Source organism: Lepeophtheirus salmonis, chromosome 1 (assembly GCF_016086655.4).
Source record: "Lepeophtheirus salmonis chromosome 1, UVic_Lsal_1.4, whole genome shotgun sequence".
Lineage (NCBI taxonomy): Eukaryota > Metazoa > Arthropoda > Copepoda > Siphonostomatoida > Caligidae > Lepeophtheirus > Lepeophtheirus salmonis.
In genome coordinates, this window is record NC_052131.2 from 10612833 (window position 1) to 10684921 (window position 72089).

At 28.6% G+C, this 72089-nt stretch overlaps 1 protein-coding gene and 1 long non-coding RNA gene across 2 annotated transcripts; one reads left to right on the plus strand and one right to left on the minus strand.

The window, feature by feature from the left end:
- Positions 1–15784: 15784 nt before the first annotated feature.
- On the minus strand, positions 15785–59321 carry LOC121116682 (uncharacterized). The gene is made up of 2 exons (XM_040710970.2): positions 58267–59321; positions 15785–16715 (listed from the first exon to the last, which is right to left on the minus strand). Exons 1-2 carry the CDS (start codon positions 58637–58639, stop codon positions 15988–15990), a joined length of 1101 nt encoding a protein of 366 aa, XP_040566904.1. The 5' UTR covers positions 58640–59321; the 3' UTR covers positions 15785–15987.
- Positions 31648–46051, plus strand: LOC139905198 (uncharacterized). Its single transcript, XR_011779774.1, has 3 exons — positions 31648–31728; positions 43512–43754; positions 45758–46051. It is a non-coding gene; the product is annotated as an uncharacterized lncRNA (long non-coding RNA).
- Positions 59322–72089: the final 12768 nt, after the last annotated feature.

Sequence of the window (72089 nt, forward strand, 5' to 3'; positions counted from 1 at the left end):
AGATGCAGTGGTTCGTGTGAACCTAGATAATAAATTTTATATGGGAGACTTTTGTGCTCACAATGGAAAATGCAGAAGGTTAATGCTTTAGAGGAGATAATGTTAAACATATTGATCTTTACGAATGAAATGTGGTTTTAATGAGCATGAAATTGCGGGAGCTAATCCTAGATTTAGTCTGGATCAAACTTTCTTATAATAGATTCCATTCCCTATAGACATTAGGGGTTGAATTGATGACTTAAAAAAATACAATGTATTGAAAATAAAAAATATGGACGGTTCAGTCAAGGATGTCAATTTTAAAATAAAAGGAATTGAGAAAGTTAATATTAATAAAAAGAAGAAATTAATTGTGACGCTTATCAATACTTTCAAAAGAGTAAATGAGGCAAATGTGGTTGAATGGTTGAAGCAATTTGGCGAAATTATAAATCACTATCCAAAAAAAAAACCAATTGATGACAAGTGGAGAGTTAATATAAAAATTATAGGGAGATTTTCGAGACACTTACTACATCGTGGAAATTGTAGCTGATCTTCGTCTATATCACAAATTTTGACAGTGCAAGGGAATTTAATTAAGCTGAAGTTCTCTGGAGAAACTTCAATGTCAAAGATGCTTTAATTTTGAGCAAATGAAGCGTTATTGCTTGGAAAAATGAATTACAACTTTTGAATATATATAGGCTCTCAAAAAAGGCCATGCAAGAATGTCTTCCATCAGAAGTACAAATTGAAGAGAATAAGGAAGCCCAATTGTTAGAAGACAAAAATGAAGATAATTCTTCTAGAATTGATAAAGATCTTCTATCCGAAAAACAAATGGAAGAAGTTAGTGAGACCTCAACTGTAGAAGAAAAAGATAGAAAAAAAAATATCTGATGGCTTGATTTGAACAGGATTTCTTTCATTCTGCTTGTTGTCCCGGAAATATTCCAGATAATATTTTTTTTCAAAAAAATTTTCTCTTTAAGTCTTTCATAATTGATAAAGATCTTCTATCCGAAATACAAATTGAACAGGTTAGTGAAACCCAAACTGTAGAATAAAAAAATGGAGGAAGTCTTCCGGAGTAAACAATGATCCGGAAAATGATGGTGTAGAACAAGTACGTGCCCATTATTTGGATAAGGGAAACGAATGTTCTCTTTTAGAAAATGATAAGACGAATGATGGAGAAAGTAGAAAGCTAAAAAAAAAAACCCAAGCCTCATTTGGACGTCTATACAATTCTGGAAAGTCGTACTCGTGCTTCCTCTGCGGGAAAAAGAAGTAAACCGGATACAGAGCTTTCCCCAGTATGGGAAAAGAAACAGTTAGAGAGTTCTGATTCTGGTGCTGCTTGATAGTTGGTGGACCACTCTTGTTATCATTTTTTTTTTTACGTTATTATAAAATGGAGCTATGAGCAGAAAGAAAGGTCTACTTCCTTTTTTCAAGAATTTTTAATAACCAAATAAAGGATTCAACTCCGTTCCTGCTAATTGAGGATTTAAATGATGATCTCCATAAATTTGATTCACACTATCCAAACCTTACTGCTCTACAAAATATAATTCTTAAGTTCAATCTTGTTGACTAGACAAAAAAAATCAGTCCGTAAGAAAATATTTCTTGGAGGAGAGGAAATCAGTCTTTTAGAATTGAGTTGTTTTGATTTCTCCTACCTTGACTCATATTGTAAAAAAAAACAACATTTTATAAGCCTGAACCTTCATTTGATCATAAATTAATTGTCTTGGAATAACACAAACCTTATAAAACATACGAATTAAGGATACCAAAATGGTTGATGGAAGACAAGAAATAGAAAAACGAAATTAAAAAAATAATTACTAGAGATTTTAATGACTCTTTTTCGTCCAACCAAGAGGCACAAAGGCTCATAAAAAATAATTCATTCAACGACTTTACGGTTTATTATGGAAAATAAGAAGGAAACAATGTCATACGCGAGTCAAGTGGATAATGCCCTCAATAACGGATCAATTTTCGCACGCACGTATTTTGCAGATTATCTTAAAACTACAAAAATGGCTGAGACCGAAATGAAAGTAAAAGTTGAATTAGAAGGATTTGCGTGCAGAAGGTTCAAGAATTTTTTTAAGAAAGACAGATTTTCTGGCCCGGTGTTTAAAAATTATTCATGAAGGAAAAGGGATAACTAAACCGGTAGATGAGTAAGAGTACTGTCACTCCCAGTTCCAAAATATTGTTGGCACAAAAAGAGCCACTTTCCAAAAAGAGAGATAATTTTCACTGTTCGAGGTTTTCTCCAAAAAAGTTATATCTAACTTTATAGGAAAGTTTTATAAGGATGATAAAGCCTAGAGTCCAGATGGAGTCTCGTGTAAAGTCTTTTCGAATTTTAGCAATTAGGTAATTCTGTATCTTTTAAAAATTGAACGTTATTTGGAAAAGTTTGGACGACTAACCAAATTACAGAGAAAAGGAAGAATTGTATTGATTCCGAAAAGAGAACATGGGAAAAACTATGAGCATTGGAGACCAATTACGGTTCTCAATTAATCATAAGGGATTCTCTCTGCAGTATTGGCTACACGGATGCAACCAATTCTCAACAAAAAAAAATTGGGATTGAAGAAAAAGGATTCTTAAAGAATAGGAAAATTTCCGATGTTTCACCCAATATTCAAGCTGAAATTGGCACAGTGGAAAGTAAGAAAAAGTTTGGAGCAATAATAGAAATAGACTTCTCTAAAGCTTTCGACTCTATTTCACATAGGCAAATTCTTAGATCTGTAAAAAAGTTTCTTCTGAAACGTTTTTTTAACCCCGTAGGTGCCTTGCTATATAACGGCACTTCGACGATATCATTGGATAGACTAGAAAAACAGCCAATCATTTTGGAAAAGAGTTGTTGTCAGGGAAGACCAACAGCTCTACTTTTTTTCATAGCTGCAATCAAAGAACTCGTTTAAGGTGTTACAAAGAGGTACAGAGGCTTTGGGATTAGGTTTAAGGGATCTTAGCATATTATTGATTTGTATGCAGATGAGGTAACTAAGTCTCAGCTAATTGCAGGAATAAAAGACTTACTGAATTATTTTCGGAAGTTTCTAGTATTGGCTTTGAATAAAAATAAGACCTCTACTTTATTTTTAGGCTCCTGGAAGCCTGAAGAGGATCTTACAGTCAGAAGTTGTAAAGTTAAAAGAATTGAGGAAGTTTTGGTTATAAAATGGAATAGCTGTGGTATTCATGAAGATAACTGGAACGAAATTGGACCTCTGTCAACAAGGAAATTTATTTTTTTGAAAAGATTCAACCTTCAAAAAAGAGTTGACTTTGATAACAATTTGGTAATACCTTTAATTTTATATAAGGATATAACAAGTATGCAACTAGCTGAAAAAGCTATTTTAGAACAAGAAAAATGGCTTAATTGTTTGTTTTATAAGAATTATAACGAAGCTATGAAAAGACCTAAATCCCATATAGCTAGTAGAGTAGCCCAACTATCTTGCATTTTCCCGAAAATTTAATCCAGAATCTAAGAAATTCAGCATTAGAATAGAGAAGAAGTATAATGGACAGAGAACTGGACGTTGGGGACTAATATGACAAATCGAAATTACATCTTTGATTTCTCCAGTTTGGGGCTAAGCTCAGAGAATAATTTGGATGATCACTCTGCATTTAGATATGACTCAACCATTGAAATAATTCGGCAAAATATTAATAATTTTTTTTATAAATTTAAAGGACCCCTCAATTTTAGAAGAACATGCAATCACACGAGATATAGTAACAATTCATCATTTTAATTCGGAAGAATTGCTCAACGATGGTAGAATAAGATTTACACTAGTTAATTCTTCACAATATTATTCAATGTCATGCCCGTGTCATATTAAGATGGTCCCCTAACATTTGATGCAGCAGTGAATAGACTTTGGGAATTGCATATTAAGCGTTTGGGCCTCCCAATGAGTTAGAAAGGCCCAAAAATAGTGTCTTATTTGAGGGAAATAAATGATGATAAGAAATTTACTGTGCAGTTACAAAACTCCACAGATTGTATTAAATATACTGGGCAATATATAATAACACACTTCATATGTTTGTGGACTACCCTGTCATCTATATCCTTAAATATTTTTGTATCTATAAATCTAAAAGGGCTGACGAATTGGGAAGATAAATATATTAAAGATCTTGTTCTTTTTGGAATTTCAAAGAAGAATGGCGGAACTTCTGAGGTAACAAGGGCTCTGAACTTAGGAATTCTTAATTGTAAAGCCGTCATTGCCAGCCGACTAACTATCAGCCACATGGGAGGATGAGTTGAGAGGTACCATCTTGGCATTTTCGGGCTGCAATGTCTCTCTCACAATGAAAATTCCTTAATCAGGGTATGAGTCGTGGAAATTTTGCAGGGGAAGAAATCCGGTACCTTCAATTAACTTCACAGAATCACCGAAGTATTTTAAAAAGGGTGTTAAGAAATTTTAACAAATATTTATCATAATTATTAATTTGCGTGTTTACTGTTGTTTTTTAAAGATTGATTTTTAGAATATTTGTTGAAATTCTAACCTTGAGCATTAAGTATAAACGATAATGTTTAACTTTTTATGCAATTGCTCAAGGTGCATTTATAAATGTATGCTCTATAGAATATATAAACCAAATAAAGAATGTTGAAAAAAAAGAAAAAAAAACACTTTCTTTTTTTTGTTTATTAAACGAAACAAAATGAAAATTCAAGATTTAGAAGTTAACTTAATAATTTTTTTGAAACTTGCACCAAGAGAGTTCGACCTTTTTTTTACGAGTGTATGCTAATATAAGCTTCATTTATGAGCAATATAATTAGCAAAATGATGTTGTTTTTTACACTTCAGTCCAATAGGAAGATAGGAATCCCCCGTTTCTAATACCTTGCCAAACAGCTTTACAAAGCATCGTCTTGGATTTGTCAGTCAATAAAATTTGTCGAGTTTTGGTCGCTGAGAATATCATATTGTAAAACTGACTAGAATGTAATGTAGTTAAATATTATAAATCTGAAGCCCTTTTAAGACCACCCTTATTAACATTATCATAAAAAGTTTCGATGAGATCTCGATCTTCGCTAGAAAATTCAACACTATGAGTTATTGATTTCTCAAAAAACAAAACGGTCATGCATTTGTAATCTTTAATTTTGAAAAACTTATATATAAAACAATATATTGGCTTGAGATTCTTCTATACTAAAATTAGAAACACTGAAAACAAATATATGGATTTGGAACAATAGGAGCACTGCTTAAAAATTAAATGATCTTTTTATTGTCACATTTATGCTTATTATTTGATTTTAATTGAATAGTATTATTAAGTTCATAATATAAATTCAGGTCTTTATTTATTATAAATATATACGTAATATTAACATAATGATATTATGTTCTCTTAATTAAAACCAATGTTTATAAATGACTTAAACAATCCCTTTAAAGCTTCGATATAACTACCTAATACTATTCATACTTCTTTCCTCTACTTTTTCTTCTACATACCTACTAAGTTATAGTATGAAAATAAGATATAAGTAAACAGTCCCAGGTAATATTATACATGTATATTATAAATAACAAACGAAACAATTCCAATATTTATCACATTCCTCACAATCCCTTATCCTTCGAAATATAAACTAACCCAATTATATTATAAAGCACAGTTGAGTAAATTAGAACCTTATTTATGATGAAATATCTTAACTGAGTTATACGTATATATAGCATTTGTAATTCAATATTTGCGTGTGTATAATTTCATTAAAATAGTGTCCAAGCAACAATTGGCTCCGTACAATACTTCTACAAGTTATAAATCAATAGTTAAACAGCCCACAATATAACTAACTTTTTCCATGAACATGACATCCATGTATTATGCAATCTGTGACGTCATAGTGAACGCTCAATATTGATGTTTAAAATATATAGTAGTATATACTACTCGATTCAAAGAATACAAATATTCTTAAATGAGTCATTTAAAAAAGTTTTTAATGGAGAATTTAAAGTTTATTTTTATGGCTTTTATCATCCTCATATGATGAAAGAAAACTTTGTAATAGTTTTTTGAGTGTTCATCGTGGTGAAAGTACAATGTTCCATTTTTTTCTACAATGTGTGGCTTGAAAAAAAGACCTTGTGGCCATCTGATTTTTATTGTATCTCTCAACCTTTTTACTAAAAATGAATCCAAATCAGTAATGTCTCAACTTTGCCCGTCTGTAAGACCTATTCTATATTCAATTATATGGAATTGTTCAAAGAGAAAATTTCAAAAAAGATATACTGTTTAAAAAGCTTATTAGGATAATAAGTTGTAGACAATAGATAAGAGCATACAAGAGATTTAATGTAAAGCGTGCTATGAATCTGCCATCCATGTTTCAGAATTAGATCATTCTTAGCGTGTATATTGGTATTATATTTAATAAGTTTTAGGATTAGGGAATGGTTTGGACATTTGTAGAAAGATATCCTCGCTTTACTATTTTGAGATGATTTTCCTTATAGTTCCCCCTCAATAATTTAAAAAAAAAACTATTACCAATTTGTTAAAAAAAGATTACGACTTCAAAATTTACACTAATAATTTGTTTTAGAATATTTTTTGTTCCTTTATTCATGATTTTGTTATTGGAATTTAAATAACAAAAAAAAAAAAAAAAAAAAATGTGCTAAAAATATGTCAGATTTTTTAAATTATATTTGTAATATTGATTAAGAAAAAAACTAAAATAGGGTTATAATGATATTAGGTTAAAATCAAATTTGTAAAACCTTACATTTTAAAATGGGGACAGGGTCTTACAAGTAAATCTGGCGTAAGCTGATATACTAGCACACATAATGATATCTTTTTTGATTTCTATTTGATAAGCAAGAAAATCTATATAAGTATTTGATAACGGAATGAGCTTTCTATTTTATTATTGTTTTATTTCCACGTCAAATTTTATGAATTATTTGTCTTCTAGAGACTTACACCTACACGTGTGTTTTATATAATAAAACTACATATCGACTCCTCATTCCATCCATCTTAGTAATCACAGATTAGTTTATGGCGCAGTCGGTAATCAAGTGGGTTGGTTAGATCTGTGATGGATTTGATGTCGCTAGTTAGAGTACCAAGGATCCCTGGAATAAAAATATTTTATTATGGAGCACTGTGCTAAGTTTCTAAACGCAACTTTTAAAAATAGCTTTTATTTATACTATTTTTTAACATTTTCATTTCTTTGATGTTTTACTCATACTCCAAAACTGAACAACTGATGCAAGAAAATCGATAATTATGTACAAGTGTCACTTTGATAACCAGCTTGGGATTCTTGTCATATTTATGGATACCTTTAAACTAATTTCAATTATTCAAAAAAAGAAATGGAATTCAATATGGAGACAAAAGATTTCAGGATTTAATTTAAGTTGTTGAACTCTGCATTGATAGATAGATTATCAAAGAAGGATATCACAAGTGAGGTATTCGATAAACTGAATTTGTTTCCTCAAAATACAGAAAAAGAGTTCTGCAACACATTACTCAAAATAGATTAATTTCATATAACAAATAATAAACTATAATCTAAATAAAAAGGATTTTACTCTATACGACCTTGTTCCCATAGCGAAAAGATGCTGTATCGGTTTCAAAATCAATGGTAATAAATTCGGAATTTCAAAACCAATAAATTATTGGAAGGCCACTAATAAGGAGCAACAAAAAGAGTTCCCAACAACTCCAGACACTCCGATAACACCATGCAACAACATTTTTCGCGCAGGCTGAAGCTACATTTATTATTTGTTATTAAAGCCTTAGAACACAAAAATGACAATTAAAACTTTCAACTTCTACAGCTTTGGCCTTTAAAACCTTTTTTAAAAAATCTCGTTCTTGGGGTAAAACTACAATTAGGTACCATATTGTGAAATGAAATACCTTTATAGATCAAAGTAAATAATAAATTGATACAAACATTCAGTATTTGAAAAATAAATTATTTATTAATTTATCTAGATTAATAAAAAATGTATACAACCACTAAAAAATTGAGTAAAATGAAGTACATTCCTTAGAAACGAATATTATCTTATTTTTACTTCAAATGCTTTATATCTTAGCTGAAGTTACATTATAGACATTATATTTTAATTTAAAAAAATGCATTTGAAAAAGGTCAATTTTGATTGATTTTTGGTTTATTTTGTTGTAGTATTTATAAAGGATTTTTTGTAAAATAAGCTATTTAGGTTGCGTGATAATGTATTACATTATTGTTCTGGTCTGGAAAATTGAATTGTTATTTTTACTCCATTTAATTTTACCTTAATTGATATTCAACGCAACCTAACCAGCTTATCTTATAAAACTCCTTAATAAATATTGAAACAAAATATACAAAAAAACAACCAAAATCGACTTTTTTTTAAATTTTTAAATACCTAATTGAAGGAATTGACCAACCTACTAATTGGGTCAGTCCTGTATGGTTATTCTATAACTAAATGGATCCGTACGGTTCGTCGTTGATTCGTCTTAACAATTTCATTCAACGCCCTCTTCATCCCTTCCCATCGTCAATAAAACTCTCATCTTCCATTCCACCATCATCAAACTACTTCTTTGTATTTGATGCCCCCAAGTGATATTGGCAGGTTGAACTCGGTGAAAAGTCTCGCAATCTGACAACATTCTTAAACCCTTCGTACGTTTTTGACATTGTATGTTAGAAGGTTTGAAGTGAGTAAAGAAATTCGTCGATGACATCCTCATCTTCGCTTCCAACCCTTAAGAACTTCTAAATAGAGTCGAATTAGTTCTTTTCTTGTATAAGGAGATTGAGATTACACGATTAAACCCCAAAATTCAAATAAGTGAGTCCGTGAATTATGCGGATATATTGTTTCTTCCAACGGGATATCACCGGACCCGCAAAAAGGCATTTTTTGCCCAGGAATATCCAATGAAATTAAGCAGTTGATATCAACCTCTAATTCATGCCAAGAGCTAAGCACTTCATTAGCTCTAGAATCACTATAACAATATTCAGCGCCAAGGTCCATTGAATCCGTGTCTTCCGACTTAATGGAGGTCAATAGTATCTCGTAGTCACGGACCACTATTCAGGGTGGCCCCTCATAAGTCAGTTACAAAAGACTTCAACTTGGTCAGTCACTAATATCATGTGGACGGGGTTTGAAGATTGGGGGTATCCAATGCATTTACGTTCATTGGTATACGTTTTTATCACCTGTAAGTTTGGGGAGGTGATGGGATCTCTCGATTTTGTTATTGCTTTATTTACACGTTAAGACTTCCAGAGAATCACAGGTACACATTTGTCATATTCATATATAATAAAACTACATATGGACTCAACATCCAATCCTTTTTATTAATCATGCAATACTTTACAATATTAGTTATCACTAAATTAATCATGGTTTTCTAAGAGAATAGTCTTGGAGAGCTACTATCTTGGAAATCAGCCAGTTATATACACTGGTGAAGCCATCGTGAAGACAACTGGGTACTCAAGAGCACAGTTTATGAAAACTGTAAATGACAAAAGGGCAGAATATCATTACCGAACAGATCAACTCATTAAAGTTGTTGCAAATTGCAATTATAATACTACAAATTGATCATCACAATAAAAGATTTGGACCAAAATAAGTATCTTAAATCAAATAAATGGTTTTAAACTATAATTAGAATTCTTCGATACCTTAATTCATCTAACAAATTTGATTGCAATACCTAAAGGTGACTCAAAATGCTTATGAAGTAAAAAAATATTTGGATTATTCGTTGCTTGATTTTTGTCCAAGATTGTATTTATGTTCAAACAACACATATAGTTATGACTATTTTATAAAACGTATAAATAAAGAGTGTAGAATTTCATATTACTTGGAACACAACCTCTTCTAGCATTTAATTGCAACACACAATTCTTTAAGGACTTTATATTGATATTCTGTCCCTAATTTTTAATTAAACTTTCAACAAACGTAAATTAAGCAGAAACACTTTGGTATGCGACATATAACAATGCATCAATGCTCTGTAACATTTGTTCTTATGTTTGATTGTAGTTATTTTGTATGCTGAGTAGTTAATTTGACACTCTTAAATTAGAAAAGATAAAATATAATGCATTTTTTTTTAACAAAAATTCATCATGATTTAGAGTGTGTTAGATTTATTACCTAGAGATAAGAACTTTGTGTTTGTACGTAGGTATTTAGATCAATATATGATTTTGGAGACGTTGTTTGAATATAATTTAAATTAGTGCTTAAAAATTTGATTTTTAAATAGATAAAAAAAGGAAAATTTGAAGTGACTAAGAGGTTTTGTAGTCTTATCTATATGCTTATAATATGTTTCTTTTCTGTTTCGCTCCTACCTTATTATTAAGGTTGATAATTTTGGTAAGGATACAAAAGCGTGTAAGGAGGAGGGAAGAAATACTTATGGAATTATTGTCCATTGACTAAAATAATAAACATTTTCCTCTATCAAGAACGTTATCAATTGTCGCCTTTATTATTCAATATTAATATAATATTATATACTGATAGTCGATAGAGAACTGAATAAAATTCCGAAAATAACGTCTCCTTCTGTCTGGATTCCTGGATATGGAGGACCAGGAATTTGGCAATACTTACCGGACGAGAAACAGCTGGCTTGTATAATTTGTCGACTTAAATGTGTCTTTAGTCCCCATCTAGAAAACGCCACTCATTATCCTCATATCATATCAAGAGCATGGATAATCATCTAAAAGATCAAGTTCAAGTTAATGATAAATACATCAAGTCAGGCTTTAACATCTCACAAAGATGCTTATTGCATGAAATATACCCTTATCCATTGCTAATCATCCTACGTTTAAAAAATGTATTGAGAAATACACGGGTAACCCCATCCCTTCCCGAGAGGCCATCATTAAATTTATGGAGGATGTTAGTAATGATAGAAGTAACCCAATTGTAAATTGTGAAGTTGAGATGATTTTCAGCATGTTTTGAGTCATCCACACCAAATTACAATGAAAGTATAACATATTGACTAATTTCTAAATGGAACTCTGAATTTTGTACCATCTAACAGTAAGTATCCATTTTTTTCAAATCTAACCATAAAATATAATTCTATTTTAGCTAAAAATTTCAAGAATTATGATACACACCTCATTAAATGTCAAAAACAAGTGCTTAAATGGTCACAACAACGGGGGTAGTAACTTTGGATGATTCGCAAATAGTTTGTCTGACATTAGTTTCTTCACTTAAAGACTTGGGTATGATAATTAGATTTTTCAATATTACATAGTCCATTAATAATACATTTATATCACTTAAGGATTAGCTATGGTTGATAAACTCCAATAAAGGGTGTTCAAAAACTCTTAAAAGGCAAAAACAACTGCTTAAATGGTCACAACAATGGGGGAAGTTGCATTGGGTGTAGCATTATAATTCGCAATTATGTGTATCCTTCATGATGGTAGTATGTTGTTACACAAGCATAAATAACGGGGAAATGCTCATAATAAGGAGTAATATCGCCGGACATTACTACATAATTAGCTTTTGCTCTAAATCTTTACGATGGATTTAAATCTAACATTTTTTTATAAGTATATTTATTGTCTAATTTTATAATTTTGAGACTTACTTTTTATTAATAATTATTTAGATCTCATCGGTAGAAATATATCTATCCTCTACTATATAGCAACTTCCCCATGAAAAAAAAGGGGTGATTATCTTTTTGATTAAATTCCACGTCTGGTGAGTGTTTTGCCACATAAAGTTATTACATATTTAACTGAATTCCGGTGTCAGAACAAGAAATATTATTCGGATCAGTCTATTATTTCAATACTCTGTATTTATAATTAATTGTTATTATTAATTATTATGATTCTAATTGTTTAATTTTGTATATTTAACATTAATGTATGATAGTTTATTTTTTAGTATGTAGGTTATATTCGATTTAAGCATTCTTTTTTACACTTGGAACTTCAAATATATTTCGAAATACTCTACTTTGTCGTTTCATTAGTTATTATTCTGAGAATATGGTTAATAATGAATTACAATTTCATGGAGTCTGACGTTTTCAAATCTACTGTAACGTCTAAGTCAATTATACGTAGTATATCTTCATTAAACATTTTGATAATACATATTTTCGTTATACCCTCAAAAATCATAATAAAGCAGGCAGTTGATAATCCCATCAGTATTTAAACAATGATACCATTAGTCTTTCTCCCCACCGTAACCCCCCTCCCCCTTTCTCTTACACGCGTTTTTCTCAACAGGATTATCAACTTTTTTTATTATATTTCATGATTCATGGTCAATCATAATGCAATACTTACATCATTGAGGGATTCATTTCCAAAATCAGTTATTTCCATATTATATTAATTTTAAGAGGCCACAATATATGCCCTATTTTTAAAATATGGATGCAATCGATTAGGTTCTCAACATTTGAATTGTATACCATATTTTGCCCCTTAATTACCATAATAAATTAGCAGCTGAAAAATGACTTTGATCTCAAAGACAGTTATTTCTAGGAAAATAACAGGCTTTGACCCTAAAAATACCATTAAAATAAATAATTTGGTCCGCAAATCAGAGAGCTGCTTTGCTACTTTGAAACAATAGAACATCAACACTGGAATAGACTGATTTAGGAACAGTACTAAAATTGAACTAACGGATTTTGGAATAAATCATGAATTTGCCACAGATATTATACACAAACAGCTAATATTGAAGCCAAAAAATAAATATTTATAGTATACTTACATCATCAAATTTATTTAGTAATCTAATGGAACTAAAAGTCTTACTCGTCTTGGAAATGAAATTCTCAATTATTAATTTCATAGAACCTTAATTAGAACAAAAAAAATTAATAATTATCAAGAATTCTTTTGTAAATTAAACTCACAAAATCACACTTTTTAGCACTAGAACAGTACATACTTAATTGAGTAGAATTAAGTCTTTTGATTCCAGAGGTGGCCTTATTTTTTCTCTGTTAGCCTCGTGGCCTCATGAAAAAGTCATACACTTTTTGTTATAATAAGGCTATTTTTAAGATTCGAAGCTTTTTTAAGCGCTTGGTAGAATAAGGAAAAATTCTATTTATATATTGTTAAAAAATTCTAATATTATATGATATAAAATGTATGTATATTCCTTATAACTCGAGTTATCTTTGTTTGAAGTTGAAAATTTGGGCTTTTTATTCAGAGGCTAAGAGCTTCAATAAGTATATATTTGGAAAGTTTAAAAGTTTATCATTGGATTGCTGTGAGTCTAAACATTAGTTTAAAAAAAAATGCTTCATATGGTTGTCAATTTGAGATAAGGACAGGACAATATTTCAAGGATGAGATTCATCTTTGAATTGATCTCATAAAAAAGTTTATGCTATAGCTAGCTCGGAAGAGAAGAAAAATTGAAGAAAGATAGAGATAGAAAAATAAATTGGTGGTAGAACTGAAAATTTTTGATATCAAATTTATCTTGAGAGTAGGATCCCAAATTCGAAATTTATGTTCCTCAATGTAGAAGAGTAGAGAGGGAAGGAATCTCCTGTTACTGAATCCCCGCTCAATTGCACTTGGGCAATAGGATTTGATTTTGTCTTGATTTGCTCCGTCTATTGTAGTCCCTCACTCACTACGGGCATGTAACGAGTCATCTTGTATTTGTGGAGCTTTAAATAAGGATGCATGTGCAGTATAGATCAAACTAATGAAATTTAGAGCAATGTAGAATGATAAATCTATTATTTGAGTTGAATATTGGATGGGTTTTGATGGATTGAGGTGTGCTGCTGAAGTTGTAAGTAACTGTCATCTACCTGATCAATGTGGATGCATCCACCCATCATAGGAGAAGGTACCCTGGATATGTGATAAAAAAGTTTCTGGATAACGGCTCTTTTTTACAAATATTAGAATATTGGTGATCCACTTCGAAATATACTTCGATGGAGCCTTTTCACTTACATTATAAATTGCATCATAATTGAAGGAGCAGCCAATTTGAGGGCTCAAATTATATTTTTATTCACCATAAATAGATAACATTATAATAAATATTGATTAAACTTTGTCAAATGGCTTAATGAATAGAAAAGACATATCAATTACACTGAATAAAATATCTATGAGATTCTGATGATTTATCAAGATAAATAAAATATTTTAAGGAAATCATAGAATGAAAATTCCAAAGAATAACTTTTTATTTTTGTCCATGAGCATGCCTCATCTAGACATCCATACATTATGACTTGATTTCAAGAATCTTTATTTCTAGCTCCATAGAAAAAAGATGACTCGTTGCAAATCTAAAGTTAGTGACAGATTCCAAAAGACGAACATTCAAAGGATTACTCAAAGTAAATCCACACAAAATCAAATCCTACTGGCCAGGGGCAGTTCAGTAGGGATTTCGTGGCCAGGTGTTCCTTCCCAAAAATGTACTCTTTTCCTTAGATGAGTACCATAACAGAATTCGAGATCTTACTCTCAAGAAGGATTTTATGTCACACTTTTTAAGATCTACCACCTCATTTATTTTTTTCTCTCTCTCTCTCCTTAGTTTGTCCCTTTCTTCCACTTTTTTTCTCTTGTTTACTTCTTAGCTAGACATGGCTTAAAAAATATGGACTTTTCTTATGAAATCAATTCAATATGAGTTTTATCCTTGAAATAATGTTGAAGTCTTATCTCAAATTGACAACGATATAAAGCGTTTTTGGGAAGTCTCTTTTTCTAAAATTAAACTTTAAACTTTCAGCTACTAAATGAGATACTTTTAAACTTTTTGAATATATTCGTCTTGAAGCTATAAACACGTATTTCCAACATTAAACAAAGATAACTCGAGTTATAAGTATGATAAAGACATTTTAAAAACGGTTTTAGAATTTTTTAACATTGGGGTTCGAAATATATTCACAAAATGTATACCTATCTTTAACACCAAGAGGCTAAAAGAGCTTTGAACCAAACAAATATTCAAAAATAACAAAAAATTAATGTCCTTTTTTTGAAGGTCATTAGGATAACAAAGAACAAATGAGGTCATACTTGGAATTAGGAGATCAAATTCTACTAAGTTGAGCACATGCTGTTCTAGTTCAATTTTTGTTGCTGAACAGTCTTATTTACCCTTCACTTGAACTACTTTGGCATAAAAAAAAACAATTCAAAAACTAAGACGTTCTTTATTTTGAACAAACCACTTACAATAGAATAGTTTTAACCTTTAACTTTCATGATCTAATGATCTCACAATTATAAAACTGATTTATAATATATATAAAATTTTGGAATAAATAAATTAATTTTGATATCCATTACTGATTTTTATCTTACTCAAAAGGTACCTCAAAACTTTTAATAGAATAAACATAATATATTAACATTCAAGTGTAATTTTTTGATAACAGATTATGAAATTTATAGAATTTTTGAAAAAGTAAATATTTGTTAACTTGTCTAAATGATCAAATTCAAGAAAGTCCAGGAAAAGTTAGATATAAAATAATAAAGACTAATTAAGAGTTCCTATCGAAGGAGGAGAAAAAAACCTTGTTTATACAAAAATTTGCACTTTTTTTAATTGGGGCTTACAAAAACCCTGTAAAGAGATGGAAGGTTAATGAAGAAAAAAAATCTATTAGAAGATTCTGACTTATGTGCTTGCTTTATTCATGCTCAAATACGTAAGTATAAGATAAAGTATGTAGATATTTCCCATAAATGTATTAACAATTAAGATCAAAGACATACAATTTTAACGTTTATTTAAATTAAAATGTTCTGATCATTCACATACAAAATCTAGATAAATTATATTCATAAGTATAGTTATTTGGAAAAAAAATCACTTAAAATCTTGTTTTATTTTCTGTGAGCGGAATCACAGAGTCATCAATGTTTGATGATTGACTATTGATAGTTATGGTATAAGCAGCTGGTCGCGACGCAGAAGACCGAAGAGTTCCCATAAGACTCCCAGATGAAGCTCCTACCATTGAATTATTATGCGAGAGACCCACAAGATCCAATCCCCCTGTTTCTAACCGTTTTTTATTTACTAAATAGTAGACTGTAAGTACCATACTTAGTCCAACCATAGTGACACAACCAACTCCGACATATTTCGACACACTTGTAGTTGTGTCTTCAATGGAATGAATGTCTTGATTATTCGACAGGGATTCAGAATTAGAGGAAAGAACAGGGCTGCATGTGCTTTTGATCATTTTGCACATACAGGTCTTGAGATCCTGGAAGAATCCATCAGCACAGATGACTCGGTCGCAAACACAGTCACAAGCATCTTCTTCCCAATGTCTTAGAATATCTGAAGAGCAGGATGACTTTAATGAACCGAATTTTTCTTTACATCGACATTTGCAAGTGAGTTCGTCAAATTCCTGATAGGCGTGGCAGTCTTTTAAATCACACTTACATCTACATGGGCCTCGATGCTCTTCTATTTTGACTTCAGCACAAACTTGAGAGGAGTTGTTTACATTGATTACCACATCCACTTTAGTGTGACGCTTCTTTTTAGGAATACAACTGCATCCTGAGCGATCCAAACAAAGACCTGAAAGAGAAAATATATATTAAGATATATTTGTAATAAGAATTAAAAACTGCATATTTATTTTACCTTCTATATAATCATTAATATATTTCCACAAGTTGTGGGCAAAAATTAAAAAAATTAGTTGAACTTTTCAAATCTACATATACAAGCATGTTTAAACACTGATTTTATTCTTTTTTTCTTGCACTTAAGTATCTAAAAACAGGCCTTAAGCATATGTCTTGCATTGCTTCTTCTTTAAAATAGTTATTTTAGAAAGAAATGTTTGTTTGAAAGCCTACAAACAGTTTTATAATGATTATTATTCGAAACTTATCATTAATTTGATAATTTTTTTGTTTCAAAAATTATAAATCTGTTTAGAAAACTATATTGATGTGAAAAAACTATTAATTTCATTTACGCATTAGTGATTAATTTATCATAAGTTAAAAATATTATATTTATATAGATTGATACAGTCTCTGCTATTGTTTTTTCAAGTAGTAACTCAGACAGTTTGAATAATGTTTGAAGAGGAAAACAGCGTCACTGTCATGAAATTTAATAAACAATTTCATTTTACTTTCGATTAGATTAGCTAGAATTAGCTAAGAGCGGAAGGAAATAAAAACGAATTATGATTTGTATTTAGCAAAGATATTGGAAAGGAATTACAACGATGTCGATCATCAATGCTACTCTGAGTCCGACAAGGACTTGCACTTATACCTCACCAGCTGATCCTCAGTGCCACTCTCTATCTTTCATGACCAAACGAACTGTTTGCTAAGATTTTTCGTTCTTTAGAATTAAAGAATAATGATAAGAGACATGGAAAGTAAAAAGTACTATTGAGGTAGCAAGTAAAAAAGTATAGCACTCGTTTAAGATCATACTTTTTACAATTATAAGTATTACACTAGGTATATTAATTTATTTCCATCCAAATATTTATAAAATATTCACCCTTACATATGTAATAAATGTAAAAAAAAGACCCAGAGATAATTAGTAATTATTTACTTTAATTTAGATGGAATATTTGCTCATAATCAATTTATCCTTTAATAAATATAATTTTTGTGAAAAATAAAACCATTTTACAATTTTATACTAATTTTAAAGAAACTCCCAATGTTCTATTAACAAAAGTGGGGTCATAGAAGACCCTAAGGAATTTTAACATTATTTTAGCTACTTGAGTGAAGAATGGATGTTTCATCAATATATTAAAAACTTATACTCATATAATGTAACTTTGACTATATTGAAGTCATCAAATGATAAAAAAAAGACAAATTTTTGATAAAAAAATTAATATTCTTTTATTTTCTAATTACACAACTTTAGTGACGGATAAAAAATGTAATATTTTTTATTTTAGAAAATATATGATAACGTAAATACAATGAACTTTTATTTATTAATGACAGCTTCATAACCTTTCCTAAGTTTCTGTAACATATCCATAGAAACGGTATTATTATTGTTTTTATTTTTTGAGGGGAGGGAGTTTTATTTGATGAGGTATATACAACAGATACATTATACATTATCAGAAATTGAAAGACAATGTTAAATTCAAATAATAATAATTCAAAATTAGGACTTTTATATTTTAAGCAAATCTATATAAAATCGACATACAATTAAAAGTTCCTTGAATTTCTATAATTTTATTTGTCTATAAAATTAATAAAGCGTAAAAAATTAAAACATTTTAAAAAGTCGGAAACCTACGGTTGGACACCTTGAGTTGGCTTCAGAAAAGATATTATAAAAGCAGGATAAATTTTTACCCCACTCATGAAATGTGTAGGTATTACATTCGAGTCGTGTCAGTTTTAAAGGACGCTGAAATGATTTAACTTAAACATGAAGTCTGGATTTCATTTGTATTCTTATACTAATTATCGTTTATTTCTAAGAACAAATTATTCTAATAAATCCTTTGCAAGTAAAAAAAATAGTATAAATAATAAAATAATTTATTAACCCTATTTGAAAGGGGCCAGATGGTGGTCAAATTACGTCATATAAATTGAATGACGGATCTAAACTATAGCTTATATTCTTGTATATCTCACCACATTCCAAAAAATTGAAAACAAAAGAAATAACTGATCGAAATTAGTGGATAAAATATTGGTATCAATTTATAATACATTAAGAATGTCTTTTTCTTGCTATGTGTTTAAGATTGTTGTCACATTAACGTTCACATAAAGTTTATACATCCAAGAGCTGACTATTTCTCACAGGAAGGTTCAATCAGGATACCTTTTGTATGTTAGGTGGGCGTGATAGCCACTGTACTTTTTTTTTTTTTCATTTTCTAACGATTTACTAAAAGCTTAATTTAGATATCTTACATATACATATATCAATAGTCAAAAGTAACTAAGAATGTATATTTTGGGAAATGCATTAACTGTATTTTCTTTGCAGTTAAGAGATACTTCTTCGTTTACACTTTATTTACATTTTTATTTTCTTTAAATGGAATCATTTCTCAACGAGATGGCACACAAAAAATTGTATATGTATGTTATATGAATATTTATGAATTGCGGCCTACATACAAAACGGTCACAGATTAAAGTATTGCTTTAGAAAATAGTTTTTGATAGTAAGAAACATAATTCAAGGCAGTATTTATGCGCATATATTGTAGTTTAAGTAGGTATTTATTTATCGTATATACTACAAATGTAAAACCAGTGGTCGAAAAACTTTGGTTTTATTATAGCTATTCTAAAAAATATAATTGGAAACATACTTTTTGTAATGTATTTAAGCAAAAGCTAGAATGATTTTTCTAAAAATTTAGTTTGGATTACATATTTATTCTTCTACTGATGAGTGATTATTAGCATTCCTTTCTTGTATTGATATTCATTGAGTAACTTCGCAGAAAACTAGGCCTTGATCGAACATAATCTATAAAACAAAGTGTCAAAACGCTAGAGTGGATTCCTCACCCTATTACTATAATTTTTCCACATGCAAGATGTCGTCTTTTATTCTATCAAAGATGACGTACCTTTATCATTAAGTTACAACTTATACTGGAAGATTGTACAAGTTAAGAAAAGGAGTAAACCATTTTACGCCGAATGTTCATTTTTTTCCATTTTCTACTCATGACGTATGCAATTATTTCCTTGCTATGGTAGAATTCATTTTTTTTATTCAGGTAAAAGGGGGAATTCTTGGACGTTGTATAGTAAGTTATAGAGTAATATTCAATTCTTATCGATGCCCTAGTAAACAAAAAAGTAACAGCTTATCCAACATATTTGGACAAATATAAATCAAATGATCTTCCCTTTGCCACTTGGTTCATAAATTTAGATTGCATCTATCCTACTTAATTTTTTTTTTGTTCATGGGGTTTTGCATCTATAGTCAAAAGTCATACAAATCTTACAATTAAAAGTTTTACTATATTTAATTACAAATTGTTTTCATACTTGACCTGATGATGATTATAAATCTACAATTTATTTTTGTAATCATCAAATCTTGTTTTTTGTGAGAATTTACCATTTTAATTTTTTGGGTATATTTACTCTTTTCATTGGTATAAACCTAGTTTTACAAATAAAAAAAATTAATCTGTAATTCACATCCATTAGTAGGGATGGTTCGGTCCAAAATTTTGACATACCGAACGGTTCCATCCAAAATTTGAAAAATATGTCCAAATCGGAGGGGCAAACCGCCCAATACAAAATCTTTTAATGTATGCCGTCATGAAGAATATCTACCAAGGACACAATCATTAATCAATCTTTTAACGTCTTAATAATCCTAATTTAGAACTTTAATATCCCTATATTAAGAATAATAACAAAATATATAGGTGTTTTATAGGAAATTAAAGTTTTGCTTAACTAATTTAAAGGATAAACTGAGATAATTTAATATAATATTATTGAAAAAATTCACTGTAAAAGGTGCTTTAAATTTTTGGACGTTTTTTAAAACGTACGACAAGCAAACTACGGGAATCGACCGATTTTTAGTCCCATATTAAGTACCAATAAACCTTCATTCTTAGTAACTTTTTAAGTTGATTACAAATCCATAGTGTATATATTTACTTAAATAAGATATTTTTCCTTGTCTATACGCAAATATTATAATCTATGACTACTATGCAAAGCCAAAATCCAGAGTAATTATGCAATATCGTTCATAAATATATAACTCTTTCTCCATGATTTCAGCTTCTAAAACCACTTAGATAAAAATAACCGATCAGTTCTTAAAGAATATTGTACATCTTACAGCTTCTGTAGGAACAATTTATTGCAAAATGTATTCAAATTATAATACGGAATTGTTAAATTTATAGATGCTACACAAAAAGATCAAAAGTCCAGAATTAGCTAAAACATTTCTTTTTAAATCAATTTGATTGATTTTTTTTTTCAAATGTGTTGTTTTGGAAAAATTTTAAAATATCTTTTATGATGACGTTTTATTAGATTAGCGACTTACAAGCAGCTATGTGAGGAAGAAAATATAAGTATTCCCACTCAATATCTGGCACGGACATATTTAGACAGGAATGCTCAGATTTCTGGAAGGCATTTCACTAGCCTGGGGATTTTTGATTTTTTTTTTTCCTCATCGAGATATCTAGAAAAAATTGTTTTATACGAAACAGTGACCACATTTTAACTTTTAACTCACGATAATACAAAACAACCCAGTCATGTTAAGATAATAACTCATTTTATATGTTCAAGGATATCCAACTCAGATATAAAAAGTTAAAATGTATTTATTTTTATCAAATGTTGTTTTTTCTGATTTTTGTCCCTTATTGGTATTACAAAGTGGATTAGATTGTTTTCGTATCTAAATAAAGAATTGTTGGATGAATTGCCTAACTACAAACTGATGCTGGCTCTTATTTCTTTATTTTCTTACAACCTGTAAGGTTTAGAGATATAATGAGGACGAATTTGTTAAAGAACTCTACGTTTTAGAAAATTTATCCACCAACGTTCGTTAAATCGAACTTTTAAATATTTTAATTTTATTTAAAATAGGTCTTAGCATACAGAGAAATGTTGCAAAAACAGCCATGTTTAGTTTTATGTATCATTTGAATTAAAAATATTAAGTATGTAATTATATAAAGTGAGGGTGTAAAAAAGATAAGAATGAAAAAAAAAAGATTTTAAGTGTCGTTTTGTCTTATTTTTCTATACTGTTTATACACATATCAGATATTTTAAATAACAATAAAAATATCAAAAAAGTGAAAGTAGTAAAATATTGAGAACAAAATTTAAATTATCATTGTTAAAGTAAATTTTGAATTTATATATAAAAAATACCAATTGGATTCCTACTTATACATTTTTTAGGACAAGGAAGTGGGTGAAGACATATGTAGAAGACAATTTTCTACTTATAGATAAAAAATAACTCCGGAAGAAAACCTTTTAACCGTTGTACTACAATTTTGTTTTTTTGTACAACTTTTGTGATGGAAACAATTTCATTACATTTTAAAAATAGCCAAAAAATGTTAATTATCAATTTAAAATCAACAAAAGAGTAAAAAACTAAGACAAATGCTTTCATTAGGAATTCCATTTTAAAAAAATAAACTTTAATTTTGTCGCAGAGATCTTTGTTTCTTATTAATTGTTGTTGTATTTTCTTAGTCGTCTTCTCTCCTTATACATATATAAACATATACCTAAATAAAATCTATTCTATAGAAAATAATGAATAGCTCTTGATTTGGAATCCCTGATAAAATATTTAGTCATTAGCAAAATAATCATTAATAACATGCTCTATGAAGAATGTTCTACTAACAGCCCATTGTTGCGCCTCATATATGTAAATTTTACAATGGACGTCAATAATTTGTATAACGTAAAGAAAATATTTCCCATTCTTTACTCAATTTTAATCATATGAATGTTCCTTTTTATAGAAATTAAATAAATATTTTATTATAGAATAACAAAAGCGAAAAAAGAGCATTGATTCTCCTTCTCGTCTCAAGAAGATGAGCAAAAATGTATTATTCTGATGGAATTTGAAAAATTTGTAGTATTTCCCCCTATAAAAATAACACTACACATATTGGAACAAAGGCCATCTCTCGATTATTTAATAAGAAAGCCGGTTCTTTGTCAAATATATAAGGTTACTCAACTGCATTAATATCGAAAGAAATAGTGGAGGATAGTTTTTTAATTAATAACAAAAAAATATTGCTATGACATAATGAAATATCCAAATAATAGTAAAAAAATATAATATTTAGTTCATAGAAGAAATTAGCTTCATCTTATTTAATTAAACACTATCCGTATTACTTATTAAGAATAAGCTAAAGAACTGCGGTGAAACAGGGAGGAAAGACATTTCAAAAATGCACATAACAAACCTCTTTAGAGGTTTAACCACTAAGATTTTTTGGTTTCCCATACACATTTTTGGTTAGAATTACATTTTTTAAATTATGTTTTGACTTTTATCACTCTACTTTACTGGTTTTAGGACAAAATGTCGAAAGACAAAGTCTCGTTTGATAAAGGTTCGAATGGACAAACGTTGATTATTGTTTTTTTAAGTAATAATTGTTGATGTAAAAAAATGGTTTATTTACAGTTTCAAGACACTTAAAAAAAAATTATGTCGAATATAATTTAGATACAAGGAACTCCTCTTTAAATACTCTAATATTGGTATAAAGGATCTGTTATCGAAATGGTTTAGTTCCTTGTTCACAAATAAGATGAAGTGTTTTCTGATCAATTTTACTATCACTGAGGATTGCAATGTTTCTTTATCTGTTACGTACGTCAATTTACTATGACCTATGCTTTTGCCATATATGTAAACGATTTAGTAGTTTATTTTTCGAAAGATATGCACATGATACAAAAATCAGTTGCCCATATTTGAACTATGTTGATGATGTTTATACATAATTTATTAACTGGAGGGTTACTTGGAGAATGCCTATTAATATTAGTCAATGTGTCCTACTTCCTTTCTCAAATAAAAACTCAGCCATACAAGTCCTACTGTGGTAGATTGTTACTTAGTCTACGGAGTTTACATTTTATGTGATCTAGGATTTAAAAAGGATATACACTTTATTATCCTTTTTATAACTTATTTTGGATGTACAGCATATTTTCATTAAGTTAGTTAGGGTACACAATTAAAAATTTAATTTTTTTACAATAATTCCGGAACATTACTTTTAAATATTATTGACAAAAATGTATTTGATAAATGCTACAAATTGTTCGAATTTTCCTATTATCATTATTTTTCTTTTTTTTTATTCACAAAATTTAAATTTTATTGTTTAGTTTGATGTTTGTTTTGCATATAAAAGTAATTTCATATTCACATTAGCTGAATATATATATTTATATGAGATGGGTCTATTAGACAATTACGGTGTCAGATGAAAAATTTTTATCGTAATTGATGATTTCAGAAATCCCAAGAATAATTTACAAATTTAGGCAAAGTGACAAAAAGTCCAATTAAACGGAATTACAATATAGCTGGAAAATATAATAATATATTTAGTGAGGATCCAATGGATCTTTGTATAATTAGAACAATTGATTGATAGTAGGATTATTAATTAGTAATTTGTATTTAATTTTTATAATAAAGTTTTTCAAGAAGCATCAAAACATAAATTGAAGTTTCCATTTCATATTAATAATAATTAATCCTTTCAAGATGGATCAATTTATAATTAATATAAAATTGTGTATTAATGATGGTTTTCATAAAAAATATATATATATATATATACAAGTACACTGAAAGGCTTATGATGTACATGATTTTATATAGAACATGCCTCCAGCTTTATCTAAGTTGGTCTTTTTGTTTGAAATATAAATAACCAATCTATTTTATAGATATAAAACCCCTTGTTACTATGTAACATTTTATTTTTGTTAAACATATCGAGCTATTACATAAGGGTTTTCATTCATTATAATTTTCGATTTTTATATGGAATTTATAAAATTAGTGCTAAAGTTTTATATCAAAATTTCAATAAATTATATATTATAGTATTATAGAATTGGGAGTTTCGTAATGAAAAAACTACCTTTAAACATTAGAAAAAGAATAACAGTTGTTGCTTTTGCTCCTTTTTCTTCTTCTTTTTTTTTCATTATTTAGCAGATCGTCGTAGTGTTAGCATCTTCCTCCGATAGAAGAACTCTCGCCTATCGTTGGTGTAAATTGTTTTAAAAATGAAAAATAAAATAAATTTACATAAAATCAAAAATTTTATATATATTCATTACTTTGTGAAGGCGTGTGTGTCTTCAACGGTGTAAATATAAATCTGTAAGTGTGGTTAGAGACTATTTCTTTAATGAAAATGTATATTTTTTAAACTTATTATCTTCTTAGTGTTTTTTTGGGTTATTCATTGAAGGTTTTGGTGTGTAATTTGGTCGGTTTTTCGGTATCCCGGAATATTCTTCCTTTTGGTTATGTGTGTGTGGGGGGGGTTATTGATTTTTTCCTCTGAGAATTTTCCTTTTTATTATTGTCTTTCTGCGCTAGCGTGTGAAGAATTAGCTTAATTAAGGATACTCCCTGAATTAAATCAATCTCCATTTAGAGAAAATCTTTTTTTAAACATTAACGAAGACAAACCAACTGATCATCCTCCTGATGATGCTTTGAAAAATCTAAGCAAAGAAAAAATATATTGTGCCAAGTTATCTCCTGAAGGGAGAAAAACAGATATATTTGAACACAACTTTCAAACCGGAAAATTTTGTTGTCCTTTTAACAGAGTCACATACAAATTGTGCATTCAATAATGCTATTGTGAAACAACTTATTGTTTAAAATGCTGCTCTGATTTTGGCTTCACAGAAAATTAAATTTCTGGGGCTAAAGCTTGCTATGGTTTTCTATATACATGAACTTATAGATCGGTGCTCTCAGCTACATATATTGAAGAAATCATACACTGTTAATATAGAAGGGTTCAATGGTAAAATGAAATAAGTATATATGAAAATAAGGGATATTCCGAACCTTTAGATGAAAAAAGAGAAAAATAAGTACCATTACCGCAGTCAACACGTTCAAAAGAGTTGAGGAAAGTAAATTGGAAGAATGGATTTCAAAGTTTTGTTAGGTCGTAAATTCTTACACTGAGCCTAACCTTGAAGATCCTGATGCTTAAAGGAAATTTAAAAACTTGACCCTTCAAAAATCCCTCAAATTATACTTTATGACAAGTGTTTTTAAGTTAATTTAAGGTTTATCAGTGTTCTCCAACAATGCAAAAAATGTTACCAGTTTCGGGACTCTAGCAAAAACGTCTACAAATTTTAGAATACAGATCTGTGCTTTTGCATAAAGTCAAAAATTCTGAAGAAGACACGATTAAAGATATAGAAATTTTTAATAATCCCGTTCCCCCTGCAGTTGGTTTAACGAATGATGGGCCTCAAACGAAGCAGTTTCTTGTATTGGACCTCCTTCACTTATCGAAACAAGTAGTGTAGATACACCCAATGTTCCTAAAGAATGTTCTATTGATTATAATAGAGAGTTGCATCACAATGGGAAAAATAATGAAAACAACATCAATGACATTGAGGCAGTAGGGACTGATAAGGTCAATGAAAATAATATTTAGACGGAATCAAAACTTGATTCACCACTCGTCGTTAAAGAGACTGATACGACTAAAAACTCACTTGTAAAGAAGTATTTACAGGAGGAATTTGGATCAAAGGATGATCAAGGAACATGTAATTGAAACAACCCAAACAGTTGTATTGAGAATGAATGACAGGAAGAACAAAAAAAATAGGAAGTCCCTTGTCACATACAAAATCAAAAAGAAACTAACGTAACATTTCTACTGAAAATATAGTTAGACATGCATCCGAACTTACACAAACAAAAATGGCGAAGAACAACCCGAAAAACAGTCTAAACAACTATAATTTCATTTTTTATCTTTAATTGTTAATTCCCTTCAAACCATGCAGAGGAAATATCGTCTCTCTAAAATTCCTGAACTTCCTCGATGTTATGTGATACAAGATACGATTTGGATAACTACTTCTCATCACCAGACTGCTATGTGTCTGAGACTGCTTTAAATAAAATCCTCCTAAATCCTAAAAGAGGTGTATCGTTGTTTATTAAAAAATCACTATATCTCAAACTCGAGTTTAAATACTCACAAGGAAACCTTTTGAAAAAGCAATATAAAGTAGTTGAAGCTAATTTTGATGTAGTTGGGCTGTATGGGCCTAATATTTATGATCCAAAGTTTTTCAATACCAAGGTTGTCTCAATATTATCTTCATAGAGCGGTTATTCTGGGAGGAGATTTGAACAACCTGTTAAAATAAAGCCGTGATTAAAAAAAAACTCAGCCATTTCCAAGCCTCGAGCTACAGAATATCTCTCGTCTATTATCTTTTCATTCAAATATATTGATGCTGGGGAATTTTTTCATACATTCTTTTCTATTGACAAACAAATGAGACCTGTGAGACAAGGATCGATTTGATGCTTTTCAAGGGATTTAATAAAGATGAACTCGAGCTATACAAAGTAATAGACACGAGGATATCTGACCACCGAGGCTTGATTGTATATCTGAAACCAATTCGAAAATACGCATAACATATAAAATATTCAATAATGATTTTTGCGATAAATTGAGATGTAAATTGGACAACGAGCGTATGATTGGTTATTATGACACCAACCAAATCGAAACTCATATATCCATTACAAGACCAAGTCAGCTATCAAGGATCCTAAATGAACAAGGCATCTGGTCAATCTGGGCTTACGTTTAAATGTTATAAAAACTTTTCCTTTGATTTGATTCCAATGTTATTACTGTTTTATGAAAAGGTAATGGTTATAGGATTTTTTCCCGACTACATTTCTGAAAGCAATATTGTTTTAATTCCCAAAAAAGGGCAAAAAACTAAGCTATCTTTAGAATTTACGTCCTCTTATGATGCAAAATTCATGCTGTGTCATCATTGCTTCTTATAATATGTATTGATGAGCTACTGTTTAATTTGCATAGTGAGTCCCTAATAAAAGGGTTCAACTTGAATCAGTTCCAACTGAAGAGCTTGTACTACGTTGACCATTTAACAATGGTCTATTCCGGAACAGCTTTTCAAATTCTGAAATCGGTTAAGAAGAACTTGGATGTGTTGAGTTTATTTCTCACAAAAACAGGAATAGCAATAAATTCTGAAAAAACAAAGTTGATGAGTCCCCATCACGGTTTAATTGAAAAACAATGGGCAGACTTCAAAATGGCTACGAAATGGTTCTTGTATTGGAGCCCATAGCGTGGAAATGAATCTGCAGGATATTTATACAAGTATGAAGAAAAAAATTAACTTTGTCTCTTCTCCAAGTTTGAACATGTGAAATAAAATCAGGAACGGGGGAATATATATTTAATACCAAGTGCAGTGCATCTACTTTGTGTAAGTCCTTTTTAAATGATAACATTATAGAAAATATCAAAAATGGAACGCAGATTTTTTGAACTCCAAAAGAAAAAAAAATATCTCCAAAAATAGAATATAGAACTATTTACATTGTGGAGACCCAAACATTCTCAATTTGTTTGATTTTTAGAAGTCTCTCAATAGCATCTGGATTCGTAAACTAAGGTACAAGGAACATTTCTGGCAGGAATGTCTCAATAATATTTTGATACGGAAAAGTAGTGGTTTTTTAGATAACCCACAGTATAGTATATCAAAAATATTATCAATATTGTCAAGATTTTTAACTCAAATAAAAAGTTTTTGTTGGATCTATAATTATTCTAGAGAAATATGAACTTTCATTGAAATGGGAGATGCTGATGAGAAAAATTTAAATAAAATATGGTCCAATGTAGCAGGGGATGTCATAGCATCTAAGTCCTTGATCCATCAAATTGCCTCTAAACGCCTATCTTCGGCTCTTATGTGAATCTCCAACCACCAATTGTAACTTTCAGGTTGTGAATTTCATCAATTTCAACGGCCTTCCTAAGGAACTGTTCCAAAACCCTTTCTCTTCTGCCCTTCCAAAATAATTTAAAAAGACAAAATGTATCCCAACGAATCCCAGCAGATTGTATAAATGTTATAAGAATTACATTTCTAACTTCTCCTGAAAAATGGTTCAAATATCGTTTACCAACAGGCAATCTAGAAGTGGCTGACAAGTTCTTCAAAGACGAAAAGAATTTATGCAGTATCCGCAAAGAAATGCCCGAAAAAACAGATCACATCATGTGGGAATGCGTCCAACTGCATTTGACCTACTAGGGTATTATACAACTAATTGAAGAGCGCCATAGTAAGAAACTAGAAATGATCGCCAAGGCTCAGTATATTTTGTATAAGCTAAGGACTATAAAAGACATTGATTTTAATGGAATAATTTCTATTCTAACTTTGTACTCGAGTACCTTAAATTGAATTAAATTTGAAATTTTAATTTAATATCGCTTTTAAGTTTCTACCTGTGATGTTTTATAATGATATATTTGATGGCATTTCGTTGTTTTCGTGGTTTCTGTTCTGAATATTGTTGAATATTTTTTAATTAAATAAAGAATGTATTTTAATCAGGGAGAAAAAAAAAGAAGAAGGCTCTCCTCTTTATTGCAGTAATTCATCCCCCTGCCCCCTCCCCCGAACTAGTATTAGAGGGATTGGATATTAACAAAGGTCTTAAAATCATGCATATCATTTGTCTCTCTCTCTCTCTCCCTTTCCTCGCATTTTTTTTTATTACAAACTACACAACTCTGAATAATATAAATTATGTTACAAAAAGAAGTATTGGTATTTCGATACATTCCAATGTGTTTTTTTTACTTAAAATAAAAAAAAGAATATCGTTATTGACAAGGCACTAATAAGGACGTCCGCATGATTTTTGTATGGGACTGTCTCCAAAAAAAAATTATAACATTTCTTTTATAGAAAATACACTTTTAATTTTTGGAGGTGCAAGAGAGGCTTCATAATCGGTAGACATATGTTGATGAATGTACTAGTTCCAATAAAGATATAGTAAAGCACCGTTTTAAATAAGTAAATAGCATAGCGACTACTGTATTATCAGCATACCAAACAACATGTCGTCAAACAAAATATTAAAAAAATGTTTATTTTTTATAATTTAAAGGAATTTTTGAAAAATCATATCTTAAGTATTTATTGGCTTTGGAGTAAATGAAACATTCTTTAGAAAGTTCTACAGTACATTGAATATGTGTATCAAATATAGTATTTAATTAAATAGGTCCTCTTGATGAGATATATATTTATTAAGAAAAAAAACATAAATTTTACCGTTTCATAAAACAAGTAAATAAATATTCTTGAATAAGTATATATTATAAGTCTCGTCCCCTTTTTTTCAACTGAATTGATTTTAGAGCCATTTTTCTTGTTTTCACTGACGTCAAATAATGCATCATATAACAAAAACCACGCCATCTTAGGGATCTATATATATAGATATTTATAAAATTATATGGACTCCCTTCCAAAAAAAGAAAAACATTTAATGGTTTTAAAAATATAAAATAGTTACATTTAATACTCAGTTATATATGAATTAAAACATACGTATTAATAGTTTTTACCAAATAATATGTAATGGTAGGATTTTTTTAATCTCTACAAATATAATTTCCTCAGAAATGTAATATTTAAGTTATTGTCTTATAACTTTTACATATCCTGAATAAATATTAGAATTTGAATTATAATTAATCACGTCCATTATCATTATATTATCTCTTTTATTTTTCAGTCCCATTACATCCCAATACAAAGCAGTATTTTTTCAATTTTTATACCTGAATTTAAAATATACATATATATATTCCTAAAAAATATGATTAATTATGTAATTTCACCTAAACCGTCGAAATCAATAATAATGACGTCACTTGAAAACACTCTACAAAGGAAATGCGCGAAAAAATATTTCAAAATTGAAAGTATAATTTTAAGGGGTATTAATATAATGTGTAATAAATTAAATACAATTTTTTTTCCAATAATTCAAGCATATTTCAGAGCAGTCGTTTTTTTGTTGCATCTTTAATAAGTAAATATTTCATAGCCTTATTTTGATAATTTCTAATTTGTTAAATATTGAGCTCAAGGAGAGGATATAATTAGATTTAATTTTTAAGATGAAATGACTAATTATTAAGTTGCAAACAAAGATTTTGTTGTGTCTTTATATTATTTTCAATATGAAAAACACAGATTTTGTCAAAACTTTTTTTTTATTTAATAACTGTTTTATAGTTATTTGCTTTTTCTGAACTACCCAAATATATTAATTATTGTAAAAATAAAGAAATATGTTTTCTATAAATATTAACTCAATGTAGCTCAGTTATGACATATGGCACATGACGTTTGAGTAGTTTTAGCCTAGATTTGTAGCAATCATGTTATACTATAGAAATTTTACTTGATAATTGAATAAAATTTAAATTCCAAATGATTTAGGAATTGTTAAAAATCTATAACATATTAAATATATTATTACAAAGGTTTATTAATTAAATTTTAAAAGGTGTTAAAATAATAGCTGTGGTAGTTTTGTATTAAAAAATCAAAAGACACTAACAAGGAACAAATGAATAGCTAAAATATCCCTTTTTTAATCAAATAATGACTAAATATTAGTCATAATGGTTTGAAAGTGATTTATTGAACTTGAATTAATCTTTGTTAAGGTATAAACAGCTTAGTCATCAAAAGAAAAATATTCCCCCAGTATGAGAGAATGACGTAATTGGCAGGCTATCAATTTATTTCGGAGCTTTTTATCTCTTTTTATGGAAGAAGAAAGGTTAAATATTTACAATAAAGATATCCATGAGGGTATAGTGAATTTTTTTGTAACATCATTATTCTGAAAGTGGTGAATCCCTTATAATGTATAGGACTTGGCCATTGTTAGTATCTTTTTTTTTTTATGTTTTTCATTTTTAAACCCATTTTAATACGTTTACCTATGATTATTACAGATTTTTTTTTCATGTTGTTTGACAATTACATATATTAAACATAACAATGTATATGTGTATTCATTTTTCATGCGGGAAGACCCTATTAACTTCACGAAAATTGTTTGCCACCCAAGAAACTTAGCATGATTTATTTGCCCAAAACTTATAAAATCGTCATTACGACGATCATTTACTGGGTCTATATCTTTTTTTTTTTTTATCTAAAAAGATTATCACTCTTCCATCTAGTGAAGATTAAAGCTCCTTTTAATATAATTTGTGACCAATAAGAAATTGGTTTATGTCATGGTGTTAGTAAGGAGTGGCCTCTCCAACACTACCACAGACTTACCCCCAATTATTGTAACTGTTTTATTAACTACAGTATGAAAGACTCAAAGATTCTTAGTTCAATTTTGGATTAACTTGTTTGGATTTCCTTTAAAGAGTTTTTAGATAATTTTTGCCTGTATGAAGTGATTTTCAACAAGAGTTATCCTATTTTTAATGTTCCCTTTTAATTCCAACTTCATTTTCACTCTTTAGACACAAATAAGTATTAAAATTTTAGTACGAGCGTGATTTGCATGATGTCTTTATATCCACTCTGATGATTTTTTGTTCCTTGAATGAAACGAAATCATATTTTTATAAAGCTGATATTTCATAGAAACAATAAATACTCTGTACTTTTGAAGTCAATCCAGAACTTTGAATCATTTAAGTGAGTGTAAAGTTCAAGTTTCAACCAGGTACAAAAAAATCTATAAGCATATATTATGTAATTATTTCATTATATAAGCTTCCATTACGTAGTTTATTGAATAAGAAGTTGAATATAAATTAAAAATTAATTTAACATAAATTTTTAAACGATTTATGCTAGAAATACAAATGATATACAATATGTATGAACTAAAACTTATGCCGAACAAAGGGTTAATGAAAAACTAAAAAATGAATATTGGATTGTATCTAAGTTCAACTTCTAATTTAGGAAAAATAAATTCATTTTGAATTTTTTCGAGTTAACTTAAATTTTACAGTGTTTCTCTAGAAACACTTCAATAATCAATACTTACATATACCTACCTAAAATATGATATGGTGTTGAGAGATAGTTTATTGATATTTATTTGCTAGGTTTAAAACACGGAGCAAAAAAAAACTACTTATTACATGCTAAAAATAGAAATTCGAATATAATAAAATAATACTACAGTCAACTACAGGGACGGGAAAAAATCAAGAAGACCTTTTTCAATTGCATTTTATGAACAGTTTAGTATGTTCTCATTTCATATATACATTATAAACAAATGAAACAAGATAATTATGTAGTACCGGGCCGTCAAAAAGTTTTATAACACTTTAATTGCGTTTCGAAAGGTTCTGATTAATTTTATGGAAAATTTGCGTTAACAAAAAAAACCAACTGATTATTTACTTTTTGAACGCTTTATTTAGCAAGACTCTAGGATAAATAGTGACGAAAATGGAAAAATAAAGGCAAGAAGTGGTTTTTTTAGTCTGCACCAGATTTAGGAAATTTGATAATTTAAAGACTCATAATGTTTCTAGAACCATCGTGTGGATGATCAAGGTTAAGATCAACAATGGTGAAGACATCAGTGAGTGTCATAAGAGCGGAAAGCCGATCAAGTAAAAGCCTAAAAGGGCCAAAAAACGTTTTTTTTAATAATTTGAAGATAACGATGAAGGACTTGGCGAAGTAGAGGGCGGTGAACCGTTGACAACAGTTTTTTTTACAGTATAGGACAGCTGTAAAAAAAGCTGTTGTCAAGTCTCTTAGAGATATTGCTCACTCAAAAATCAACCATTACGATTTGATCAGCACAAAAAGCTTTGCAATGACCTGAGGTATAACGGAAACCAAATTTTGTTCTTCTCAGACAAGAATAAATTTACAGTTGATCCCGTGTACCCAAGGAAAATGATCGGGTTTTATGTTTTAGAGAAGTCAACTGCAACCTCCGTGAAGTGTCAACCACCAAAAGTCCGGCCTCAGGAAGGATGCTCAGCATTGTTTCATCTTAAGGTCACAAAATAAAGCCAATTTTGTTCCCGTGGGATACAGATTGACTAACAAGGATTACTTAATGCTTTTTTAAACAAATGTGCTTCCATAGGTTCGCAAGATCGCAAAGTAATCAAAGAAAGCCGAATATTGATTCCAAAAGGATGTAACTCAAGAATTTAATTTAAAGCTGCTAGAAGTAAATAATTATTCTCGTTCATTATGTACGAAGACATTCTTATGGCCCCGTAATTATGTTTGAGATGGCCAAGTCTGACGAATCCCGAATGCCCCTAAAGTAAGCGAGGTCACTGTGTTTCAAGTAAGAAATTATTTAATTTACTTTTTTCCTAATTAAGTATGGAAGGCCTTTGATAAGAGCCCGGCTATGAAGAAAAACACAAATTGTCTTAATCCTTTTTCGTCCAGGTAATGTAAAAATAACGCTGGGTAAATATGCTAGATCATAGCCAATATTACGCTGTTTTCTACTTGCATATATCTTTCAATATATCAATGAATTGTTTGCTGGTTATTATTCCATTATTATTCTTTCTGAAACGTCCCAGGATCTCATTGAAGGACAACTTTTGGGAAACAGTTCTATAAAACCAAAGATAAAATACAATTTCTTTTACAGATTTATTTATTAGATCAATATAATGATTCGCTATGATCCTCCATAATACTTATATGACTCATTTTATATTCATGTTGTAGAAAATCACATTTTGACAAATTTTATCCATATTACATATGTGCATATATGAAAAAATAACATTTGTGGCATGTTTCGAGCAAAAACATACATCTGTACCCATATTTATTTCGAATATATATCTTGAATTTTTTGTTGTTGTTTCTGTGTATTTTTTTCTTCAAATCTATTCCATCTCCTAAGAGAATACAGACAGAAATATCACATATACATCAAATAATTCAATATTCCATGCATTACTAATAGAAATGATCAAATATAATGTATGGATATGAATCCCAGTATACTTTTGCTTTTAAAGTATTGATAATAAATCATAAATCAAATACAGCTCTCAACGACAACTTTTGAATTGATTCCTCCATCTTCTTTTTTTTCTATATAAAAGATAGTGTGGTACAACGAGATATTCTTTTGAGGATAATCTATACATTTATTTATATTCCTTTGATTATGAGGAATTTTAAAGATACAAAATTCCAAAAAATAATCTCATAAAGGATTTAATTTTTTATCATTTTCCACCAATACCTTGTTAATCCATTGTCCTTTTCACTTTAACAATACCAATAAAAAATATTATTCAATAATATTAAAAATAATGATTTTTTTAAAATAAATTTTAATGGATATTTTTTAAAAGCTGATTTTCTTTCTTCGAAAATATAAAATATACAAATTTTTAGATTTGTATCTCTAATGGCATTTGAGTCTAATTGTTCACATAGTATATTAAAGTGCCTAATATTATGTACTTAAAAAACCAATCTTAATAATATTTTCATTATAGCACCCTTTCAATCAGTTATTATGGTGAAAAAATATTCATGTGCTAAAAATTGTAACATTTGAAAGACATTCACAAGTAGCCGCTCTTGCTCATTAAGCTTTTGATTGAAATTGTAAATTTATGAAAAATTTTTGACACTTTTTTATTTTGTAAGACAATTTAAACGTATAATAAATTAAAATATTACCACAAGGGAGAAGAGAAGAGTTCGCCAAATAATAATGGTTTTTTTTTTTGTTTTTTTGTAGATAAAATACTAGAAAAGGATTGAATAATGTACCTACAAAAACTAGTGGTATTGGCATGAAACTTATTAATGCTTACAGACAATGTTGGTGCTAAAATATAAGAAGTAGTTGGGAACTCTATTTTTTTTTTTTTTTTTTTTTGATAAAATTATCAACATAGGACAAAACATAAAGAAGCGAGAGTCACTATTAAAAATTAGTTAAAGTCAAATAAGTTTTGCACAGCGAAATTTTATTGTGAAAAATACAAAATTGAAAGTTGGGAAAAGTAAAATTGAAATATAGATTTTTATAGCCGTTTGGTAGCCATAGTGTTCCTTTGTGTTTAACTTCCGTCCTCACAATTACTTATTAAAAAGAAAGACACTTTTGTGTTGTTTTTTTCTTTAATAATATTTTATTGAATATTAAAGTTTAATGATTGATGACATTATGTTATCAAAGTGTATAAAAACGATTGTATTTTATCAGCTTTTTTATATAATAAGAATAAAGGATACTGCAAAATATCTTGCAAATTATAAAGGGTTCATGATGATTATTTAATTATTAGCCATTCAATAATACATTTTGATTTAAGATTAAGTGAAAAAATGCATAATTGTATTCCAACTATCTCTTAGGATTTCCAGTTAGTATAGTACATTGCTCTTGTATGGATAAATTGTGCTCCTTGTGGTGAAATATCTCCGAATAAAATCAGAAGTGATAGTATAAAACCCCATTACAAGATATTGTATTTATATTATGAATAACTATAATAATAGGTTTAGTAAAAATAAATGTATTATTTTTCCAACAGATGGCTTTAGTAATTAGTATCTCACATTGTGCAAGTGTAATCGGTTTACGCTAGATTACCTTGAAAATACAAAATTTTGTACGAAAAAAACTATTAAAACAGTTTTATGATTATTTGTCGAAGTATTATTTGAGTTCACGACAAATTTGAACACCAGGAAAGAGAAAATACGTCATATTTAGAGTTTTTTTTCGATAAAGGGGAAAACACTGGGCAGGTGGCTCAAAATGTGAATAATGTTGATGGCCTTGAAACTGTAACAGCCAATTTTGCGCATTTTTTTTTTTTTTTTTTTTTGGTTTTGTTGATTCTGTTCTGATAATTATGATATCAAAGATGCACCACACTCTGGAATGCCAACTGTCAAAATGTGAAAAAAATAATGGAAATAGTTGAGTCTGGCCGTCATGCAAGCACTTTATTGTTAGCCAATGAGATAAACATTAATGGGGAAAACGTTTATAAAATTTAAGTGTAAATAAAAAATGAATTACTTTTTACTAAAACTATTATCTGCTACTCCTATAATGGACCAAAATAATAATAAAATGATAGAGATCAATGAATTAAATTAATTGTGTGATGAATGTCTTCAGGAATTATAATAAATTGAAATATAAAATATTTTTATTACAATGAAGCTGTTAATGTAAAAAAACAACTAAATTTGATGAAATTGATAAGTTTTGTCAACTGATGTTAATCATTTGCAAATATTGTCCCCACTATTTACTAATGATTTTTTTAGGGGAACAAATGTACTTTTTCACTTAAATAAACATTTTTCCAAAATAACTTTTAACACATAAAAGAAAAAAAGGTCCAGCAATTTAACGATATTTTATCGATCAGTTTTTTTAAAACAATAATCATTTGAAAGGAAAACTATATAAAAACTTTTGAAGTATTTATTTTTTAGTCACTATGTTTAGGCAAAAAATGATTCTCTTTGCCACAAATTTTTAAATGTTGTATCGCAACCTTTAAAAATTAATCAATATGAATCGAGAATTATGTTTCTAAATTTTTAATAAGAGTAACATGGTTAGACTTTGAACCCCTAACATTTCTAGAAGAAAAAAGTATTAAGAACTAGTCTTATGTTTATTGCTTAAAAGTTTGAATAATTTCAAATTTGTATTTCAAGTATTTTTTCCCTGAAATTTATTTTCAGATTTTATATATTTCGATATTGAACTTAAAATGGCTTTGAATTTAATATTTTGGTATAGTATTGATAATATTATTTTAGCAACTATCCTTTTCTTTCTTGAAAGAGTCAATTATAATAAAATAATTACTTAGTTTCACAAAACTTTAAACAGAAAGAGCTAAAACTATAAGTAACTTATATTCAGAAAAAGTTGATAGATCCACGTTTCGTAAGAATTGAGGGACTTTAAACGGTGGCTGGCGCGTGGGAAGAGAAATGGAGTCCATTTTCGAGAACAATTCCATAACAAACGTTTGAGACGTTCTTTTTAGGCACACACGAAAAGGAGAATAGAACGACAATTAAAGGAATTTACTCAGCATTTAAAAAAAGCCAATACGTGTAAGTAAGAAAAATAGCATTTAACCGTATAATCTATGGCAAATAAAATAAATAATAGAAAGTTATGAAGCTTACTCAATAATACTTTCATATTAGAGCCCATCCAGTGGGGATTAGGAAAGGAAATTTTTTAAGAGGACATAGCATCATTCCTTAGATGAATTAGAAATGCCTAAAATATTTATGTTTTTGTGGCCTGCAGAAAAAATATTTCCTATTTATCAGTCATTTTTTTCAAGCAACAAATCTAAAGTTTTTTTTGAAGTGTGATCTTTATCCATTATGAAGTTGTATGTCTTTCCTTTAATATTTTACAATTGTTATCAAAAATAAAAAAATTATTAGCCTTTTAATCAGAAAGTATATTTTCCGTCATTTTTTTTTTTTTTTGTCACATCCAATCCATTTTCTCTAATTCGGAAAAAGATACAAAATTGATTGAAATTTTTGTTTAATCTGAATTATATGTTGAACTGTTTTGCTTTATTTAAATCTTCCAAGACAAAAACAAATTCTAAATCTTATAGTTGTAGGGAAAAATTATTTGTTATAACCAAAAATCAGCAATTTATGGCTATAAAGGCTATTTTAATTCTTGTTAAGTTAAAAGCAATCTGGAGAATACTATTTCAGTCTAAAGGCAATAAATACGTGAAAATTTTGTGGACTTGTGGAATTGATAAATAAAGTTCAAGATTATTATCCAATTAAAAATGGATATAGAAAAAAGAATGAGAAGTAAGAATTTCTGATGGAATTAGATATGAATAAGTACACACATTTGTTTAACCTGAGGATTCAAAACACCTCAGGAACGTAATGGTGAGTTAAGCAGCTGTAATCCATTCTTTTTATATGTGGTATAAGAAATTCTATTGTGTGTATGAATATTTTTTAAACCAAGATAAAAGTAGGAAAATAAACATCTTTTACGCTATAAATATATTGATTTTAGAGGAGGACTCTACATATAATATAAAATGTGAAGGAGATGTTTGTATGAACTTATAAGTAAAAACTATTGAGTGGAAGATACTCAAAATTAGGTGTTTTTATTAAGGATTAGCGTTTCAATTTATTTGTAAGAGCCCTGTAAATATAATTAGCAATGAAGGGATGATGTATTTGCACATTTCATTTCTATGATAGTATAATAAAATATGGTCAGGAAAAGAATAAACTAGTACTATATATTGTACAAAGTGTTTTTCTTTTCATGCGTTTTGGCATCCCTTCATATAGATTATTCAAAGTATCTGGAGAAATTTTTTCATAAGCTTTTGTCATTTTTTTTTTAATTCATCCTTTGAAGTTGCTGGCGCATTTTCAATTAGTTCCCTCTGGACCAAGGCTTACAAATTTTGAATGGGAGACAAATCAGGACTGTTGGCACGAATCCACTTTTGTGCCTGTTTGGAGTGGTGAGCAGGTGCACCATCCTGCTAGAAAATGGCTCTTGATGTGTCAGACAACATTTTCCTCTTCAAATGAGGTCCAGTTTCTTCAGTACGAGACAAAGCTGACATCACAGACTTGCTGAGGATTTCCGTCACGTAGTACTTGACCATCACAGTTTGGTTAAGTGGAATCAGGTGAAGATCTGATACTACCTGGTGGCTGATAACGACCCAAATAAGAATTTTCAGAGGAAATTTCACAGTTGGAGTGGGTTCCACATCTCCTTTATCTCTTGCCCAAACCCAATCTGTCTCTCTGGCTTGATCCACCCCCTATCATACCAACAGCCTTGGCCCTGGTCTCCAAACAGTCCTTTCTCAGCATTTCGGATATTGAACTTCAACTAATATCCTGTGGTGTTTTCTGAGCCCTTTTATACTGATGTATGATGCAATCATCAAAAAAAGAAAAATTCAGTATTCCCTAATGATTGTATCAGCCAAATTTCATTTTATTCCTACCAAACAATTTTTTTTAATACGAAATGAATATTTTTAATACCACTACCAATTTTTGGGCATACTGTTGAAAAAAACCATTTCTATGTCTACAAAATTATAAATGGTTTGACTTAAATAACGAACTAATGAGTAAACCAGGCATTAAAAATAATTGACATTTTCAAGTAGAGTTGTAATCATAACACATTTTTTCAAAAAAAAAATGTACTCTCAAATATTGGCTAAAATGTAAATATAATAATCATTTGATACATTAAAAAGGGAAAGAAAAGCAAAATAAACAAACACATTGCTAGTCAAAACAAACATAGCACACTAAATTAATCGTATAATGTTTTCCCCAAATTTGTATATTTAAAAAAAAATTACAGAAATAAGATCAATGATAAGGTTGATAATGATTTGTAATAAGTAAAATGTCTAAAAAAACTGTTAAAATAACATAAATATAAAATACTTTATTAAATAAATAATTTTAGATCTATCTTTAAAATAAGAAAAATGTTTAAATGTACTATTTAATATTAATATGTTTCTTTGATCAGTAGTACAACTTTTCTTATCAAAGTTTTTTGCTTATAACTTTGCAAACCATGATCCCTCCTTTCTGTTATAAAATGCATCATTAAAAAAGAGAGCGTTTTGCAAGTAATGATGGTTGCTTTGTTACTGAAACTATTACCAAATTTGTATTTTCCTCTGATATTATATTTATTAATTATTGGAATCTCGTAATATGATGAAGTACATAGAATTAGACAAAAAACCAAAAAATATAGAGCTAATGGATCTAAAGAGCCTCTATCAAGCAATTTCATATAATATTTAAAGTCTAGTAAGTCTGTTTTTTGGACATATAGTACAAAAATAAGAATTCTGATTTTTTTTTTTTTGTGAAATATCATTGGTTTATTTTTTATGATAGTCATAATGGTAACGCCACTTTTTTTATAGCAGCTACTTCAGATCAATTCCATAGAAAATATATCTAGTGTTATCTAATTTATACGTTCCTTTCTCTTTTCTTGCTTTTTTCATGAGAAAAATAGTAAGCAGTGCTCCAACTTATTCTCATTTTACATAATATCCCCAAGTGAGTTTCAAATATATATTAACATATGTTATAAATGAAAAAAAAAAAAGATTTTATTCCTCTTCATAATACTATATTCTCATTTATGTATGTACAATGTACAAATACATACATATGAAATATGTATATAAGTCCATTTGGATCCCCTTTTCCACGAGATAGAAAATCAATCTACAAACATTTTATCCCTTTAATAATGTAACCCATTCATTAAATAAATATACTTCCTGTTTCTTTTATGCCTTATTAAAGAATCATCACAGGAAATATCTATTAAACTCTCACAACAATTTTTGTATACACAGTCAAATTTGGTCTAATGGTCACCTGATTTACCGAGTGGTTTATTAAAATCTCAACACTTTGACTTTTAAACTTCAACAAGATATAATTTATTAATTAATAATGTGTATCTGAGCTCTTTTAATCATTAATGTAGCCACCCATAGTGGCAATGATGGCTATCAGGCGGTAGTGGAAGGCTTGACACCCGCTGCGGATGTAGTTATCTGGCATGACGTCCCAGCGCTGGCTGACAGTGGCTTTGAGGGTCTCAGTGCTTAGATAATGGTCACTGCAACCTTCCGCTCGTCATTCCCGAAAGTGTCTAAAAGGAGTTAAAAATAACTGAAAAGACTCATTCAAAGGAGCCTTGCAACGCAACAGATGGGTTTCTTTCATTGCTGGTATCAAAAATGGCCTTTCCAACATCACAAAGTTCTTTCCATACACTTTTTTTATTCCTCCGGACATTTGGGTGGGAACCCGAGAGATCTTTAGGACGGACCCTCATGGACTTGAAGATATTGGCCTGGGTTGAATTTCTTTAACTCCTCTGGGTCCAGCTTAACCTTTTTGACACAGCCTTTCATCCTCTCCGATGTTTCGGACTTGCAAACAGCGGGGTTAATGGTCCTGGAGATGTCCAACTCCTTGGAGTGAAAGAATATAAATTCGTCGATTACGTTCAATTGTCATGTTCTCGACTTTTACTTAAGCTACATAGCTCCGGGTTTTTTTTTATTGTTTATGGTTTAATATATGTATCGAAATATAAACTAATTACTATATCTCAACCTTAATAAATTATTGAATCAGAAAGTGTTGCGAGTGGACAAATAAGCTTGACGTGTTGAAGCTAGAGCGTACTATGTCTTCCAGAATTTTTGCATAAGCAACCTTCGCAGCTGCCATCCGGGAATCTTTCCTGAGACCTGAAAACTGCACTGACCTCTCCCTCAACCATTTTCTAAATTGTAAGGATACTGAGTTTATGTAAAATCAGGTGAAGAGGGATGCCAAAAATTGTCTGGACACCATATTTGTATTTCATTTGCAATATGGGTTTTGGGCATCATCCTACTTTTGTAATATTTCTGACTGGAGCAGTGAAATGTTTACTCCCAATCCGCTTAATTAAATGATATTTAAGTAAATGGAACTATAATTCTGGATCACCCTGTATATACATGAAAGTACATTTGTGTATAATTCATTATGAATTATTTTAGCAAAATAAGATTATGAAAAAAAAAATTAATTTTGGATATGCATATTTCTACTTTTTTGAATTACATGAAATTGGAGTATATTAATTAGATGAATTTAAATGCACCATCAAATTATAATGAAAAAATGTTTATAAAATCATTCAGTTTTTTGCTCTATCTATGAATTAAACTTGAACTCGAAATAAAGAGCAACAATATAATCTGTCTTTTGTTCGGATAAGAACTTTTTTTTAAGTAATTATTATTTTTGTTAGGATGAACATAATTAAATATCAGAAATGAGAGCCTTTATATAAAGCACTTGAGTAATTTGATAAATCAGTGTTATGCGAATTTAATATTACATTATTTGAACCAAAAGTTATATTTCATTTTTAGTGATTTATAAGAAACATATCCTTATTTGTGATTTCTAAGCCTTTATTACCGCAGAGCCCTTTTATATTTTTTTTTCCTTACTTTTTTTTAAGTTTTTTTTTGTGGGAGCATCTAATTTTGACCGGAGCAAACACATTTTTTATTTAGTGCTCTAATGTCAAAATAAAAAAATAATAAGAATAGCTTTATAAAATATAAACACAGCTCAAATTGCCACCAATAAGAAATATCGCACGTGAGAAAACGCTTAAAATTTACAACTCTACGAATGAAGGACTATTAAATTTGTCAATACAAAGTAATCTTAACAATAAAGGTGTGGCACCATCTGCCACATCAGATAAATAGGTGTACTAAAATATATTTTCGTGAACTTTGTATGTTATAATATTCAAACCTCAAGAATTCTGTCTTACAATGTAAAAGGTTATGTGATTCAAAATGTATCTTGTTTGGAAGAGTGAAAATGACTTGATAAATAAAATTTGGAAGCATCAGGTTTACCAGGCATTTTCTCTTCATTTTGAAAGGTTTAATTATTGAGGTTTGAAGATTATAATATGTAAAGCTCATGGAAATGAATTGCGTGTACATATATGATAAATGTTGTAATCAACCTAAGGTTGTATTATATATGTTCCGTATTTATCGACTAATTATAATTTTCTATTTTTTAGAAAGTTTGTACAAGTTAATCCCTAAAAATCGATGCAAGTTGCACTTAAAGTCTACAATCACAATGAAAGCAAAAGTTGAATAATCGCATAAGAGCGCAATGAAGTTTCATAATTCTAATCAATACAATATACTGATTGCTCACATTCCTGGATATCTCAGCCTAAACCAGAAATTTGATAAAAATTAAGTTCATCCGTCTCAGGAAAATTCGTCTTGTGATTATTCGCCGTACAAAAAAAAGGGTAAAAATAAAAATATTAAAAAACTTAGTATTTAGCATTTCTAGATGATTAAAAAATCATTTCCTTGAAATATTTATATCCTGATATGTAAAATACTATCTAAGGAGATTATTTGCTATGTCCTGGATCATATATATATATAACTTTTTGAAATATGTCCTACAGCTTTCTTGTCTTCAAGACTCTTATAAAATCAAATAATTGACCCTTTACTTCGTCCCTTATTAATATGTATATAATTTTCAAGTGTAACTTATTTCTAACATAATAATCGTGTTTTAACTGATTTTCTACTTCTCCTTTTGATAGTTTTACACACAAAATATTATTTATTCATAGACTCTCACATGCATCGATACGTTATAAGTTATTTTAAACTGTCATTTATTTGATTTAAATATAAATTTCTACCTAAATTTCACTTTTAAGAAATCTCGTTGATATTGAAAAAAACTATAAAAAAAAAATAAGGCAGGTCTGAGGCTACAACACATTACCCACATAATCCTTGACGGATAAGTTTTTTCATCTTTTAATTTCACTTCGTGGATATTTTTCCATGGAATATATTTGCTGCCTTTATATGTTTTTATATATATTATAGGTTCGAATTTTACTGTTGAAGCATTTTTTACTTTCTATCGATGGGTTTCATATATTTATTCAAGCCTCAAAATGCTTATAACTCTGAATAAGGTGCTGCTAGTCCTTTCGAAGTAGACTCATTATACCGCACCCGCAACACCTTCGTCCTTATAAACAATATATTTTCTTTATTTTTTCACCTTTATTTTCTTATGATTTATAGCTTTGATAGAAAAGTAATGACTTAAGGTAAAAAACTTTTCTCATAAAATCAAAATAATTAAATAGAAAAAATATTGTAAGCCTTATTTGTTACTTCAAATATATTTTTAAAAATGACATAAATTTATATATTGTAGTATTATTATTTTTTTGTAAAAAATCAACCAAAAAGGAGAATTTACACTGCATTTGCACAGTTTAAATCAATATCATATCCAGCAAATAAAAATATACAAACAATGGAATTATAACAATATAGCAAATATTTACTTTAATACATAATTTAATCATTGTAAAATCAAATGACATAAAAAAATTATTCAATTATTCTGAAATAACTTTACGATGCTTAATGAAATTATTTATCTTCATTTTTAATAGAAGAACAACTTAATTGTCATAACGTTTAACAGAATTAACTACAAGCGCTATGAAATGGAAAAAAAAAATACAAATTCCACTCTGTATCTTGCAAATACATAGTCGGAATTACCCCGATATCGAATCTCAATTCTACTCTCATTCCAACAACTAACACTTATAACTGAGCAATAACACCAAAGTTTTTGTCATTCATGTAATAAAGTTTACTTGACATATACTTCCATATGTGTTTTCTCTTCCAAAAAAAAAAAAAAAAGTATAATAAGATAACAGCTTTACAAAATAAAAAAACTACAAAAAGTATCGAGCTTGTTTAAGATCATATTTCTTACAACTATAAGTATAAGTATGTGAGCCTCCATATTTTTAACGTTAAATAGATAGGCTATCTGCTTAATTCCATTTTCTATTAAGGCATCAAAAGGATAAGTTAATTTTTTTATGTACTCATTTTTTCTTCTCTAATGATAACTCTCACTACTGGAATATTCACGATAATTAAATTTTCATTATTACTAAAAATTGAAAGCAATATAAAATTGCTCTATATGTATAAAATTAAAGAAGTCTTTCCACAACTTGTATCTGAATAAATTAACATTCCTTGAATTTGAAAGTTTCATACACCTAAGCGATTTTCTTTTTGTACAGAAAAATTATGATGAATATAAATAAAGATTTTTTAATTTAATAACTTTGACTACAATTAATCATGCAGTACATATATATATATATATACATAAATAATTAAATCTGCGTGTTTAAATGTAGGCATATATATATATTATAAAGGATTTTGCTTTTTTCTACAGGAGAATAAGAAAATGCGGAGGAAAAAACGAAGAAAAAATGGAAACGTAACGTATGTATAGTTTAGTACATTTATCATTGTAACAATGTATACAATTTCTTTATGTATTTTCAACTGTTCAAGTACATATACATATATCATATGACAAATTACTATTCAAATTAACGAGAGTTATTCTAGTTCATAACCAAAGTTTTATAAAAAAATATATATATTTTTGATAATGCAGTTTTTATTTGTTTTTAACAATTTTTTAAGAACATTATCGTTTATATCTACTCAATATATATATATATATATATATATATATAATTAAAAAGTATTGCTTTATTTAATTTATTATGGTACCACCACATAGAAATCTTAATTGGATCTTGCAACCTTTCCTTGATCCTACAAAAAAGAGAAAGAAAGAAGGCGGGAAAATAATGAGTAAATGAAATTTTTCCCAAGTATATAACATGTGTTTATTCTCTATGAATGAATAGTTGGGTTAAAAAAAATAGAGTGGATCACTACAAACTGTTTAACGCAGGTAGAAAAGATGATTTTCACCTTTCTTACCTATAGGTGTTTGTACTGAAGGAAAAAATAATAAGAGAAAGCTAAAAGAGATTTTAAGACGTCCCTTGATGACTGGACAATAAATTCAAAGGTGGAAAATGCTCTGATCCTTAAATATACAGCAACAGTGTAAATGTTTATATCACTGAATAAGAAGCAAATTGCATTGAAAGCAAATTTGAAGTACGCCATTTTAATTATAGAAAAATGATATGATAAGAGTTTATTTTATCATTATATTATTTTAGTAGATGGAACTTCCTATTATCGCTTTTAATCATTTAAAATATATAATGTTTTGATGTACTTGAGATATTAATTTTGTATTAAAATAAACTACCCTTTGAGGACCCAAGAAAAAAAAAGACATATTTTGTTTTACAAAATATGTTTTATTGACGTATAATTACTTCCACTAATAACCAAGGATGGGTCCAAGTACATTTATATTTATTGAGCTCATGTACATGTACTTTATTAAAAAATCAAGGTATAAGTAGGAGTCATATTTTTTTGAGGTATTTAAGTAATTTACAAGTACCTTTAATGTATTTAAGTGCAAGTACTATAAAAAAATTATTTATCTATGTCTCAATCTCACTTTACAAATTACTCAACTTTTAGTGAAAGGATGTATATTAATGGAAGTTAAGTTATAAATTCATTGCAACAAACGCAATTTATCGTTTGAAATGGATATAACTGATCGATTATCTTAAGCTGTGAATGCAGTATTGCTATATGGTCATATTAAAGCCGCTTTTTATTTTTCAGCTAATCAGTAGCAATTGTAGATTATCTAACCGACACAACTAGATAATACATTCAGCGTAAAGACTTACTTACAAGCAAATATTACAATTAATGTAAATATTGTAATATGTTTTTAAAGCATTTGAAACAAAATAAGTGGAAAATTTTTCATAGTTTTATATCAAAAGTACTCATTAGTACTTAAAAATTTATAAGTACTATTTTTTAAACAAAATATCAGTTCTCGTATTTCATGAATACTTTAGTATAAGTACTACATTATAGGACTTGGAACACTTATTACTTCTAATAACACAATGTTAATTTTATTGTATTTTGCAACTTTTTCTCCAAGAGGAACAGAAAGAAGGCCCTAAATCAAATGATAGTTGGCGAATTATACACAACAATAGAATTATTATAGTAGGGAATTGTTCGCAGCTAAATAAATGCTTCTTTGAATTCAATAAATCAAGATACATAATGCTTATACGGCGAATAGAAGCAGAAAAATCTACGGTTGACAACAAATAAATAATAATTTTTTTAATGGACCACTCTGTAATCTTTGAAAAATTCTAGTCCACGTTTTTATTTATTAAACAGTAAGTGTATTTATTAAATAATTAGGAGTGAGAATAAGGATAAATTGCAATGAGTGTAAATTAACAAAATAAAGTATATGTTGGTTAAGCAATATATGAATGTCTTTATAATTAATTTCTTCCTATTTTGAAAATTCTTACGTATTAGCAAGCAAGGAGCACTTTAACTTATTTTGATTTCTGTCAACAGATATTCCATCTTATTTTTTTCAGACATTATCTCGGGATTATTACGTTAAAAGCAATTTATTTAGCATTAATTACGTCTTGTTTACTAAGAAATACTTGCATTCGTTTTTGGCATTCATAAAATGAGTATAAGTAATGATGAAAATCGTGTAAATTTTGGGAATGTAAAAAAATCTACATGGTAATCATAACAATTTGAAAAATGTTTTGGAGAAGAGTTGCTGAATTTAGGTGTGATAAGGAAGAAAGGAGAAAAAAATAAACAACTACATTGATAATAATTACTACGCTGTCAATCTCAATTCTACTATAAGTCCAACAAGGACTTACAATTATAATTCTAAAATAAATCCTCGAGTTTACTATCCATCTTTATGAGCACACAAAAAATTTTAACTAGGTTTTGAATATAATTGAATCTAGAAGAAAAGGAAGTTCGCTACTTAGAAATAAAATAATCTCGTCTAATACATACAAATCGTCAGAAAAGGCAAATTCATTCTTCAAATGACCAATTCCAAAAGAACTGGTCCAGATAAAAATTAAAGGAGGATTTACATAACTTAGTATAAGATGTCCTTAATTTGTTAATAAAAAATTATCTATTTCTTATTTAGAGAAGTTATATTAATACGTCCCTTTAGACTTATTCAAAAATATACTTTTTAGAATTTTGAAATGTTTCCACATATTTTCCCATGCTTTACGATGTAAGCAGCTCGATAATAATTTTATTGAATATCTAAATACCCTGCCTCATCGGCCTTACAGTATTTGCAAAATGCCTTTTTTGATGATTTTTCGTAATTTTTGTACAAAAAGTATATATAATACACACAATTGAATACAAAAAAATACATTAAACTAAAATATAACCATTTTTGAATAATACTTTTTATTATTTAAGTATCAAGATTACTTAGTACCATGAAGGTAAACAGAAACGTCTAGGTATGCGGACCGCAGTCTTAAAATTGTATACCCCTCATCTATCAATGTTATTTTCTTTTATACTTAGCAATTTTTTGCGGAAAAGATATTAATACTTTCTAAAGAGTATACACATACCTCAGTTTTTTCATTCAAATAATTTTTCTAACTTCAATTTAAAATTTAGGAATGATATACCTTTTATATTATTTTATAAATTTTCGTAGACTTCTAATACTAAAAACGTAAAACTACGACAAGAAATTATTGAAATAAGTTACGAATAAACTAGTTAAGCAACTTATTTATTTTTATTAATGACTTAAGATTCATGAAATGACTTGGAAAAGTAATTTACACTGGGAATGACTTACCCCCTAAAATAATGAAATATTATGTAATACTGAAGATCATTTCTACATTAACTACTCATCAAAACAGGATAATCTCAAGACAGGAAATTAATTAAAAATACATGTCATTATTCATTGCAGATCTTCCTACATATGCTGCACTACATAGGGATATAAAAATGCTTAGAGATTTACATAGATCCAACCCGGATATCTTGAAGGAAAAGTTTTGGGAGTGCAAGTCATTAGCAGCTCAAAAGTAGAATGCTAAACAAATGTACCAATAGATCTATTAGAGATATAAAAATTCATGCATAGGAGTACTCCCTAATTTTTGACACAAACTCCAGTAGTAGTGGAATTCACAAGGGATCCGCTAAGCTAAAATAAAACCAATTAGAGATTAAGTTATTTGATCTAGTATGTAGACAGTATATACTGAAGGTAATTGTAGTCTTAGTTTGACAAAAGTTGTTCAGTCTTTAGAAAATCCCTGATTTGAACACTACAAGAACAAATGAATACAGAGCTTATAAAAAGCCTCACTATTAAAAAATTATGCCTGAAAGGAAAAAGGGGAAATTGTTTATAGAAGATAAATTAAATTTTAAAATCAGATATATCTCCGAGATATATGAAGAAGCATCATAATCACATGTGGTATTTTACACAAGAGTTGGTTCCGTTTGCTCTATTCAGCAATGTTTTAGATTATGATCAACGGAGGAATATCTTTAAAAAGATGCCCAGTAATCAATAGGTCTATCTGGCTTACACATAGATAAATAATCCAGCATTTCCGAGAAAAAACCCCGTGTTACTGACAAATTTTAAGTTCAGACCTGTTTACAATCCCACAAAGAAAAAAATTTCTCCTAAGGCTCACTTCAAGGTCATTTTGACTCATCTAAATATTTAATATAATAAGCCTAGTAGGAACAAGTCAACATGATACTTAAAAAAATACTTGAAAGAATGCTGAACTATTTTTTTAGATACATATCACTTGTAAAGTTGGTAATAGACTTATAGTTTTCAAAAGTTAAAGTTTTTTTTTGTTGATATTAAAAAGTGACTATATACATACATAAATTAACGTCAAAAGTGCTAGTTTTAACTTGTGTAAAAAGTATCCAAAAATAACTTTAGCCCATATTTATTAGTATATAAATGGGTCCATGAGGATATAATTTGGAAAATTGCCTACATATGTTTTTATGTAGATCATAATACCTTTTTGACAGGATATGTCAATGTTGTGTTTTTCAAAAAAGGGTTGAAGAATATTTTATCGATTAAAGTATACTTTGGCATTCTTTGTTTTTGTCTTGTCATTGTATTCTATTAAGTTCTAATTACACTCACGTCAAAAAAAAGTTTATGGCTATCTGTAAGAATGAACTATGAAAAAAAAACTTATTTTTTCCATACATAAGTTGTTGTTTTTTTTACAAAATCTATATCAAATTCACTTTGAAAAGTTCTTTAGAAAATATCTAAGTAATGAATAAAACATAAAATTTCAATGACTCTTCATCGCCTTTGATTTTTTTCTACCAGACAAAATATAGACTAATCTGAATAAAGGGAAGAACTTTATCCGTATTGATTATAAATCTATGTGGTATAAATTTTAAAAAAAACATACAGAAAACAATCTTACAATTTGTATTCCAATTTTTCTCATCAGACCCGTTTTTTCCTATGAAGTTGATAACAAAAAATGGAAGAAAAGTTGAAACGTTTATGCAGATTTTGTACTTCATGTTTCTTCTATGAAAAGAATTTTATTTTGCAAAATTGGTAAATGAGATAATATTTACTATAAGTATATTTTACTGTTAAGGATCCCTTTATAGAAAGTAGCATCTCAGTATCGCTCGATCATAATTTTTTCTAATGATATTTTTGGTGGAGAAATGAAAATGCTTGAACAATTTTATAAACAGAGAAAAATGCAATGTAAAAATGTTTATACAAATAGGGCCACACGTTTTACTCTATTTCCATTTGGAATTGAACTTTTTGGTTGATTTTTAAAAAAAATTCCAGTTATGAGGTGTTCGTTGGGATTTGCTTGATTTAAGCCCTGTGTTTTAACGTAGTTAAATAGTTGTCCCAGGCATTTTACATATTGTTAATATACAGGACCCTCATTTTATCTGTGCATCATACTCTGCTGACTATAAAACTAGTCCTGTACTGGTGTACCACAGTACTTAATTATGAAAAAGTAAAATCTAACTTTTTTAAAGTTACAACTTTTCATATCATACCCAAAAGTTTTACATATGTGACAATTGCTGAAATATTTATACTTATCTGAGTATCGTTTGATTGTAATTCGTTCCGATAATCATTTGAAGTAAATAACTGCAATTACTTGGATAATCGATAAACAAATTTTACTGTACTCATAAGGGATCGAATAATTCAATTTTTGAGTGTAACGAGTGCCATGGCATAGTTATTTTAAAGAAGATCATTAGGCGGCACTTGCCTCAGACCCTGCACTTCAATAGAGGATGGCTGTATCAGGTGATAAAATTGAGTATGAATTCAAAGTTAATAAGATTATACCACAATATATATATATTTTTTTTTAGGAATAAACAACTAGACATTTTAAGATATTGAAATATTAGCTGTCAATATATAACAGCTAAATTAAAAAATAGCATAATTTTTATTAACAATAATTGTTCAGTAATCATATACCTATAAATATAAAAAGACTTTTTTTTTTAAACAAAATTTTGTATCTCATTATAAGTTTTTTCCCCAATTTAACTAGATAACAAAAACTTGTTTATAAAATTTAAATTGATTGAATTTTAGAAAAATAATAATAAACTATTTCTCAATTTAAATTACATAAAATAATTAACACTATTTTTTCAATATATGTAAATAGATAATATCAGAATATAATTAAATATTAATTTGTTTTGAATCTTTGTATGATTTGTTATAAGAACTTTAATCTGAATTTTTATAAAAATAATAAATATTACTATAAAGTGATATAATTAATGAAATATATGTATAACTAAATGTCCTTGCCACCACTGAATTTCTTAGACTCTCTGCTTTCAAATGATGTATAGTTTGCTCCAATTGGAGTTAAGATGTTAATGGAAGTACATCAAAGACAAAGGACATTTGATTTAATATTTTTTTTCGATTGGATGTAATCTTTTTATTTCGATGAAAAAAAAACTTTTTGTTGCAGTCCAATAGTGTTTTAAGGATTATTAACGTAGAAACACTTTGTCCATGAAGCAATAAATCGTTACCTGAACCGTCTATCTAGATTGAAAAACGTTAGCCCTTAAAAAGTAGGATTAACGCCAAAATAAAGTGTTTCATTATTAAATAAAAGTTGACCAACATATTTATAGTTGTATACAGTAAAGGCTACTAATTTTTCTGCCTCAATTTTCAAGGTGAATATACATGGTATGTCATAGAAACACCAACAGTAAATATGAGATAAAGTTGTAAAAAAACTAAATTCATGAGTGGAATTTTGTTTGTTTTCAATCACGAGCAGCTTATGTAGTATGAGGATATAGCGTGTTTTTTTTTTTTTTTTTTTGCTATGATTATATGTTGCTTATTCTAAGGATGAAGGAAGGAGGCCAAAGACAGGAAACAAGAGAAACAAAAATATTTTGTAGCCGAAAGTCTGAAATTGATTTTGGATATTATAATTATAGAACTAGTAAAACTTAAAAAGTTATTGAATTTTTTTATATAAAAGCTATCTATAATATATAAAATATATTGTTTTTGAAAATCTACCTTAGGTTAGTTTATAAATTGTTTTCACAGACATCACAGATTGCATCATAAATTAAATGGAGGTTATTTTGGGGACACAGAGTTGAGTTACTTATTAAAGAAATGGAAAAAATTATTGGGGAAAATTCATCAAATGGCTTGAAACATCACGTAATACTTTTATTGAATATACCTTATTCCAAAGAAAACAATGATACCATCTGAAATCAATTATCTAGAGATTAAAAATTCTAATGAAATGGCTAAATTTCCACAATTAGTTTTGTTTCGGATCAATTAAGGGGAGAACGTTTGTATAATTTGGGAATAATATATGATCTTTACAAATGTATATTTAATTTATGACCACACTATGTACATCAGAGAATATATTATTTAATGATGTATTTAAATATTTGAGTACATATTAAGGTATGAAGTATAATAAATATAAACGTTAAAAAATATATTTTTGATGGGCAGTCTTAAATTTATGGTCCCATTTTAACCTCCAAATACCCAACACGAGTTCACAATATTCTTGAGTCTGAATGATAAAAGGGTTTTAACTTTTATGACATTTTTTGGTTAGGCCCCAAAAATGCCGACATTACATGAAAATGTGATATATATAAATATATTATAACATTTAATAATATAATTGATGCAGATGTTGAAAAACTCTTAAATTTTTTCGTTTTGATAAATCGTAAATTTATATTGTATAAAAAAAAAGAATTTATATATTGTATTTTGTAAAAAACGAATTTTTTATTCATCATAATATACTAAATATCTTAAAATGATGTTGATAAAAAAAATCTTTGGAAATGGTATGAATATAATTGACAGATCTATTTTCTTACCATTATATAGAGAGAACTTCTAAAAGTGTTATTTCTTTTCTTTTCTTTAGTAGTAATTTCTATGAACAAATGATATTTTACTAGAGATGTGAAAATAAGCAAATTTTTAAACGTATCAGCGTGTAATTATACAATTTACAAATGAAACATGTTAGCTTGTTTAAGCAAATTGAACAATTGGATCTTTGCACAAATAAAAATTTGTGTATTTTTATATTTTGATATATTATGTACAGCAATTTCATTAAATCTTTCAACCTTTCCATTATTTAGTAGAAGAAAAAAGGCCCAAAATTAACTGGTAAATTAAAAGTCATAGCTAGTACTAGAGTTTGGAATAGAAACAATGCTTGGACGAGGACACGGGATAGTTGAAACAGTCTTTTTTTTCACGAATTATATTACAAAACTAACATTACAGTTTTATAATGTAACGCAGATGGTTACAAATAAAGATTACTAATTTTATTTAACTTTTCTTTAAATGTTAAAAAGACTGATTTTCAGAAGTTAAAGTAACATTTTGAAGGAACAATAGTTTTGTAATAACGATCTGAGTTTTTCTTTTTATATGTTTGCCATTAGTTATTTCAATTTAATCATTGATTCCTTTACTATCAGTTAATAAAATTTATAAATATTCAAACCTCACTCATTCAGTAGAAATGTAAGACATGTTTATGCTCAGTACAAAAGAGTAAGTTACTACATGTGTTGCAATTTTACACGTATCGTTTATTAAATTTATTAGTTTATAGATTTACGTTTTTCATAAAAAACATTTGTTAAACACGAGAGAGGCCTGAAGATTATAATACTGATCAATGGCCTATAGGATAAAAATTGTAATATCTAAGCCTTCTGTCATGATATGAAACGCTTTTAAAGGTTTAGTTTTTTATACGTCAAAAAGTATTATTACTGTTGCAGTATCCTTGGCTACAGTGACAGTTACAATACTTGACAAGTTGCGGAAAAATTTATCTGTTTTGTGCTTCTATTATCACGAAGTCAGTGTTTTGTTTAACCAATAATGATATTAATTTGAAAGTTTGAGCTTGTATTAGTAAATTATACAAATTAATTTTTACACGCCGAATGTACTCATTTTCTCTTCTTTAATAATATCATTCCCATTGGATACATCATTCATCAATATTCTTAACTGGCTTGGATTATGCAGATTTCTACCTCGTGTGAATGTAAAACTTTTTTAATACGATTATAAGAAATACAATATCGTTATAAAAACATTGCAGTGTGAACAGGGTTTAATTAATTGAAACAATAGCAGACATATATTAGCAGTTTTGGTCCGATTTTGGAGTGTATGAATAAAGTATCTGCATAAGCTGGTGTCAAAATATTTTTTAGTCTGATATTTTAAAAAGGAGTAGATGTACCCGTACCCCTAAAAGCAATTGTTTTATGTAATCAAAATTGTTTTGTTTATTTTATCAACAGATTCATATGCTAAGGATACAATATTTCCAAAAAAATCAAAACTAAATATTTATTGATAACTTTTTATTGAAAAGACTTTGATTAGTCTCTAGAATCCGACTTATCATTTTGGAGTTATAATAATTTAATAACATATTGCTCATTCATCTTGTTTTAGCCCTTGTTGGTTAATGTTTAACTTGATTGACAAGGATGACTTGGTATATTTTTAATTTATTTGAATAAAGCATATTTTAGTTATAAAGTACGGATTCATCAATTTGATCCTGATATAGTATCTTTATACAAGATGGCCGTTTAAAAAAAGAGAGCAATTTTAATGGAAGGCAAACTTGACATGCTTTTGTAAGGAATATATATATTTCCTTGGGGTTTTTTTTTCTTAATTTAATGACCAAGGAGACAAACTTGGTGTCCTACTTTTTTTTGTATTTATTCAATCATATAAGTCTGATACTTTTTCTACTTAACATTTCCTGGCTACAAAAATTGACAAGATTTTTTTTCCATTCCCTCATTTTTTCTGATTTATCATATAAAATAATAGCTCAAATATATAAATTTTTAAGATTTATTTTTTCGATACCAATACGATTTATCAATCAATTCCTTAATTCAACCCAGCCCTGAGTAAAAAAAAAGTTGTCTTATAAATGTCACCGGTTTCAATGTGACTTAATTAATTGTATAACACCAAAAAAATTAATTACCACTATATGTATAAATAATAGATGCAGTTATTATTTTTTACATCTATTTACTCTAATAAAAAAGAAACTGTTATACTCTAATTTAAAATTCAATTTTCATTCGATTCTCAAATATATTTTTTTATTATATCGGAACACATATCCCAAAGGTTTGTATTTTAGCCATTTTTTTTTTTTTTTTTTTTTTTGACAAATGAAAAGGTTAGACGTTTTTTGATGTGTATTTTGATCTTTTACTATTGAAAAGAATGAAAAAAATCATTAAAATTAGGGGAAAATTGTTATAGGCAAATATTTAAAGATTGTTTATTGTTTTAGAATAGTTAATTTTTACAAAATGCTAATTGTTGAAGAACAAATAATCTTGCAAAAGTTTTTATAAATATTCTGCTAAATTTGTTTGTTCTTTCCATCTTTTTAAATTTTTTTTTAAGAGTAGAAAATCGATGAACAAAATGTTGTAGTAATTTGTACCAATTTTATTAACAAATATTATCTGAGATTGGAATAAGAATCAATAATGAATGAGAAAAATAGTTCTCTTTTTTATCATACCCCGTACACATAGCCTAATATTTATAATATTTAGTCGATATATTTTGGTGTATTATAGTATTTTTATGCAAATTGCTGGGACAAATTGAGGTATCCAAATATATAAACTACAGTTTAAAGCATTCATTTGATCTGCAAGACTATAATTTTGGCTCCGATATGGTCTTTAAACTAAAACCTATCAATTTATAAATTCTTTCAATTTTTTTTTTACCATTTTAACTACAATTTGTGATGTCTCTTAAGGGTTAATCAAAATAGCTTATTGATAGAAATTGACAATAATTTGTATAAGAATACAAATGTAATCTAAACTTAAGTATGAGTAAAATAATTATAGCTTAAACTTGTTTAGACGGGACACACGTATGCGCAAATATATTTAGAATGATATTTCTGACCATATTAAACCTCATGTAAATGGTAAATCCTCTTTATTAGTATGAAAAAATATATATGCTCATTTCTTTAAAATATTTTGTATTTATTTCAGAAATTATAATTTGTATTTTGTTAAACACAACAAAGTTGATCTTCTTCTTTTTTTTTTTTTTTTTTTTGATGAAGACTTTTCCTTGCAAAGCAATTAGACTTGTTATTCTGGATTAAAAAAATAGTGCAATGGCTCAAGAAAAAAAGGATAAGTTATTAAAAGTGGATTAGGGTTGATTCCATGGGTAATTAAGTTTCTTTGGAGTGCATTATAAATTATAATTTTTTTGCCACAAAAGATACAAAAGACTCTTATTCCGATTGCATTAATAAAATGTGAAAGTATCTTTTTATTTGTTGAAATATATTAAAATTGCGTATATGTCAAATATTTTTTTTTTCTCCATTAAATTTCAACAGGATATTAATTACATATTTATTAATGTGGAGGTAAATTAATTAATTATTGATATGATCAAAAATCCATTGAACATACTTTATATGTATAGCCCATCAACAAAAAAGCAGGCTCGAATAATTATCTACAAAACAGAGTATATATTATATTTGTATTTTTTGACAAATTGTCTTCAATTTTTATACACAAATATCTTCAATTTATATACACAAATTGTCTTCAATTTATATACATAAATTGTTCTTATAAAGCCTTTCGAGTTGCTGCAAATCGTAATTAAAAAGGCCAAAAAATAAGTAACTGATAGATTTTTTTGAAAGGCAATAAATAAATTGGGATTTTTTCCTCTTTTTGATTTGTGTTTAAGAGTATCTATATATTGACACACCACATATATAGTATCGAAGAAAATTAATATTTTTTGTATACTTTCCTTACAAAACCTTATCTTAAACTGTAAGCAAAACATATACGGTCTTTTGTGTTAATTTGGCGTCCATTTTTGTAAAATTTGTCACTTTTAAAGTTATATATTTTTGACCCAATGTTTTTGTTTATTTTTCCAAATATATTTGGATCATTGGCTACTTTTTTATTCAGTATGGAAGAAAAAAAAACGGCAGTAGAAATGTTATTTTTTATTTTTTTTTGTGAAATAAAAACACATGTCGAAGGTTTGAAAAACCATTGACTGTAGTTTATACATAAGAAATGTTACATCTCTTTTTATTCTTGTCATGACTGAAGTCAGGTATAAAAATAAATAAATTATAGCATCTGCGGTTTATTTCTCTCTCGAAGGAATAAATATTTTGAAAAGATCGTGAATTAGAAAATAAAAAATCAGGAAGAGGAAAAAAAGTACAGCAGAATACCAATAACACTTACCGGTACATCGAGGAACCACAACAAACTCCGGCATTGCCTCACTCACAATAAGATCATCAGGAAGGGGTACTCTTACAACCGTGTCCCGAACAAGACATCGATGAGCCTCCAGCTGAGCCGTCACCATTTTCTTATATTGCTTCATATTTTTAATCTTGCAAACTCTCCTTGACTCAATGATCCCATCAGATGAAAGCCCAGAAGATTGATGATTATGTATTGAATTGAGTGAATTTTGATAGTTGTTGAGAGTTCGTGTGAGAAAATGAACTTTGTCTCTGTCCTCAGAGGCAAAGACTCCCCTTTTCTCTCCAGGAACAAAGCTCTGTATGGATAGTCGAAGTAATAGGAATAAAATACTTTTTAAGAGCATTGTAAAATAGAGTCCTAGAGTCTTTTTTTAAGGAAGCTCTTACGAGTCTGTTTTACGTAAGTATCATATGGCTTTTAGAAAATCTAAAAGTTAATAATACTTGATTTCCATCCATGTACTTTGGCAATCCTTCTATTTATATATACATGTATAAATTATGATAAAAGTACAGAAAATTCAACACTTTCTCCTTTGCGACTTGAATCTCAAAAACCAACTGACTTAATAATTTTGTTTTACTATTATTTGATGAGCTTTTAATTCAGCTATATTTATATTTTTTTTTTATTCTTTAATTTTTTTTTTCTCTTCTCCTCTTTCTGTTCCGGCAATTCGGGCTTTCACATCACCTCACGCTTTGAAAGCATGCTCTCTACTCAAAATGGTATTTTACTGTGAGTGTGTTTTCTCTTACCCCTTCTTTATTTTCTTCTCTTTTTTTTTTACTATATACTACTTCTCAAAAAAAATTTAAACAAAAAATATGGATGAAACTTTAAATAAGTCCTATTTGTAAAATAAAATATACACATGTGTATTAGGGTGCATCAAATGCCCTTATATTCATGGATTTTCTAACCTATTCTCTCAAATATAACACTTGGTGATTGAAATATCCAACAGCATGCGGCAGATGTTTAATAACAAGTGTAGGTAGGACGTTGATTGTTGTTTTGGGGCTATTCATAAGTGTTGGGCCTCACTTTAAAAAACATGGCATTGATCAGCAAAGTATTTATTCCACAATCCTGGAAAGGAAAGAGTGTCTTTTTTGCAATCCGTTTCGATCGAGACAATCTAGAGATTGCAAACTTCTAAAATCTGGACAAGTCCTTTGTCTAAGAGTCAAGAAGGAACTGTAAAAGTCTGGAGGTGATTATGAATCAACACCTTCCGAGGTCGAGGTCGAGTCGAAGCTGTTATTGACGCCAAAGCCGATTATATTGAATAATTATATTTTTTTCTTTTATGTAACTTACATTTGGCATTGGTTTAATTCTAGAAAAAAAAAGTTAAGGATTTTTATGTAAGGGTCCTAAGTACATAAATGTAGTGATTCTATTTTTGTAGAGCGCAAGAAGAAAGTGCATCGTAGGTAAATTAAAAGAAAAAAAAAACATAAAATGACTGAACTAGACCCCTGCAAACATCAATTGTCTGTTAAAATAACTTTTTGGTTAGGGGGGGGCTTGTTAGAAAACGAATTTCTCTATTAAGAGGAAAATCTTCTACATTGAAATTAGTACGGGAAAAATATTATAGTAGTATTTAAATATATATGTATATTATTGAAGAACGGACAAAAAAGAACAAAATAACCTTTTTGCCTTTTGTAATCAAAAAAACTTTTCTATTAAATTCGCATACTTACATATATATAAGTATAGCTGTAAAAAATATGACATTGGACTAGTGTGAATATTTTTGTAGTTGCAACCTGCACAGTGTTTTATTTCATAAAAGTCCTACTATTATTCTTCTATGGAGAGTATGAAAGTATAATTTATTCACTAGTGCACGAAAGACAAAGAGTTACACTTATGTTTTGTTGCAGAGTTATTTGTGTAAGGGTGAAGGAACACGTGGGATCTAGTGTATGAACTATGAAAACTGGATAATACATTTTCTTGTTCTTGTTCTTGTTTCTTGTTGGACTCTGAGTAGAATTGAGGATTGACTTCATAGTAATTGCTGTCTATATCATGACTTGATAAAGAGTTGGCTTTAGGTATATTTATTTCATTTCAAAGCTGTTTGTAGCTAATCTAATTAAACTTCATGATAGATAAGCTATTGTTTTTATCAAAAATTCTTCAAATTGGCAGGGTGACCCCACGTGGTGTCTCTATGGCCTTTATAGGGACTCTTGAGCCTCCCTAAAATTTTATCATATATATATATATTTAATTTATTTATATAAGTAATCATAATGCAGTGTTGATAATTTTTGTGTCCAAACCTGCCCAAATAATGCAAGCTAGCATCGCCCCTGGTGACTACGTTATTTTTTAGCTTTTGTATCCTTATATATCAGAAACTCATATTTTTTAGAACCATATACATATGTATAGGCTGAAAAGTTCGTTATCTAACGAAATAAAACACATTTATTGGTCCCCAAACGATCTTTTTAGCCTATCTAATATAAGGACTCAGTGGTTAATCAGGACCACTCTCATATTTTGTTTATTTTTTGCATTTATGATTATATCACAAAGTAACACATTCGAGCAAATAGACAAGCAAATCCATCAAAAAAAATAAGAATCACGGGCTGTTTGATGCACCCTAATTTGTGTATACAGAAGTTATATAAGGTATATAACGCATCGTTAGGTAAATCAAAAGAAAAAACAACATGGTTGCCTACATAAGTATACTCTGTATACATTGATGTATATAAGATATTTTTCTTACATACCTACATTGTACATAGTTTATTTTAATTTATTTTCATTGTTTTTGTTTTGACACAAAAATAATTATATTTTTTTTTACTCGTAGTTCATTTAAAAAACTAAAATGAAAGGTATTGTATAAGTATTTTTGTTTGTTCAAATTTGTTGTTGTTTAATGACGAAAAAAAGAGAAAATTTTGACCTTGAATATAATTTAAAATACTCATACGTCAATGATTGTCATAGTTGCTATTATGAAAGATGAAAAATGTGTTGCTTATTATTTATACAAAATTACAATCGTTTTCTTATGGTTTCAGCATTCTAAAATTCGCCAATAGTGTAGGATCTGTTAAATGGCTGGTTTCCTAATCAGTCTCACCCTTTCAGTCTTTTATTTCTATGTCCAATATTTTTTACCATTCAATGGTCCTATGGTCCTGGCTAATTTTATTTTCTTCACGCCTATCTAGAAAATAAAATAAGAAATGATAGCTAGAATGTATTGAAGTAGGTTCTAGGCACATACTTCCTACTTTAAACTTAAGGTATCTTATCTCTTTGAAATAAGTTATTCTTAACAGTTAAAAGGACATGTTTTTGTAAATACGTCATTTCAGCTATTGTAGTTAGTAAAAGACCAATAAGAACCGGTCTTAGGACAGAAAAATATTATTTGTACCGTACCAAAAGGATTGCAGTCTTTTTAAGTTTTTTTAGACCGATCCAGCACTAATGATCAGTTGCTCTTAAGTTTATAGAAAATAGAGTTTTTATATTTCAACACAAAGAAGTTCAATTTAAGTTTTTTTTTAGTACTTTTGGAGCGTAATGACAATTATATTGTATTGAGAGATGAGGCCAAGTCTTTTGAATTTGCACAGATAGTCGTCCATATTTTTTCAATAAAGGAAATGTCGAGACACATAATATTTGTAACTTCTCAAGGGACTTAATCTTATAGATTCGGGATAATTCCAGATTTCAAATCTGTACGATTAAGATTGCAAGAAAATAAAGTTTCACCATGAACGAATAGAGTTCATATGTCTCTTAAATTTTTGATCACAAGATCCAAGTCTAAGTTATAATCTATCACCTTAAGACTTGTGTAGATGAGCTCTTTTTTGGAGAAAGGGAACAATATACATTTACTAATATAAATTTATATATCAAAATTAAATCACTGGTAGAGTTCAGATCTGGGAAGATAATCCTCTACCATCTGCGTATAAAAAAATATTAATGGAAATGAAAAAGAGTGTCAGTCCAAGTACACTGCTTTTCAAAACAGATGTAGAGACGACACAAAGCTCAGAGACAGTAGAGTTGATCATACTGTATCTTATTTGTCAACCAATATCTAAGCCACTTTAACAACCGACCCTTTATACCGACGTTAAATAATTTAAAGAAGAGTTCCCAGTGTAGGACTTGGTCGAAATCCTTACTGAAGGGAAGTTATACTACAACATAGTAATGATTACATTTACAACAACTGACGCTAACATCTCAGAAATAAACTTGATTCAGAACACACAACATATTATGACGGAATAGTTGCATACTAAAGATAATTCTATTATTCTTAAAGGAATTATTACAGCTCCTAGTTAACGATCCATTCCCACCACAGTTTAGTGGAATTATATTATTAATGCCATTAAATGAAGTTGTTTTTTTTTTGAAAATTTGTTAATAATATAGAAAAACTTGGTATATCAATAATTTTGATTCCTCCAACATGGGGTCTCTTTTTGGTATTGAAACAATCTATGACCTGGTAAGTTGTATCTAAATTGAAAGTAACGTTATCTTGGGAATTTATAGTTTTCATTTTTAAAATGAACAAATTGCCAATAACTCATTATGAAACTTCATCAAATGAATTTAAAAATAAAAAAGACTGAACAAATGTATTCAATATTACTTTAATGCAATGATAAACAGTGTTATTTGAACTAAATCAAAATAATATCTTCTAAAACTTCCTATGTACAGTTATTATTATTATATTATTCATTATTTTTTTTTTTTTTTGGAATCAGTTAGGTAAAAGTATTATTTTCCTTGTAATAGATATTATATTGAATACAATATGGAAATATGATTGTAAAATCATAAAACTACATATTTTGAAACATATTATGTTCTTATATAGTATAAAATTAGGCAATAGAAATATTTAATTTTGATTGACAGTAAAGTAAGTGCGTTTATCTATTAATTCCATTTTGACATCCAACTACATAAAATAGTTAACTATTTACCATTATATTGATGAAAATGGGATTTTTATTTATACGAAACTTGTTATTTAGAACCCCAAAATGGCATCACATGAAAACACTCCATTTGCCAAAAAGGAATTGCTTGATTTCAAGTTTAATAAAGTGTTTATTTAGTTTGAAAAGAGGAAAATTTAAACCAGCTCAGTTGGTTCTCTTTTTCTAACTATCTTCTTCTTGTAATAAATTGCTATATATAAAAAATAATATTATTATTTCTTCCCGTCATTTGCATGTTCATTAATACAATTTACATAAACAGAAAAAATAAACGTAGAGTGGGGAAATATTATAAAACTCCTTATAAAACGTTTTCATGTGACGTCAGTATTGTTGATGTAAGACATTTTAAGGGCCTAAACAACCATGTTTATAAGAACAAACCCTTTTTTTTCATACATATAAAAGAAAAAAGAGAACTATTGTGTGTCAAAATGGGACAAACAAATAAAAAGACTAAAACTTTACTGTCCATCAAAAATATATCACTTAATAACCTAATTTTATTATATATTAGACACTAATATGTTATTACATCGTTGTACGATCTTATTTCCGTGTTATAGATAATAAATTAAGTATCACAATGGAAAGAATAAGATTATTTCCTCCCATTATCCAACATTTTGTCTCAATTTGATCTCAAAAAATTAATTATACAAAGCTAGCCATTTTTAGGGATGTTCAGTACATGTTTCTTTGACTTAATTATAAATAATCGTATCACTGTTTATAACTTTATTCAAGTAGTCATCAATGTAATTTTTATGTCTTTTTTTATTTTCAAGCCATTTCATGAAGTTCCAGTAATAGTTATTAATTTTTGTTGCACTCTATCTATTACAAAGATCAACTATGAGCACAAAATGGTGTTGCCAATTTTTGATATATATGAAAACGCTCTATTAAACGTCAATATTCTCAGTATCTAAGAAGCTTCTATATCTTGTTTTGTCTGTATTTGATAATTCCATGTTTTGCTAATGTACATTTTCATTTTAAGACTCTTATTCATGACCGTCCTTATTTATTGTGGGGTCCAATAAAAAACGGATGCGAGTGATCAAATTCAAGTATGTGAAATATAAGAACAGTGATTAATAACAGACTATGCTGAGTTTTAGCGTAACGGGGCACAGAAAAAATGTGCTTGGCTCTTTTTGTTCCCCTCCTTTTTGAAAATTGAGTTTGGGAAAAATATTTTATCCTTCTTATAAAATAAAGTAAGGGGTCCTTTCTTTTTTTCCAAAATATTTTATTTTTTATTTTTTTGAAGAAAAAATATTTTCCAGTCCCTTGTTTAATAGTTTTAAATGTATATATGTACATATTTCTTTTATTGGAGGATAACGACAACTATTCTTCCAAGCTCAAAATACTTGGATGCATTAATCATACTATAATATATAATTATTGACGTTACTATGCTCCACATTATTTGAAACAAAAAGATAAACCTATGTTCTAAACTCTGGATACAGAACAAAGGCCACCTCTTCCCGAAACGAGAATCTCTGAATGCAATAACATCTCCCTCCCAAAGCACAATAAATAAATATTCGTACATATTTTTTTATTATAGAAGGGCTTGAGTCTAGAATTATATACCTTTATGATTTTGCCAAGGAAGTGAGGCTGATCGACTGTGATTTATAATCAATTCTTATTTTATCGGACTTATATGTATACATATATATATATGTTATTTGTATTTTTCAATTGTTTCAATTGCACGTTTTAAAATCTTTTAATATACTTAACTAATATGTTATACTTTTACTAATTATAATATTTCAAAAGTCGACTGATTCAGGCTTTAACTAAAACCGCTGGTCGAAATAAATAAATATTTAATGACATTTTTTTAAATATATACATTATTTTCTATTAATATATTTTTAAATAAATTTTGCTCATTTAGCACAAATTATCTTTCATTTAGGAAATAAATTCCAAATTACATTTTTTCAATACCTAAAGCTTGAGATCTATTGGAAGCGTGGAACAGTAGTTGCTGTTGTTTTCTTACGTATAGATATAATCAATATATTAATATTCAGTCTTGTCGCATAATCCTTAGCGGTAAAAGGATTATAAAAGAGGTATAGTTTAAAAAAAGTATAATTTATGGTTGCACTTAGATTCATGGACTAAAATACAAAACAGCTAAAATACAGGGAAGTGACCCAACCTACGGGTAAAAAGAGATGTAAAATATAAACTTGATTGCATTAAATGTTTGAAAGGTACACAATGCTAAAACTAATAGATCAAAAAGGATTGACAAGAGACTAAAGTTGCAATTCCTTAAAGTTGACCCTGAATGGTATATATTATATTTTGAAAGCACTGAAATTAGTAACGTGGTATTTTCTCTACCACCAAACAAGAATAATTCTTGATCCAAAATAAAAAATATTTTAAGAGGGAAAATTGTAGAATTTTGAAAGTTCTGAGAGATAAATTGCGTTTACGCGCATGATAGATGTTGTAATCTGCCTTTATTAAATAACTAGGGAGTAGTACCTGGCATTACTTTGAGATATTAGGCCACGTCGATATACCTTATTTAAATAATATTGTAGATATTTAATGACTTTTTCTTTTTCAAATTTAATATGATATATTGAGCGTACATACGTTCGTTGCTAAATCTCACCTAAAGTCACATTTATCACTTATTTTTTATATTTACGCGTTGAGCTAAAGCTACATGCATTTACTGTTAGAAATGATTTTTCTGCACACAGAAAAACTTTGCTTTATTTATATAGAAGATGCCACGGTTGGGAAGAATTGGTTAAATACCACATCATTTTGGAATCTGTTTTTTATTTTTTTTTCTGGTTTTTTTTTTTTTTTGTTGGGATTGGCATCGGTTTTCTTCTCGCAAAGGTGTTTGTTTATTTCTTTTCTCCTTTCTTCCTTGCCATAGGTGATTGTAGCTTATCTAATGAAACATCGATAGCATTATGTTTTCTCTCCTCCGAAACATTCTTCAAGTTGGCAGGGTTACCATGTTGATTTTCAGTTTTGTTTTGTTTTAAACATGCATTGTTCACACGATTTTTACAACAAAGTATAAAGGTATAAATATCTCTACTTAACAAAATATACTCTCATTTAACGATTTTATAAAAAGACTAACAAGATTTGGGATTTGGGAACGTCGAGATTTCACATACCTACTTTGCATTTTTGGGCCTACTCTAGGATTTGGATTATTTTTCCTTTTAGATAGTTTGTTTTTCTCACAATATGAATGAGATGTTGTTTTGACTTCTATACTGGAGGTAACTTTTTATTTGTTAGGAAAGTTTTAATTATATTATTTGATGTATGAAATTAAGTCTTGAAAAGAAATGAAGGATTTTTTTTTTGTACAAACCATTATTTGATATGAGTAGCTTCTAACACTGTACAATTTATTTTCAAATTCTAACGCTCCAAATGAGCTTTAACATCCCTATGCAGAATGATTTTTTAATAAATTTTTCTTTACAAGATACTTCAGATCAATGTATCTGTATTGATAAGCAATTTGAGTATTTTTTAACTTTATATCTCATCTATTTTTAGATTAATTAAGAGATAGATTAAATAAGAGCCGAGTATTTACAATAGCCTTGAATTTGTTATTGTTGTATCTTTCTGATCAAATAAATAACATTTAAGCTAGAACTTGTAGTTTTAGCTTTAAAAACAAAAAAAAACAGTAATCTGCCACTATACAAATAAATCGGTATCATGGAAATGCTGTTAATTAATTTATAAAAATAAAAAACACCATTTAGAGTGCCAACAACAAAAAAAAACTCTCACTCTAAAAAATTTTATAGATTTATAAATATTGTAATTAATACTCAAATATCTACATGAACAAATACAAAACTTAAACATAAATTAATAAAAATTTTACGACGATAGAGTAACATTAATAAAAAACTAAGATAATAGCAGAAGTTAAGGTAAGGCAGTATGTTCATTGTTTAGTGATAGGTATTCTCGGGATTGTAAATCCTAAGAATTTTCTGCATGCGAGTTTTTGTTGCTGATATCCTGAACTTTTTTCACCCTAAAGCTATTATCATTATTAAGTCATTCTTGGGGAGATAATATATGTATATATATAAAGTGTAACCACAATTGTGTGTGTTTAGTGATGAAAATGGGATGTAGTTTTTAAGTTAGGCCGGATTTGTTTGGAGTTGGCTAACTGCATAGTAGATTTCTTATTCTAAGATGTTGTCATTATTATTTAATTCTTACGGAGTAAACTTCCTTTTCAACTACATTCAAGATTCGTTGCAGAGTTATAATTGTAAGTCTTTGTTGGACTCAAAGTAGAATTGAGGATCGACATCGGCGTCATTCTTGTCTATGTCCATGTTTATTTATTTCTCCCCCTCGTCAAACTTGTATCTAGCTGATCTAATGAAACGTCATTATAACTCAACTGCTTTCTTCCCAAAACATTTTTCAAATTTTTAGGGTTACCATGTTGATTTTTATTTTTAAGATACATAAAATGCTCTTGAATGAACGAATGGTGACGAGTAACGCGGAGGATTATAATAAGTCCCTGTTGGACTCAGAGTAGAATTGAGGATCGAAAACGAGTAATTTGTTTCATACAGAGTGAGACTTGTGCTTCTTTTTTTTCATATTACAGCTACTGGCAGCTAATTTGATGATACTTCATAACATTTCTGTTTTTCTTCTCTCAAACATTCATTAACCTATATGAGTTTCTTTTTTTATTATTTTTGTTTAACATTCTAAAAATGCCATCGATATGCAACCCAATGTAAACCATTTATATTACAAGACTAGGGCAGCACTCCCAGTGAGGCTTTACAATGTTATATGTGACTGGGGTTGTTTTAACTTTAAAAGTATTTACTAAAAATTTAATTGATAATTGACCGATTAGTCGGTAATTGACAAAATTGCTTATCGGTGTATCCCTAATTAAAAATATACAAATGTTAATCATTTTTATTTTAATTATCAATTTGTCAAACGGCTCAATATGAAGAATTATGAGGAATGCACTAATGTAAATAGTAATTAATCTTTTTCTTAAATAGCTTTTCTTTTGATTCAAGGTAATTGCTATTAATGTTAAAAGATTTGTTGTTTTCCTTTTTGCATTTCGTGAATGAATGGAAAAGAATAAAAACTATTTTATTCAAAGTGAATCTAAGAAACATTAATTAGTTCTTTCCAAAAGGAAGCATTTACCTTTTTAGCACAAGATTTCTTGCGTATTTATGTTAAGACTTCTACAAAAAAACACATCCCTTTGTTCCTTGAAAAGTTTTTTTTACGTGTGGTTTCCATTAAATCATGCATGTACATTTTTAATAGGAAATAAATACAAAAAATTAATAAATTACAATTCATTTTAAAAAAAAAAAAAAATTATAAAAATTTCCCATGTTTAAATTATTTTTTTAAATATCAATAAAGAATGACATTTTTTTTTTATATACATTAGACTGCACCGAAACAAACCGTATCAAACTTATGGAATATAAAAATATGTTTATATAAATACAAATCAACCTTCAAAATTAAGGAATAATAAATAAAAGGTCATATTTTTAAAAGTTTAGATGACAATTTATGTTGTCCAAAATGATAAATTGGTTAATAGATGTTCTTATTTGGTGCAAATGAACAACAAAAGTATATTTAGCAATAACATGTTAGACGCTTGGTATCAAAAACGAGATTTGAGTAGTAAAAATGTAGAGAAACGTCAACTTAAATGCGCGTTATACACAGGACCAAAAAAGAATATATATTTTTGTGTAGCATGTTCTTTGAGGCAAGTTAGAGGCAGATTATAAAAATAGTGTTTCCAACGATGTACTTTATCTTTAATACTTAATAAAATTAAAATCCTGTAACTGGATTCAAATCGATAAGTTTAAAGAAACAATATCAAAAGTTCCTTTTTTTCGATATTTTATAGATTTTTAAATCAAAATGTGTTCATAAAGCATCATTTCTTTGAACGTTTGATGGTTATTTTCTTGTTTTATATGAATTTTATTTTTGGAATTATTCATAACATACATATGGGACCTCTCAACAAAAAAGCAAGTTATAATTATTTTTGTCAAAATTGAGTGTGAATTACATTTGTATTTTTCAACGAATTATTTTTAGTTTCAATTATTTTCATTTTATCAAAATATTTCAACCCTATAATAAAGCATTAAAGTGTTTAGCTAATCCATTAAGACTTAAATAGGGGGATTTATACATCTCTAATTTTATGTCCTTTTTTCTGTGCTATTAGAATAAAAGGTTGAGTGCTTTATCTTTCTAGAATTGTATTAAATATAAACATCACACAGGTGATATTTTTTTCTAGTTGGCAATCTGAATAAAGTATTTATAACTTCCAAAGCTGTTATCATTATTATTTAACTTTTGAAGAAATAACATCTAAGTATGAATTAGTCACCACTGCTTTTGCTAATGAAAAACGGATATTAATACGGAGGATTTAGTGGGGAGATATAAGCGGACTCAGAGCAGAATTGAGGATCGACAATTGAGTAATTCCTGTCTATGTCCTTGGAAGATATGGAATGGATTTGTGTGAATTTCATTGGTCACAGCTTATCTAATAAAATCATGACAGCTAAACTGCTCTTCTCCCAAACATTCAAATTGGCATAGTTTCATATTTGGGTCATTCCACGTCAAGTGTACACACTTTTTTTTCCAATTTACAGCATTTTTGGTGAGCCCACTTTTCTAAATAAAAAAAAAATTAATTGAAATATTAGTGTTCTGTGATTCACCTGGGACATTTATTGCTCTGCTCAAAATTGGACCTAATGTGTTGGATTAGTGTTCTTTGGAAGGTCATAATTCCACGCGTAGTGGCTCGATTTTAACAAAAATTACGTCAAAAGATGCAGAAGAAAACAAATTATAGCTGATATTCAATAAAAATTTTATTTTAATCAAAATTAAAAGTTTGGGGCTCTGGTGCGGCCTTCAAAATGACGCCCCTGCCAAGCAGTACACACTCTCTTATTTCATATAGAAAAGTTAACTCACGAAAAATCATCGAAATCGGTGATGGTCATGCCGTTAGTTTGTGTACACTTGACGTGGAATTACCAATGCATTTTTCGGTTTCTTTTATTTTTACAGCCCAATAGATCATATTATATAAATCTCTACCAATATATTACCCATTTTTTACTCTCATTTTGTATGTAACCATTACATTGGTAATTATTTAACTCAACCCAAAGGTTTGGATTTTGGATACTTTTTTTTCAGGTATGTCTCTGTACACGGTATTAAATTATAGTTGAAAGGTTTTGAAGAAAAAAGGGAAATAAATAAATAAAACATTAATGTTGACACTTTTCAATGTGATATTTACCTTTTAAAAAAATAAGTAATTGACAAGCTTTCCAACTGTCCATCAACATATTGAGTGAAAAGCAGATTGAGTATGTTACATAATGTACAAACCTATTTCCATTCAAAATATTTTTGCTATACAATTCAAATCAATGTATTCTTATTATAACATAAAAAAGTATGCCATCATGCATCCGAGGTTCCAATGTACTCATTAACATTTAACTATACCTATATCCAAGGACATCAATGATCAATATGTGGTCATTCTAATAACTAGTTTGAATTTTAAAATTGACTTATACTTCTAAGCAAAATAAATAAATTTTATTGTCATCATAACTTAACGTCCTTTATAACCTATAAAAAGTTATTTTTAACTCCTCCCAGTTTTTGAAATGAAATTTTTCCTCATTAGCTTTAAGACAAAGTCATATCTTCTAAGATACAGATAAATTACCCATATGGAAACACTAAACTAAAATGAATGAATGATATATAGGGTTGATCTTATCTAGTGATACACATTTTACTACTTTCAATCTGGCATGACATTGGTACAATTTACGGAGGAGGACAAGACAGCTTACTTCTTAACAAAGCAACCTGAGAATATTGGAAAGAACAAAGAAGATTCTAAATTTTCTCAAGGTCAACAAAGAAAAGGGCAAAGATTTGATCTTTTCTGATGAAAAATGTTTCATCGTTGATGCCACTATGCCAATAAGCTGAACAGCTTCTACATCAAAAACGAACATTCAGACAATGTATCAGCTTTTGTGCGACATGTCTCCGGAACAAAAACTCCAGCTGGAACTGTGGTTTTGGGCGTTGTGGAGTCTGCCTGACTATTTTTGTAGAGTAGAAGGAGTGGATCAATGCAGATACTCACATTGAACTTCTAAACAAGAAAGGTATACTTTGGACCAGAGTAAAGTTCGGGTACAACTTTGTTTTCACTCAAGGCGGAGGTCCGTGTCATCATGTGCGTCACCAAGCCCCAGGCCTTCCTGAGAGACAACTTTCTAGACTTTTGGACCCTCTATATGTGGCAGCCCTCCTTTTCAGACGCAACCCCTTTGGACTAATATATAGGTGCGTTTGGAGAAGAGGGTGAGTGTAACTCCTCACAGGAGTGTCCAGTCTATAAAGCACTGGTTCTTAATCTTGTTGGATGTACTGAACCCCACCAGTTTCATATGAATATTCAGTAAACCCTTCTGAATTGGGCGAGTTGAGTGTGTCATCACAAATCATGTGTGGTTTGATCTCCGCCAACCCCATGAGACTGACTCACCGAACCCTTATGGTTCGATCGAACCCAGATTAAGAACCACTGCTCTAGTGCACTGGTTCTTAATCTTG

Bases quoted from the DNA above. Each gene is read 5' to 3' on its own strand.
- LOC121116682 (XM_040710970.2), bottom strand. From the start codon at position 58,639: ATGCTCTTAAAAAGTATTTTATTCCTATTACTTCGACTATCCATACAG. The intron at 16,716-58,266 runs GTAAGTGTTATT...TTTCTCTTTCAG, and splicing joins TGTGGTTCCTCGATGTACCG to GTCTTTGTTTGGATCGCTCA.